The sequence below is a fragment of the Manihot esculenta genome, chromosome 10, assembly GCF_001659605.2.
Source record: "Manihot esculenta cultivar AM560-2 chromosome 10, M.esculenta_v8, whole genome shotgun sequence".
In the NCBI taxonomy this organism is placed as follows: domain Eukaryota; kingdom Viridiplantae; phylum Streptophyta; class Magnoliopsida; order Malpighiales; family Euphorbiaceae; genus Manihot; species Manihot esculenta.
Window position 1 is genome coordinate 14,209,887 of NC_035170.2, and position 72,089 is coordinate 14,281,975.

Consider the following 72,089-nt stretch of genomic DNA (forward strand, 5'->3'; position numbering starts at 1 on the left):
TTCTTCTCCTAAACTCACAAAAACACTTTCTTTTCCCCACAAAGAACCCATTTGGAGCGTTTTGAGTTTGGGTATGTAATCTTTCTCTCTCTTTGTTTTTATGCTTTTTAATTTATTTTGCTTTGATTTGATCTTGTTTTTAGCTCTCTAATCTGACTAGAGTTATGTTTTTTATGAGTTTGTTGATATGGGTATATATAAAAACTGCCCTGTTTTTTTTTTTATGTTTTGTTGCTTTCTGTTAGCTGGGTTATTTTATTGATAGCTGGATATATATAAAAACTGCCCGTTATTTTTTTGTTTTATTAGCTCTCTTTATATTACATATTATTAGCTGGGTATATATATAAAAACTGCATGTTTTTTTTTTGTTTGTTGCTCTCTTTATATTACATATTGTTAGCTCTCTTTATATTACATATGGTGCAATGATGAATGTTTAATTGTTATGTGAGATTGTGATGCTTATTGGTTGGCTTCTGTGTTGTTTATGGGCTAAGTTTTGTGGCAATGTTGCATATGGTTAGCTTCTCTGTTTTTGTCATTGCCTCTTTAGCTGTTGTCTGTTCAAGAATGGGTAGAAAACAAACAGCCCGTAGACATCCATACCTTAGAGGGCAATATAGCAGGCAAGCCAAGGCCCCTAGGTCCCCCTCTCCAGAGCCTCCTGCCTCTCCACCCTTTGAGTTCCCTATAGTTAGAGAGGAGGATCCAGCCTTTTAGCCTTTTTCTCTCAAATTTGTCCATCCTGAGAGAACAGTTCATGCTAACAGTGTCCAGCTTTTTCGCTCTCATGGATTCCTTCAGCCCTTTAGAGTCCAGCATTAGGAGCATCTTCTGATCATTCCCTCAGACATTCACCCTAGGCTAGTTAGGGAGTTTTATGCTAACCTACACACTTTCACATGTCACACTCCCCCCCATCTGGTCAGTTTTGTTAATGGTCAGAGAGTTTACCTCACTCCTGACATCATTGCTCGGCACCTGGGTATCCCTAACTCTGGGGATGTTATCTCCACTACTCACAAGTAGATCACTGGTGAGGTCTCTTCCCTTCACCAGACTAGGGTTATTACAGGAGATAGCGAGCGTGAGGAGCCCTCTAGGCTTATGACCTGTGACCTCACTACCCTACCTAAAGTCATACACCACACTGTCACCTATGAGGTTCTCCCTCGAGCAGGTCATAGGAGTGCTCTCTCATACTCTGATATGTTTGTTGTGTGTTGTTTGCTAGAGGGTCGAGCTCTTAACCTGCCACATATCATGATTCATACCATAGCAGACTCCCTTAGGCTAAGTAGAGGTTGTCTCCCCTTTGGTCGCCATCTTACCCTTCTTCTTCGAGCCCTAGGGGTTGACCCAAACACCGAGTCTGCCTTACCATTATCTAGTGAGTACACTCCCTACACTGAGGCTACTCTCCTCCACATGGGTCTGACTAGGAGAGGCAATGAATTTTATAATTCTAGGAGAGATTTTGCAGCATGCAGAGCAGCACGAGCATCGGCGCAGACACATGATGGTTCTGATGATGAGTCAGATGATGGTTCTCCTGCTGATCCAGAGACAGAGCAAGCTCCTAGTACACGGCGGTCTACCAGGCAGGGTACATCTTCCCGGACTACATCTGATCTTTATGATGCCATGGGTCGTTTGGAGCTGCAGGTTGCTCAGATGTCTGATCGCCAGATTCAGATGTCTGATCGCCAGATTCAGATGTCTGACCGCCAAACTCAGTTGGAGCAGCAGTTGGGACGACTCACTGACCAGCAGCAGACTCTCATAGAGCAGCAGAGACAGATTTTGTATTTCCTTCAACAGTCATCAGGCATGCCACCTCCTCAGCCTCCTTAGTGATATTTTTTTTTTTTGGTTTATATAGTTGCTTTTGTTATTTCCCTTTTGGTATTATGGTACATTTTTTTTTATGATGTCAAAAGGGGGAGAGATGGTATCATATATGTACATATTTGATGATTTTTATAGATATTGGCTATATTTGTTATTACCTTGATTTTTATTTGACTTTTTTGGATTAAATATTTTCTCTCTCTTGGATTGTGAATATTGTGTGTATTTACAACTTCTTCATTTGAGATGCATTTTTGTTGGGGCTCATTCATTCATATAGGATCCATTGCATCTCATTGCATTGAGTCAAAACCTCCCTTATGTGCCTTCTCACATTTTAAATATGACATAAAGTATTTTTGATAAGGGGAGCACATTAAGGGGGAGTAATTTTTAAAATGCACACACTACACTTATGATTATTATCTTTTTGTTTACCAATTGTTTGTCATCATTAAAAAGGGGGAGATTGTTAGACCTAAATGTTCTAATCCTTGTTTTGATGATTAATAAACAATTGGTGTGCTACTAATTGTTTTCAAAAGTGTTTGTGTTGAGCTTGTAGGTTCCTTATTAACATGAATGAAATTGCTTCAGCCTCCAAAAGTGAAAAGTGCCTATTTTGAAAGCATGCCACTAGAAAGGGATCAGAAAGTAATCTCTGATTTATATTTTGTCAATTTATTCATTGTAAATTTCAATTAATTAATTGTGATGGCTCAAGGTTTCTTGCATTTCTAAAAGTTTTTTAGATATTGCCAATTTTTTAAGCAATCGACTTTCAGGGACTAAAATGAAATTTTTCAAAAGAAGTGATTTTGAAATTATTCTTTATCAAAATAAAAGATTTAAAAATATAGGTTATAAAAATTCAAACGGATTGAAAAATGAATTTTTATAACCTAAATTATGATTTTTCAAAGATTTAAAGAATTATTTTTGTGCCCCCTAAAGTCAAACTTTCGGCTTTCGAATGTAAGGGACAAAGACGAAAATTCCACACTTTCGGCCGCCGAACATTAACTTTCGGCCGCCGAAAGTGGGATTTCAGTATGCCCTCTAAGCCAAAAGTTTGACTTCCGAAATTGAGAGACAGAGACGAAAGTCCCACACTTTTGGCCGCCGAAAATTGACCTTCGGCCACCGAAAGTGAGTTTTAAGTCTGCCTCCGAAGCCTAAACTTCGGCTTCCGAAAGCGAGGGATAGAGACGAAATTCCCACATGTTCGGCCTCCGAACTTTGACTTTAGGCCGCCAAAAGTCCATTTTTAAAGGATGATGTTCTTCACCTCAAATGGTTCGACCGCCGAACTTTAGCCTTAGGCCGCCAAACCTGAGTTTTTCTGAGCACGATATAACGGTTATTTCTGAATATAAACTGCTCTATTTGCATTTAATGCACCTTCAACGGCCATATTTATGACTGAACTATAAATACAATGAGTTTTTGATATGAAAAGGTTACAACAACCATTTAAGCAAATACTTATTGAGATTACAGCTTTTTCACTCTCTCTCTCTCTCTCAAAACCTTGAGCCAAAGTATTAATTTCTTGAAATCTCGTTTTGAGTTGTAATTGTTTGGCTTTTCTAGAGTGAGTAAAAGTTGTTGAGTGATTCTACTATAGTGGGTGTGATATTGAGCAAAGGATTGCTCTTGAGTTGAAAAAGAGAATTGTAAAGAGCAAAGACTTGCTCTAAGATTATAAGGGTTTTAATCTACACCCAAAGAAGATTTGACAGTGGAGTTGAACTCTCAAGGGGGGCCTTGAGGAGAGGACGTAGGCTTGAGATAGCTGAACCTCTATAAATTCTTGTGTTGATTATCTTCTTCCTTATTACCTTCTATTTTATCTTTTTGCCTTAAAATTTTTATAAACCCAATTCATCCCCCTCTTGGGTTGCTTCAAGGGACAACCCAGTCAATACCTCATTATTTGGAGTAGAGGATAGAAGCCCCACTGGCGCTTTCTCCTTCTCCAGAGGTGGGTCTTTAGAGCTTAGCTTAAGGGCGCGAGAGGAAGCCGGGGCAAGAGGAACGAATCTATCCACCGACCTAGAGGAGATGACATGGGCCACCTCCTGAGCAGTGTTGGCCACTGATCGCCCAGCTCGGAAAGTATCCAGGGCAGCTTTCATGCTTTCCCGAGACAGAGTAAAATTCTTGGGAGGCTTGATCTTGTCCATGGGAACTTGAGAGGCTGCAGAGACCCAAAACCAAAACAAGTTAGGAAGGCATTCGAGGAAAATCAAGAAGGAAAAAACAAAGCAATTAAACGAAGTAAAATACCCGCATCCCTACAGTCTTGAAGACTGGACACAAACATGCATTTTTCGACATCATACTTCCGCTCAACAGAAGTCAATCGAAAGTAGCCGACCTGTTCCGGAAGGCTTAGCTGGGGCAGATCGTTGCAGCCTAGAGGGACATCCTCCCAAGGGAGGTCCACCTCCCAAGACAACCTGGAGTCCTTTTTCAACTCTACCACTGCGAACCCCTCTACCCAGGCTTTGATTGAGTCCTTGTGACCCAAAAAAATGGATAGCCTTTCTCGAGGGGCAAAATAGTAAAAGCCCTGACTCGCTCTAACCAACCGAAAAAAGGTGACAAACAAGCGCGCTGTGGGCGTGAACCCCTAGCTCAGACTGGCAGATTCAAAAGAGCACATGAACATAATGGAATTAGGAGCAAACATCCGAGGGGTTATTTCGAAATACCGAAAAACTTCAATAAAAAAAGGGAGAAGAGAAAAGTTGATGCGGAACCCCAGCCTATTAGAGACTGAAACGACACATACCCTAGTAAAAAGAACTTAGTTCACAAAACAATTCCCCAATCTAAAGCACCCTTAATTAACATGCAATTAAGAACACTTATAACTGATTGATTTTAAAAACAGCAAGAATAAGAAACATACAAGTTAGTATCGAACCTATTCGTGATGCAGTGTCAAGAACCAAGATCTCTCTTAAGCTCTCAAAGAAGAATCGAATAAAGCAATTGTATTGAATACTTGATGATCTGTCTACAATATGGAAAAAGAGATGCTTTATATAACATAAATAAAGACCCATGATCTTTGCCACTTCCCACTACTAGGCATGGACCCATGATCTATGCCACTATCCACTACTCTGCATGGATCCATGATCTATGCCACTATCCACTACTGGATAACTACCCACCATTGGTTAACTATCCATTACCAAATAACTACCCACTACTGGTTGACTACCAACTACTAAATAGCTACCCACCATAAATACAAAATTTGAATTGTCAATAAGGACACATTCGGCCTAATTGACTTGGAATGGTCAGATTGTTCTTCAACTTCAAAATAAACTTGCAAAGCTTCAACATATTCCTTCATGAATCCTTGAAGTGCTTCCTTCAACCTCTTGGATCTCAACCTTGTAATTGGTCCTTGAGGCAATGCTAGCTCATCATTTTTAGTGTTGTTGGTCGTCCTTACATCATCCCCTCCCTCTTGAAAAGAATTCGTCCTCGAATCTGTACCAAAATCAAAAGGAGACAAATTAGAAACATTAAAAGTTGCACTTACACCAAACTCACCTGGCAGATCAATTATGTATGCATTGTCATTGATCCATTTCAGCACTTGATATGGTCCATCCCCTCGTGCATCAAGTTTTGATTTCCTTTAATTCAGAAACCTCTCTTTTCGCATATGGATCCAAACCCAATCACCTGGTCTGAATACAACTTTCTTGCGACCCTTATTGGCCTGTTTCTCATACATTTTGTTACGCTTCTCAATATGCTCACGCGCTTTCAAGTGTATTGATTTAACCATTTCAGCATTCGCTTTTCCATCTAAATTAGACAGCTCGTTCAAAGATAAAGGCATTAAATCTAATACAGTTGATGGATTAAAACCATACACAATCTCAAAAGGTGAATAACCAGTAGAAGAATGGACAGCGCGATTATAAGCAAATTCAACATATGGCAAACATTCTTCCCACGTTTTCAAGTTCCTACCCACAACAGCACAAAGCATAGTTCCTAAAGTCTTATTAACAACTTCAGTTTGGCCATCTGTTTGTGGATGACAAGTAGTGGAAAATAAAAGTTTAGTACTCAATTTCCCCCACAAAACACGCTAGAAATGACTAAGGAACTTAGAATCTCTATCAGAAACAATAGTCCTAGGTATACCATGCAAACATACTACTTCCTTGAAAAACAAATCAACTATGTTCGTTGCATCATCAGTTTTATGACATGGAATAAAATGTGTCATCTTACTAAAGAGATCAACAACAACAAACACTGAATCTCTACCTCTTTTTGTCCTAGGTAAACCTATCACAAAATCCATAGATATATCGGTCCAAGGTTCAGTAGGTACAGGCAAAAGGGTATACAACCCATGTGGCAAGGACTTAGATTTAGCCTGTTTACATGCAAAGCATTGAGCACAAACTTTCTCTACATATTTTCGCATATTAAGTCAATAAAAGTGTTCGTTCAACATGTCTAAAGTCTTTTGCACACCAAAATGTCCCGTTAACCCTCCTGAATGCTATTCTCTAACAAGCAACTCACGCACTGAACACTTGGGTATGCATATTTGTTTCCCCCTAAAAAGAAACACATCATGCAAATAAAACTTGTTCAACGCCCAATGTTCACATGCCTTAAATACATCAGAAAAATCAGTATCATTAACATACATATCTTTCAAATGCTCAAACCCTAACAACTTAGAACTAAGCATGGAAGTCAATGCATAACGTCTAGATAATGCATCAGCAACCACGTTCTCTTTATCTTGCTTGTATTTAATCATATAAGAAAAGATTTCAAGATATTCAACCCACTTACCATGCCGCTTGTTCAACTTCCCTTGTCCCTTCAAGTGTTTGAGAGACTGATGGTCGGTATGAATCACTAACTCATTAGGCAGCAAGTAGTGTTCCCAAACTTCAAGAGCCCTAATCAGTGCGTAGAACTCTTTGTCATAGGTGGAATAGTTCAAATGTGCGCCACCTAGCTTCTCACTGAAATATGCTATGGGTCGGCCTTCCTACATAAGAACAGCACCAATACCAATCCCAGAAGCATCACATTCAATTTCAAAGGTTTTAGAAAAATCGGGTAACCTTAAAACAGGAGCAGTAGTAAGTTTTTCCTTTAATGTGTTAAATGCAAGTTCCTGTTCTTTACTCCATTTAAATCCTACAGCCTTTTTAATGATCTCATTTAGAGGTGCAATAATAGTGCTGAAATCTCTAACAAACCTCCTATAGAAGCTTGCTAATCCATGAAAGGATCTCACCTCATTAGCATTCTTAGGTGTAGGCCATTCTTGGATAGCCTTAACCTTTTCAGTATCTACCTCAACTCCACGTGAACTAATAATAAATCCTAGGAATATGACACTATCAGTACAAAATGTGCATTTCTTAATATTAGCATACAATTCATGTTCACGCAACTTCTATAAAACAAGTTCAACATGCCTAATGTGGTCATCCATGTTTGGGCTATAAATCAATATATCATCAAAATATACAACAAACTTACCTAGGTAATCACGCAAAACATGGTTCATCAATCTCATAAATGTGCTAGGTGCATTAGTTAAGCCAAAAGGCATCACTAACCATTCATATAAACCATATTTTGTCTTAAAAGCAGTTTTCCACTCATCACCTAACTTCATCCTAATTTGATAATAACCGCTTTTCAAATCAATTTTTGTAAAGAAAACAGCACCACATAATTCTTCAAGCATATCATCTAATCTAGGAATATGATGGCGATACTTTACAGTGATTTTGTTGATCGCACGACAATCAACACACATGCGCATTGTTCCATCTTTCTTTGGAACTAACAAAACAGGTACTGCGCATGGACTGAGGTTGTCCCTGATATGTCCCTTAGCTAGCAACTCATCAACTTGCTTTTGCAATTCCTTCGTCTCCTCAAGATTACTCCGGTGGACGGTTTGGAATCTGAGCTCCAGGAACAAAATCGATTTGATGTTCTATTCCCCTAATGGGTGACAACCTAGATGGCACCTCCTCAGGAAATACATCCGCAAAGTCCTGCAATAACTTAGAAAAAGAACTAGGCAATTCATTAGTAGGGTTAGTCTCAATCATAAAATTGGAACTAAAACGCAATATAATTAAAACTCTCTTCCCTAAGTATGCTTTCTTCAATTCTCTCTCTTTACAATAAAAGGAAGACTTGCTAAATTCTTCACTTTTCTCACTCAGCTCTCATTTTACCTCCACACTCACTAACGTTTTCTCTCCTACACATCTCTCATTTTTATCCTTTCCTGCGCAGTCACTCTCCTTTGGGCCATTCAAAACTTTCTTTTTACTACTGGCCTCTTTTCCCTCATTCTTTTTACTTGTCTCACCTCCCTTACCCAATTTAGCAGATTGTTGTAATTTCACTTGATCTGCATATACATCTTTAGGAGATAAGGGTACAAGTATATGTTTTACACTAAGGAACGTAAAAGAAAACCTATTACTATACCCATCATAAATGACACGCCTATCAAATTGCCATGGTCTACCTAACATAATATGTCCAGCCTGCATGGGTACAATATCACAAGTAACCTCATCTACATACTTGCCAATAGAAAATGACACTTTACATTGCTTGGTTACCTTTGCCTCGCCACTATCATTCAACCATTGAAGTCTGTAAGGATTGGGGTGTTTAATAGTTTCTAGTCCTAATTTATTAACTAAAATAGTACTAGCACAATTAACTTGACTACCCGAATCTATTATCATGCTACAGACTTTACCATCTACCAAACAACGAGTGTGAAATATGTTTTCACGCTGTTCAAGTCCTTCTTCTTTAATATAAACATTTAAAGTACGCAATATCACTAAAGACTCTCCTTGAACAGGATACTCTTCTATCTCTACATCGAAACAATCTTCTAAAGGTGGTATTTCATCAGAATCAGAATCAGTTTCAGAGACTATCTCATCTCCCCTCACTATCATGGCACGTTTATTAACACACTCATTGGCATAATGCCCACGCCCTTTACATTTAAAGCACTGAATATCTCTAGTTCTATTTGATTTAGGGGCTGATTCATTTTTACCATGAGAGTTGGATATTTCTTTGGAAGGTAACATGCCTTTTTGAGTTGAAGACTTTTCAAACCTTTTAGGATCAGGCTTGGTGTTCCATTTGGAACCCCATTTGCTGTTGGAGTTTTGAGCAGCCCTGTTGCTCCCCCATCTATTTCGGCCTCTTTGTCTTTCCACCTTAATTGCAATGTTCACCAAGTCTTCCAAATCAACATATGGTTGCAAATCAACCACATCAGCAATCTCTTTGTTAAGACCACCAAAGAAACGAGCCATAGTCTGGTCTTCCTTCTCCACTATGTTTGCTTTGATCAGGAGCAACTCCATCTCCTTATGATACTCATCAACGGACTTTGATCCCTGAGTTAATCTTTGCAACTGATGATGGAGATCTCTATGGTAATAAGTAGGCACATATTTCTTTCTCATGATTCGCTTCATCTCATCCCAACTAGCAATGGGTAACTCTCCATTCCTTCTCCTAAATTTCACAAGCTCATCCCACCATATTAGTGCATAATCTGAAAACTCAAGGGCAGCAAGTTTTACCTTTTTATCATCAGAATAGCTTTGACAGTTAAAAACCATCTCCACTTTACGCTACCACTCTAAATAGGCATCAACATCAGCCTTACTATTGAAGCTTGGAATCTTCATCTTTATGGAGTTCATATTGTTATCTACATAGGGTACACGATCATTGAATCTTCTGGCTCGGAAAGGGGCTGATTGTGCCACATTTTCCTCTTCATATGATGGATCGTGTGTATCATCATCCCCCTGATTGGACTTGCCTTTTGAAGATCTAAGGTTGTCTTCAAGGTTATCCATTCTCAAATTTAGCTTCTGAAAACTATCCATGAAAGCTTTATACATATCTTTAAGATCAAACGTAGGGTCAGAAGTATCACCAGTATTATGCCCAGACATTATAGAAAAATTCACAATTCTCTCAACTCACGTGTTTAACTTTCAAGCACTCACTTGGTATTTCAAAAGTGCACTTCAAAATAAAGACTCAATAAGCCAAGCTTGTATGATTCAAATAATAAGGAAAGTAAGGAAAGACCTAACAAGAAAAGATAGGAAACAACACTAGATGCAAACTGACCAAAATGAACAAACGGATTGATTTAACACACAAAAGTGAAATTTCATGTACTAAGTGTAATTAGATGTTCAACAATGTGCAATTTGTCAAACTAAGTGTAAGGAACCAACAAACAGAAAGACACCAAATTGACAAACTAAGAATCAAAAATTAACAAGACGGATGTGCTTAACACGAAGTTATCGCTAAGCATGCAATCCTAGGTTAACTGATCTTAATATTGACTCAACAAAAACAATTCAAAGCAAGCAAACAAAAAAGACATTTAAAACAACAAGTATTAAGTAAAACTATTTTTGTGAAAATACTACCCAAATTTGCCCTAAACCTACCCCAAACATGTATTTCGAATCCCAAACCCTGAAATATGTTCAAGGTATATGAAATATGATTTGTACCAGTAGGTATCAATATCAAAATGAAGTTTAAACAATTGACCCAAATTGCAGAAATTCTTTCTCTTTTTTTTCTTCTTTTTGGTATTGTTTTTTTATATGGACTAAAGTAAGACACTGGAAATACTATTCTAAGAGTGTTAGAATAGGAGCATACGAATTAGGGCAGAAAGCACAAACCAAACCACTGAAGATAATAATTCTGCCTAAACAAGAATTTAGGGTAAAATACGATTTGAACAGCAACTAAACAATGCATTCGAGTCTGGTAGGTATCCCAAACGGAAAGATCATGAAAAATTAAAGAAAAGACACAAAGGATTGTTAAGAAATTATTACTAAGCCTAGCTCTGATACCAATTGACGCGGAACCCCAGCCTATTAGAGACTGAAACGACACATGCCCTAGTAAAAAGAACTTAGTTCAGAAAACAATTCCCCAATCTAAAGCACCCTTAATTAACATGCAATTAAGAACACTTATAACTGATTGATTTTAAAAACAGCAAGAATAAGAAACATATAAGTTAGTATCGAACCTTATTCGTGATGCAATGTCAAGAATCAAGATCTCTCTTAAGCTCTCAAAGAAGAATCGCATAAAGCAATTGTATTGAATAATTGATGATATGTCTACAATATGGAAAAAGAGATGTTTTATATAACATAAATAAAGACCCATGATCTTTGCCACTTCCCACTACTAGGCATGGACCCATGATTTATGCCACTACCCACTACTAGTTGACTACCAACTACTAAATAGCTACCCACTATAAATACAAAATTTGAATTGTCAATAAGGACACATTCGACCTAATTGACTTGGAATGGTCAGATTGTTCTTCAACTTCAAAATGAACTTGCAAAGCTTCAACATATTCCTTCATGAATCCTTAAAGTGCTTCCTTCAACCTCTTGGATCTCAACCTTGTAATTGGTCCTTGAGGCAATGCTAGCTCATCATTTTTAGTGTTGTTGATCGTGCTTACATCAAAAGTTAAACCGTACTCACGCTGTTTAACAAAGAAGACCAAACTGCGGTTTTTCTGAGGGTCGATTAGACCAGAAAGAGGAGGATCGGGAAGAACAATCCTCTCATTACGATAGGGAGGCCGGATATGGAAGAGAGGGGTGTCCAGATACTCCTTAGAAAAGAAATTTTTCAAGGTGGAGTGATAGAGCATATTTTAGCACATTTTATCATGATATTATTGATGTTTATTTGCATCTTTTCTGCCTAATTTTGTGGTTTTAATCATGTTTTGCAGACATTAGGTGTAAAGAGACAATCTGGAGAAAATACTCTTAAAACTGCCAAAAAGTGTCAAATATGGAAAGTGTCAAAAAGGAAGGTTTTCAAATAAGGAAAGTTTTCAGAAAAAGAAAGTTTTCAAATAAGGAAAGTGCAGAAGCAAAAGCAGATAAGGAAAGCTCAGTCAGATGATTATTTGAAATTCAAATTGCAGATCTTTCTTTCATTGTTCAAAGATGTGGACACACTGCAGCAGTCATATCTACCTATTTAGGCAGCAAGATTTCATTACGACGCACTTGCCTCTTCTGCGTCCAGCATTCAAAATTCAAACGAAGGCTCCACCTAAAAAGGAAAGACTGGACAGATTCATTTTCCCTTCTGCAGTCCATGCCGAGCGCACATCTGCCTTCTGTAGTCCATGCCGCGTGCCACCTTCCTCCTGAAGAGCATGTGCACGCCTCTTTCCTTCTGAATAATTTGCAACGCGATTCTTTCCTTTTCAGACACAACTTGGGCAGCAAGCACCTCTTGGGCAGCAAGGAGACCTAGGGCAACACTTTCAACTATAAAAAGACACATAACGAGCCACCCCATTCTTTTTCTACACCCCTTTAGACACACCTACGGGATTGCAAGTGACACCATCTCTTCTTCATCTCTTTCTTTATTTTTGGTTTTTGTTTCAGTCATGAGTGGCTAAAACCCTTTTATTCTAGTTGAAGATTGATTGAAACTTAAGTTGTTTTATGGATTGTGAGATCTGAACATAAACTATTTGTCTTTGGTTTGTTCAATATTCATACAATTTCATGCTTGATTCCATTATTGCTTTGTTGTTTTGATCAAATTGGCCACTTGATTCTTGATTGCAAGCTAATATATTGTTAGTTTGGATAATTTTAAGTCTGTAATTGCTTGGATTATTCAAACATAAGAATATTTGGTGTAAAAACTAAGGAAATTGTATGATCTAGCAACATCTCATGCGTCTAGGTAGCTAGGATTGGATCTCTCTCTTTCTCAATGCAATTGACAGTTGTTTGTTGCCTGAGGCCTGAGGCCTAAGGACATTCCTTGGCAACTTGTTGATTAGTAATTAATTAGAAGACGTTCCCTAATTGGTTTAATCTTAAGGAGAGACATGGTGGTGGGAAGCATCTTCCATCCCTATAACTAATCTATTGAAACAACCAAAGAAACATAGTGTCAATAATCAATCCTAACAACTGAAGTGAATCTGATTCTTCAACTAAAACATTCTCATTATTAATTTCTTTTATTTTAATCATTTGCTCTCTTTTATTGCTTTCAGTTTTAGATCTCTTGAATCAATCTCAAACCCCTCCAATTTACTTTCAATTTATTTGTTTTCAGTTTATCTCGTTTCAGTCTATTTCTCTTTCAGTTTATTTTTGTTTCAGTTAATTCTCTTGATCTTGATAAGGAAGATAGCTAAGTTTTCAATTCTCTGTGGATTCGATCATTTACCACTATCTGCAGTAGTAATATTGTTGATAACCGAAAAGGTTATTTTTGACCGATTTTGACAACCGCGAGTCAAAAATTGGCGCCGTTACCGGATAATTGATTGAACTAATTTATTTTTCTTTCAAGACCAAATCAGGAACAAAGCACCACAGAATCTGCCTCTGAAGAAGCCACCATCACAGATCCCATCTCTGAACCCTCTCCATCGCACCACACTCTCATTCTCTTCACCATTCGGATTGCCCATCTTTTCACCAAAGCAAGTCACCATCGCAGAACTGACTCATGGATGAGGTAAGTACATCTGTTCTCTATTCTCAACTTTCTGAACTCACATCTGTTGTGAAAAGTATTGTCATAGGTCAAGCTCAACAATTTCAGCCACCAAGGCCATGTAGGATTTGTGCATATGTGGAACACCCAACTGATGAGTGTCCTACACTTTATGAGTATGACCAACCAGTGCATGCGTTTGAAAGATTCAATAGTCAGCCTAGACATACATTTGGAGGATTCTATGAACAACCAAGACATGATCCCTACCATGACACATACAATCCAGGTTGGGGAGACTATCCAGACTTCAGTTATGCAAAGGCTAACGACTACCAAAATTATCAAGCATATCAAGCCCAACCAGTACCTCCAAGTTCCAATACTAATCTTGATGAGGTAATGAAAATTTTGCAAAGTCTCCAACAGCAAGCAGATCAAATGGCCACCAGAGTGAATGCACTCATGTTAAGAAGCGAGCAAGAACTTTAAGATGATGAGGAAGATGATGAGGAAGATGATGAGGAAGATGATAAGGAAGATGATGAAAGTTTGCAAGTACAAGAACAAGTTGCTGAAGAAAAACAAACAAAAAACTGTTTGTCCAAACAAACTGATCAAACAGAACCTGTTGTTGATTTAGATATCATTGATTGTTTGAGCAAAAATGTCTTTTATATAAATCAAGATGATATACTAAACAATGATCTTTGCAGGGAAGAGGGCCAGAAAGAGCCAGAACTGAAAGAAACTGGCTGTTGCATCCAACAGGTGGACTGCAGCCATGCGTAGAATGAACAGAAGCAGATCACACCACTTCAGCTTGGTGCGCAAATCAACCTTGCACAGACAGAGAGCATTCCAGGCACGGCTCTTCAGCTTGAACCACAGGACAGTCATCCCTTTCAGGTAAGTCCTGCGCAGAAAGAGGAACCGGAAACCAATTCAGCCATAGATCCAACACAAACAGCCCATGCTCACAAGGAACAAATGGTATTCCAAGCACCAAAATTGAAGGAGCATGCGGATCAATGCCTGCCCAAACCTCCGGATAAGGTAGAGTTTGTTTTGCCTTAATTCAGTACTAAATTGCAACTAGCCATAGAGAAACATGAATTGGAATTCAAAGTGCTTCCCGATCATCTCAAAAATGCAAACGTAAGAGCTAGAGGCACACCTCATCTGAAAGAGAAGAAACTAATCATGTTACTTCATGAGTACATAGAAAAAATAGGATGAGTTGTGACCAAATCAAAAGGAGTGCTACACTTTCTACTCAATTCAGTTGGGACTCTTTTCCCTTTCCCAATTACTTGAGCCTTGATCAAGTGGATCACACCATGTACACCACACCCAGAGGAGTATTCAATTTTCTTTTGCATTTTAATTTTTCCAATAATTTGAGGACAATGCATGAACTAGGTGTGGATGTGCATATCTCTGAAACTTTTATTTTCAGTTATTTTTGCTTTCAGTTTTAGTTTGAATAGCCACAGTTTGAATATTTTTGCTTTCAGTTTTTGTTCTCATTCTCAGTGTGATTTTTTTTGCTTTCAGTTTTTGTTCTCATTCTCAGTGTGATTTTTTCTTTTTTTTTTTGCATTTTTAGCCACAGTTTTTTGTTTCTTATTTTGATTTGCTCTAATCAAACTCATAAACTATGTTGGATGAGTTTTCTTTTCATGACCCCATTGATGTGATGACTCTTTAAACCTATGTTGAATCAATTGCAGTGAGTTGTATTCATGTTTAAGAATTGCCTTTTGAATTGAATCTTTGAGCTTGCCATGGTGAAGAATATATTGATGACACTCATTAGAGAGAATGAATTGAAAGTTGTGTGAATGAACTTAACATGACTTGATTTAGCAATTGGTGTTGATTTGCCCAATGCATGGATTAAAGGAATTCAGCAAAGGCTTAGACTTCATGAGCACAAATTGAAAATTGTTCCAATGGTTGAAAGACTATGAACAGAGCTAGTAGCCACTTGGACAGGTGACCAACTGAGCAACTGGGGGTGGGTATCACCAATATGTACCTTCACGTCAAAAGGTTGGTGACTTCTTTAAGCAAAACTTAAGTGCAAAAAGCTGAACAAAGTACTTCAAGGTAATGGCAAGTCACTCTGAAAGCTAGAAAAAGTCTTAACAGAACAATAATATGTGCATGTGTAATCTCTCTCTCTTGAGGAAAACAAATCCTAGCCATGGCAAGTAAAGGGAAACAAGGAAAAAAGGTGAGTAACCTTGATGCATATATTCTTCACTGCAATGATTCAAAATAAGTATCTTGAGTAAGAGATTAAGTGGAAATAAGGATCAAGTAGCAAAGAAAGCTTGTTTGACTATGTTTATTTGCTCGAGGACAAGCAAAAGGCTAGGTGTGGGGGTATTTGATAGAGCATATTTTAACCCATTTTATCATGATATTATTGATGTTTATTTGCATCTTTTCTATCTAATTTTGTGGTTTTAATCATGTTTTGCAGACATTAGGTGTAAACAGACAATCTGGAGAAAATTCCCTTAAAACTGCCAAAAAGTGTCAAATATGGAAAGTGCCAAAAAAGAAGGTTTTCAAATAAGGAAAGTTTTTAGAAAATAAAAGTTTTCAAATAAGGAAAGTGCAGAAGCAAAAGCAGATAAGGAAAGCTAAGTCAGAAGATTATTTGAAATTCAAATTTCATATCTTTCTTTCCTTATTCAAAGATGTGCGCACACTGCAGTAGTCATATCTTCCTATTTAGGCAGCAAGATTTCATCACGACGCACTTGCCTCTTCTACGTCCAGCATTCAAAATTCAAACGAAGGCTCCATCTAAAAAGAAAAGACTGGATAGATTTATTTTCCCTTCTGAAGTCCATGCCGCGCGCACATCTGCCTTTTGCAGTCCATGCCGCACGCCACCTTCCTCCTGAAGAGCATGTGCACGCCTCTTTCCATCTGAATAATTTTCAATGTGATTCTATCCTTTTCAGACACAACTTGGGCAGCAAACACCTCTTGGGCAGCAACTTAGACAACAAGGAGACCTAGGGCAACACTTTCAACTATAAAAAGACACATAAGGAGCCTTCCCATGCTTTTTCTATGCCCCTCTAGCCACACCTATGGGATTGCTAGTGACACCATCTCTTCTTCATCTCTTTCTTTATTTTTGGTTTTTATTTCAGTCATGAGTGGCTGAAACCCTTTTATTCTAGTTGAAGATTGATTGAAACTTAAGTTATTTTATGGATTGTGAGATATGAACATAAACTGTTTGTTTTTTGTTTGTTCAATATTCATACAATTTCATGCTTGATTCCATTATTACTTTGTTGTTTTGATTAAATTGGCCACTTGATTCTTGATTGCAAGGTAATATATTATTAGTTTGGATAATTTTAAGTCTGTAATTGCTTGAATTATTCAAACATAAGAACACTTTGTGTAAAAAGTAAGGAAATTGTATGATCTAGCAACATCTCATGCGTTTGGGTAGCTAGGATTGGATCTCTCTATTTCTTAATGCAATTGACAGTTGTTTATTGCCTGAGACCTAAGGACGTTCCTTGGCAACTTGTTGATTAGTGATTAATTAGAGGACGTTTCCTAATTGGTTTAATCTTAAGGAGAGACATGGTGGAGAGAAGCGTCTCTCATCCCTATAACTAATCTATTGAAACAACCAAAGAAACATAGTGTCAATTATCAATCCTAACAACTAAAGTGAATCTGATTCTTTAGTGTCAATTATCATGTGTCTTTTTTGTTTCAGTCCATGCTGCGCGCCACCTTCCTCCTGAACAGCATATGCACGCCTCTTTCCTTCTGAATAATTTGCAACGCAATTCTTTCCTTTTCAAACACAATTTGGGCAGCAAACACCTCTTGGGCAGCTAGGAGACCTAGGGCAACATTTTTAACTATAAAAAGACACATAAGAAGTCTCCCATGCTTTTTCTACGCCCCTTTAGCCACGCCTACAGGATTGCAAGTGACACCATCTCTTCTTCATCTCTTTCTTTATTTTTGGTTTTTATTTCAGTCATGAGTGGCTAAAACCCTTTTATTCTAGTTGAAGATTGATTGAAACTTAAGTTATTTTATGGATTGTGAGATCTGAACATAAACTGTTTGTTTTTTGTTTATTCAATATTCATACAATTTCATGCTTGATTCCATTATTGCTTGGTTGTTTTGATTAAATTGGCCACTTGATTCTTGATTGCAAGGTAATATATTGTTAATTTGGATAATTTTAAGTTCGTAATTGCTTGGATTATTTAAACATAAGAACACTTGGTGTAAAAACTAATGAAATTGTATAATCTAGCAACATCTCATGCATTTGGGTAGCTAGGATTGGATCTCTCTATTTCTTAATGCAATTGACAGTTGTTTGTTGCCTGAGGCCCAAGGACGTTCCTTGGCAACTTATTGATTAGTGATTAATTAAAGGACGTTTTCTAATTGGTTTAATCTTAAGGAGAGACATGGTGGTGAGAAGCACCTTCTATCCACATAACTAATCTATTGAAACAACCAAAGAAACATAGTGTCAATGATCAATCCTAACAACTGAAGTGAATCCGATTCTTCAACTAAAGCCTTCCCATTATTAATTTCTTTTATTTTAATCATTTGCTTTCTTTTATTGCTTTTAGTTTTAGATCTCTTGAATCAATCTCAAACCCCCCAATTTACTTTCAGTTTATTTGCTTTTAGTTTATCTCGTTTCAGTCTATTTCTCTTTCAGTTTATTTTTGTTTCAGTTAATTCTCTTGTTCTTGATAAGGAAGATAGGTAAGTTTTCAATTCTCTGTGGATTCGTAGTAATATTGTTGATAACTAGAAATGTTATTTTTGACTGGTTTCGACAACCGCGAGTAATGAAGGGAGTAATACTAGACTCTTGATTAATAATATCAGAAAGCTTCGGGCCATCCATGGTGGAGTAAAAAGCGTACCTCGAAGACGATGGGGCAGAAAAACAAAGCAGGCGGAACGTGCAGAGAGCAGAGGAGGAGGAGAGTTTTGTGAAGGCTAAGAAAATTTGAATTTTGAAACAGTGAAGTGAAGAAGAGACATTTTGATGGGAACAATCCTCGAGCCACGCGGTCATAATGGATTCTCGATATTTACCCTCTCATCACTTATGTAATAACTGATGAGGAGGTAAAGGGGCAATTGATGACCGCTGGGTTTCACCACCCCAACATAAGGCCGAGCCCATAATGGCAATACTAGTCCAAGGTTCACGAAGCCTCTCAGGTGGGCCGGCCCAGCCCATCCGGCCTTGACTCAGTCTTGCTAAACGGATCGGGCTACCCTTAAGCCTCAGTCTCCTCACCCCAAGCTCGGCCATGAGACTTAACAGGAGAGGGGACAACAGGCCCAACCACCTAGCAGTCCCGTCTACACGCGTGCTAGGGGGAAATTAAATGGCCGTTGGCATGGAGCAGACGTCTGACGCTTTCGTATATACGGATCCGTATGATAGAGACAGGTGGCCTAGTAGCTGTAAGGCCATTAGACGTCACTAGCAGACAAAGGAAAAAGAATAAAAGGGGAGGAGCACCCTCCTCTCGGACCAAGCTTAACCAACCATTGTAAAATTCTATATTTTTGGATCTCATAATATCAGGTTTCATGCCCATATTTGAAGTATGAACAATGGACTAGCAATCTACATAATGTCAGGATTTGTCGCCTTACACAATTGTCTATACAACCATGCTAAACATGCCCCGCCCTAATTATATTTGCCGGCTTCTTCCAGATCGGAATAGCACCCTCTTAGGGCATTATTAGGTAAAATGACACCTAATAATACCTCACATACTATTGGCCAATGGTGACATGATTAACCTGTAATAACTGCACCCATTAATCGGCAACCCAGTAATTAGCCCCACATCTTGAAGTATCATGGTTATTTCCCATTTCGAAAATATAAATGTGTGGGTCTCTTGTCGCCACAGTTTAACAAGAGCAGTAATTAGGTGCCAATCCAAAGAAAAAAATATAAACGTATCACGCCATAAAAACCCGTACGCTGTAGGTGAGGTATAATTTGCTCTGAAATATTATCCAAATGCAAAATCGTACACGTTCTTTTACAGCCTATCGCTCCAGTTTCTATAGTTTGTTGCCATATAATCTCATACTGATATTCTGATTACGCATATACCAACGATGGATCATTAGGACTCCGTAAAATATAATCACGACAATCACAGCGGTTGCGTCTTTTCTCCATATTTAATTATACAAAGTAATATACAATATCAAATCATAATCAAATACTATACTAATACACATTTACTAAATTTATTATATCCAAAATCACAAAAAATATTCAATAATCATATTAAATTATCATTTATAAATTTTTATTAAACTTAATCACAATTAATTTTTCTCACTAAATCACAATAAAAAATTTATCACGACACCAATATACTTTTACTAAATTTATTCTATCTAAAAATCAAAATAAATATTCAATCACTATATTACATTATCAATTATAAATTTCTACAGCACTTAATCACATTTAATTTTTTTAACTAAACTAAATATAAATTATTAATTCATCCTATCTAAATTACATTATATATTTTAAAACTAAATTATTATCAATATTTATTTTTTTCACTAAATCACAATAAAAATTATTTATCACTATACTAATATACATTTACTAAACTTTTTCTATCCAAAACAGCAATATATATTCAATTAACATATTACATTATCAATTAGAAATTTCTAATACACTTAATCACACTTAATTTTTTTTACTAAACTAAAAACAAATTATTAATTCATTACAACTAAATCATATTATATATTTTAAAACTAAATTAATTATTAATATTAAATTTTTTCACTAAATAACAGTAAAAAATTTAACACTACACTAATATACATTTACTAAATTTATTCTATCCAAAAATCACAATAAATATTATTAATTTATTATATCCTAAAATTACTATAATCAATACTAAACTAATTTTTTCAACTACATCATAATTGTATAAATTTTCAATATATATAATAATAAAAATTATAATTATATACAAAATTACAACTCATAATTTTATTTTTATATATCAAATAAAATATATATATACACATTTAAAAAATAAAAAAAGAATTTGAGTCATAGACAAATCTGTTAAAAAGAGAGGAAGGTGCTGAAGGAGATGCTGTAAAATGGTAAAGAGGGAGATGATGGAAAGGAAAAAGTGTGCTGAGGAGGGAGGTGGAGAGAAAGGAAGAAATAGGGAAATGGGGAGATGGGAAAGAGAGCCAAAGTCTCCACCTTACTCTGCTCAGCGAGCAGAGTAAGGAGCTGTGTGGGTGCATGCAAGTGCCACACGAGCCTGCATGCATGAAAAGTATCCAACACTATAAGTGCCAGACACTTTTTTGAGGTGATTGACCTTCACCTTCACTTCTTTGTCAAGGGTGCAGAGAATCACTGCACCTAGGTGCCGAACATGCCATGTTTGCCACCACGGAAACAGTTCAGTGAGCTCCTGTAGTAGGGACCTCATTGTTCGACACCATTCGAACAATATGCTCCCGTGTGCCGAACATGCTTTTTTGACACAAAATTCAAAAATATTTTCGGATTCTGCATTATTTGATAAATAATTTTTTAATTATGTATGATTTAAAAAAAATATCATATTTGTACATCATACATTTTTTTGTCTTCTTTCTTGTTTCTCCTATTGTTGAAAGTTCTTTCTTCACATTGCTTATTCTATTTTGTCTACATGCATTATTTATTAATAACAACAATTTGTTGTTGATATTCTTCTTTTGTTAACATAGATCATCTCTCCCCAAAGTGCTATTTTCGTCCTTTTAACTACTCCAATTGCTTGTAGTTGTTTCTCTGATTTCAATCCTTGAAACCAGCTAGCAACTTTTGTCCATTCCCATTCATTTTGCTTCTCTTTTTCAAGAATTCAGTTTAGATAGGCAACAAAATGAGACAAGAGAAAACAACTACACCTATTAATTTAGCCTCAAAATCAGGTCATTACAAGAGAATGCAACTACACTAATTAATTTAGCCTCAAAATCAAGTTCCACATAAAAAGCAATATTCTTCTTGTTTTAGCCTCATTTCCCTGCATTTCAAGCAAAACAATATTATGTAGACCTAGAAAGTTAAACTAGTAGTGATTAAGCCAACTTTGTTTCCCGTAAAATATTTGAAAAATATTTTCCTCATTTTCTGATATTTGGAATATCTAGAAAAATTAGTCGATGCAAAATATTTTCCTGATCAAAGGAAAAATTAAGTTATTTTAAGAAAAATGACTTCTTTTATTTAAAATAAAAAGTCATTTTCGGTATTTTGAGAATCTTATTAAGATTTTTATATATAAATTCATTAATATATTTTATTTTTAAATTAAAATATAATAATGAAAAATAAATTATCGTATTGGAAAATATTTTTTTCCACAAAATATTTTTCACAAAAAATAAAAAGAGATGCAACTACCAACTTAGAGACATGCAGAACTAGATTTACCAATCCTCATTTCTCAGCATCTTAAAATAGCAAGCAGATTTGAATTTGTGCATAAGTCTCTGCCTGAATGAATACTTATTTTTTATGTGAACCCAAATGCAGCCCATTCTATCCAAAAACACCTTTTGGTTCCTTTACTTTCTGCTAGGAAACCCACAGGGAAACAAAGACAATACATAAAAAACCTAACAAATAAATTTGATTGCACATATTTGTTACAGAAACTAAAAAGAGCAGTAGAAAAGAGAAAGGAAGAAGATAGAGAAAGAAGGGAAAAAAAAGAGAGAATAGTGGAACAGAATAGAGAAGAACAGAAGAGAGAATGTAACAGATTGTTATTGAAAACACAGGTGCTTCCTCTTCCCTTCTATACAATCTAATCACCAATAACTGTCACACACACACACACAACTGAATTACAATAGATTCTCTAACTTTTCCCTCCAAATCTAACAACTCACTGACCGACTTATTTTTCCCTCCATAACCTTATCAATCTTCTGCTTCTTAATAAGAGTCTAAGAGTCAACTTCTGCAGTATCTTCCATCACTCTTTTCTTCCTCCACCTAGACGTCCTATACGTAACAATATTATCCATAATGATGAATAAGTTGAATTCATTATGGTCTTAATATATGACAATTTGCCTTATATGTGGACACTTGACAATTTGTTTAGAGCATGCTTTTTTTTTTGTGATTGCTCTCTGCCAATTCAATATGATTTTTCCAAATCTTCACAATGTTGAGACACATAAATAGTGGTGTAAGAACACAATCTCCCAAATACTACACTTTGGATTTGGAATGGCAATGCCACCTGCCCCTAGATGGTAAAATAAAAGGGATAATGCCAAACTTTGAACTTTTTACAATTGTACCATTAACTTTTTTTTTTTTTTTGATAAAAATACCTATACAAATAAATTGTTCCGTTCATATTCCTGTTAAAAATTTACGGAGAAATCCATTTTTAGTATAAAAACCCCCAAATTAAAAAAAAAAAAAACTCTAATTAGAGTAATATTTAAACTTAAAAAACAGATATAGAGACAAAAGAAGTAAAGTGTAGTGCAAGTATTAGAAATGCAGATAGGTGAGACAACTCTATTTAGGGTTTTTATTTGTTAGACAATTATAAAAAAGTCATTAGTATAAGGTATTTTTATCAAAGAAAAATGTTAAGGGTACAATTGTTAAAAAGTGCAAAGTTCGGGATTTTTTTAGACATTTCCCCAAAATAAAATCCTATTGGAACCATATTCAAAAGACCATATCCACAAATCCAATCATATTCCATCAACAGAAAAGGTTATTTACTAAAACTAAGGTGGAAACAGCAGTATCATGAACGCCTGACTTTCATAACTTCCACAATGAAAGGAAAAGGAAAAAAGATTGCAAGAAAACATAAACCATGAACAATCATAACCCAGATAATAAAGATACATCGTCAAATCAAACAAAGCTAGAATTGATCAATTGAATGTTCATAAAACAGAATTCCCAGACAAATAAAGTTTTGCAATTTTCGTAATTCTCTTATGAAAAACTCAACTTCATTTGGATAGATGTGTAACATGATATTTAATTCAAATAACTCATCATGTGAAATTCACAGATATTCAAATGACGCCTAAAGACATTTCTGTAGTGTGATCTTAATGCAAGAGTTAATAACTCAATATTGGCAGCTAAAGCAAAATACCAGCTCTCCAGACTCCAGTCTTTAGCCAAGCTCAAGAACAAAAGGAAGCTACTGCAACCACAGTTATTAATTTCAATATCTCACTTAAAACAAAACCCATTAGACAATTTCATTGATCATACAAGATAACGCCAACAGATTTGAAGAAAAAAAAGAAGAAGAAAGAAACAGAATTGGGAAGAGGCAGGTGCAGAAGATAAGAAAAACAGGAGAAAAAAAAAATCATAAATCGTAAGAACGCAAGAACTATCAAACAATTGTTGTACAAAGCCAAAAGAAATAATGTATATTACTAAAACTAACCGAGATTTTAGAAGAACAGAGCGGAAAAAGATGATAGTTCCAACCGAAAAGAGGACGATATATAGAAAGAGCACAGTGATCGAGGTCTCCCAGCTTCATCAAGAAGGCTAATGGGGGGTGAGAGGGTCACGTAAAGCCAATGGCCCCACCAGGAAAGTGCTCTGAAATTGTCCGAGAATCCTAATGGTTACCACTTACGAGTCCATGAAGAAGAAGCCCAGGAGTGCCCATCTCTTTGACGAGCTGAGCAGTGAGCCAAGTGTGTTACTTGGGTCATTCAGCCCATGACCGTGTTTGTGGGCCAAGAACATTTTCAATGGCCCCACCAGGAAAGTGCTCTGAAATTGTCCGAGAATCCTAATGGTTACCACTTACGAGTCCATGAAGAAGAAGCCCAGGAGTGCCCATCTCTTTTACGAGCTGAGCAGTGAGCCAAGTGTGTTACTTGGGTCATTTAGCCCATGACCGTGTTTGTGGGCCAAGAACATTTTCAAGGGCAATAGCTTCCACAATTGGCTGAACGGTAAATGCTTCGTTCTTGGTTTGGTCCTTGCAGAGAGACATGCAGAAAGCGTTGAGAGTGTACGGCGAGGTTCTGAGGTTAGTAAGGCGTCTACCGGTGGACACGAGGCCTTATTATGCTAAATATGTGCGCGAAAACTTCGTTAACTACAGAGAGGTCGACGTTAACGACACGACTTCCCTCGACGAGCTCTTTCGCCGAGCCTATAATCACTCCCTCTGGGTCCTCAATAAGGTCTTTTTCGATTATTTCTGATATATTTGTTTTATGAATCTTTTTCGGATGATTTGAATTTTTTTTTTCTGGTATGTGCAGTATTTGGTTGATCAATCGGCCGCTAATAAGCTGAAGGAGATTTGTTGCGGTTGACAAAGCAAAACAAGAAAAGACAGCGTCTGCAACCCAGGTGCTCGTTGTTATGCCCAAATGGGGTAGCCTCCATTTGCTTTCTTCTGCCTTCCAAATTTGAGATATTACAGTTTCTCTCTTTCCGACCTTTTGGTTTTCTGCAAAAACATGAGTTAATCAAACGTTTAGAAATTTTAATTTCGACATGGGTTACGATTAGTTGATCATTGTAGAGTAATTGCAGTTTCTTGTTTTGAACTAGTTTAGTCTCGCTGGTTCGTTTTGGTACTGTGAGTTTGAACCTCTGAGAATCTTTCATTTCTCAATTACTGGTGAATTGGAACAATTTATGAACAGCATTATATGGATGTTGCTAGTTTTTAAAACGCATTGTTCACTTCATTTGAGTGTAGCAGATGTTAAATAAAGTTCATGTTTCAGAATCTCTTCCAGTCAAGCTTATTTTAGATTAGTATGGCAGAGGCAGAGCATGTATATTTGACAAACTTGTTATGGCTCAGTTTGGATACGTATTTCAAATGATTGTGAATTGGATTTAGACAAGGTGTATTGAAATATTTGATAAATTTAGAATGGCATAATACATATTTATATCCCTGAATTTTATCAAAAAATCCTGGGCACCTCAACTTTTAAAGTAGAATTAAGATGATCTTGTAATCAAAATTAGTAGTCAGCATGAATCTTCTATAGCATTCTTAGACTAATTTGAATTCATAGGAGAATATTCTTTGACTGTAAGCAATATGGAGTGAATTTCAATTTGAAAATTTGGATGTTGCATATGATTATTATTATTAGACTATTGATTGTTAGTGGGCGAACCTAAGCGAAATTTGAGTTTTATAGATATATGTCAATGCGTTTATAGTCTACACTATCATGTACTAGGATAGCAAGGTGATTTTAGTGATACTTTGAATAGTTTAGGTGTGTCATTCAGTACGTTTTTAAAATTCAAGGTGACACAAAGATTTTCTGATGAAATTCAGGAGTAGAAATAATGTTTGTGGCCAATTTGGAATGTGAGATCAATTTCTTTCTTTACTGAGTTTTGGACCTGATGTGGAAGTGAGATGCATGGCTGCCAGTTTCTTGCTCTGGTTCTAAAGAATCACTTCTACTTAAACTACTGGTCATATAATCACTAAGGCCTTCTATCTTCATATTCTTATTAGAGCCTACTAAATGCTCTATTAGCATAGATGTTTTATTTTCCTTATTCTTTTTGCTTTTCTTTGCTGATTTTGGGCCTGCCTTTTGTTATATGCATTACATTAGCATCTTATGATTGATGCTATTTTAGCCTTTGTTTGGTTCCTTGTGCAATGGAATTGAAAAAGAAAAAGAAAAAGAAAAAGGAAAAGAAAAGAAGTTTATTTTCCATTATATTGTTTGGTTACCGTACGGTACGTGAGGAAGTGCATAGAAAAGAAAAGAAAAGAAAAGAAAAGAAAAGAAATATACTGTTATATACTTACCATGTGGCTTTTGCTTTTTTTATGTATGTCAAGGATATGTTTGTAACCTCAACCTCCATAATTTGTTTTTACGTTCTCAATTTCCATCCTTTCCATACTAAGTTGGTGAGAATTTTTTTGGGATTTAATTGAGAAATTTAATTTCCATTATTTCTTCAATTGCTGTCCCTATCTGTGGAATCCTCTGATCAAAACAAAGAAGTGGCAAATGGAGAACGCATGGCCCTAAATGAAAAACATCAAAACGGTGCATATAATAATCGAGAAACACAGAGTAAAAACGACATCGCATGGTTAAAGGAAAGAGTGCCAGCTGCAAGATCCGCTAAATTTAACATCTGTATTCGGGCTTTTTGACTGTTTTTTAAAAAATTAATTCTTAAACCTTACTTTTATTTTCAGATCGAAGTAAATTTTGAATTCTAAATGCACTTTTTTAAAATTAGGTAAAGCTTACGGTGCGATAGAATTTTTAAAAAATAAATATCGTAATTATAAATATGATATTAAAAATAAAAAATAAAAATAATATTTTATTACATTTATAAAAATAAAAAAAATTAAAAAATTAAAATTAATACCTTATTGCACTTTATAAATTCGGTAAGGTATTTATATATATATATATATATATATATATTAAAATTAATTTATATTATAATTTTTAAAATTTAATAAAATTTACAATTTAATTTTAAACTTTTTAAATGATAAATAATTTAATTTTTAAGTTTTTATTTTATTAGTAAAATATTTATTTTCTTAAATTTACTGTTGTTAACTTTTCAGACATTTTATAACAGTTTTATATTAAATGAAATTTGAATATCTAGTGAATTTCAATCTGAAAATTTGAATGTTGTATATTATTATTATTATTTGATTATTAATTGTTAATGGGGAAATTGAGCGAAATTTCATTTTATAATTTTTTCAAATAATTATAATTTAATTATAATTTTTAAATTTTTATTTTATTAGTAAAATATTTATTCTCAAATAATTATTTTTTCAAATAATTATTATTCACATAAAATATTTTATTTTGTTAGTAAAGTATTTTTAAATATTTATTTTTTCAAATAATTGTAATTTAATTATAATTTAAATTTCATCTTATAATTTTTTCAAATAATTATAATTTTTAAATTTTTATTTTATTAATAAAATATTAATTCATAAAAAAATAAATACGTCCTGAACTCTTTCAATATATATCTAAGACATTTTATAGCAGTTTTATATTAAATATTTTTTCCATTACATAAATTCTTAAATTTTTAAATCTTCAATTTTTAATTTTTTAAAATATATTATAATCAGAGTATAAAATAAAAAAATAAAATACAAACACTTTAAAATGATTTATATTAATATAATAGAAAAACATATTTAATATAATACTACTATAAAATATGAAATAATTTAATTCCTAAAATTTTATTTTGTTAATAGAATAATTATTTAATTAAAATTTATTGTTGAACTATAACAAAATAATTTAGTTCTTATTTTAATAAAAATTATATAAATTTTATAAAAGTAATATATTACTTTAACATAATAAAAAATATTTAATATAAAATTACATTAAAATATTTTAATATAAATTAAAAATTAATAAATTTAAACGTTAACGATTCATGTCATATAATAGTTTTATCTTTAATATAAAACTAATATAGATATTTAATATAAATTTAAAATTAAAAATTTAAAAATTTAAAGATTTATATAATAAAAAATGTTTAATATAAAATTACTATAAAATATCTTAATGTATGTTGAAAGAGTTTATAATTTATTTATTTTTTTATGAATAACAGTAAATTTAAAAGAATAAATATTTTATTAATAAAAAAATTTAAAAATTAAATTATTTATTATTTAAAAATTTAAATTAAATCGTAAATTTTATTAAATTTTAAAGATTATATATATATATATATATATATGTATATATACCTTACCGCACTTTAAGGTATTAATTTTAATTATTTTTTAAACTTTTTTATTTTTTTAGTATCGCGTTTATTTTTTATTATTATTATTTTTTTTTTAAATTCTACCACATTTGAAATGCGAAAGTCTCTAAATTTATCATGAGAAATAATTTTTTCAGATTAGGGCTTACTAATTATTTAAAAAAAATTATTAAGCAAAAAACCCTTTATTCATCTAGAATCACCTGAAGCAAATATCCAAAAAGTTCATACTCTTTTATAAATTTTACATTGGTTTAAAATAGCGTAATATGCCTCTTATAAGAGTTTTTTGTCACTCTTACCTCTTTAAACTAGTTTTTGATATAAATTAGATCTGATTCAAATTTAATATGGTAGCAGAGCAGTGAACTTATATTTTTTTCTTCTTTTAACCCAAATAACATATCCACTCAAAATGACAATATTATTGAATCATCCACTATCAAAACCGAATATACTGATAAGCAGATTTGAGGATGCTCTCAATTTGCAACAATCTGATAACCCAGGCATGGTTCTGGTCATTTTGTGAATCAAATTATTTAACCTGGAGTAGGGCCATAGTTATAGCTTTAAAAGCAAAATAAGATAAATTGAAATTTATCAATGGTAATTGCAGCATACTTGATGTAGACACTGCACCATATGAGAAGTGACTCAAGACTAATAGCATGGTCACTTCATTGATCCTAAATTCATTATCCAAACAGTTTGCTTAAGCTTTTCTGTATGCCACCTCGACAAGGAAACTGTAGGAGGAAATCTGACAGGCATATAAAAAGCAACAGACCTTTGCTCTACCAACTAAAAAGGAAAATAAAGTTCGTTCTCTCAGTCTACTATGTCTGTAATAGTTTAATTTACAAAATTGAAAAAATTGCTAAATGAATTATCTAGTATAAACCTTTGCCTCAATGCAATTGTGGGGTTGCTAAAACTATGGTTAAATTTGATGGTGGAGATAAACTAATTCAGTTTTTAATGGGCTTAATGAGAATTATGACAATGTCAACAACCATATTTTACTGCTGGATCCACTTCCTAGCATTAACAAAACTTATTCCATGGTTTTGAGGGTTAAAAAACATAAAGAAATTCACGGTCCAACTACTGATGTTTTTAATGTATCTATGGCAATGACTTAGAAGCATTATACTAAAACTGGAACTAGTAAAGCAACTTTTAAAAGGAAGTATGCAACAAAGAAGGACAACAAATTTTGCATATATTGTAATGCAGATGGCCATGCAAGAGAAACATGCTTTAAAATACATGGTTATCTAGATTGGTTTGGTGACTATAAGCAAAAGAAGCAACATATCAAGGCTAAGAATATAGTGACGCGGAACCCTATGGCACAAGTCTCAAACCCACACGCACAAGTAGATATGGAATCCAAAGATTTGATAAACTCACCTCCTATGTGACGCGGAACCCTATGGCACAAGCCTCAAACCCACACGCACAAGTAGATATGGAATCCAAAGATTTGATAAACCCACCTCCTATGGCACCCCAAACTTAGAGAAGCTGAAACACCAATGATCGAAGGATTTAGATGAAAATCTGATAAACGCCACAACAAATAGTTGATAAGTAAGCCAAGATTCCTGGTGCAATTGATGAGCAAATCCTCACTCTCACTCAAAGCAATACACGCCAAAGGCATGAGAAGAATTCTGAAATTTTGATTAAAAGCTGCCTCTTATAATTGTTTCTTATCCTTATATAGTAAGGAGAAAAACAAATAAAACCCTAAGACACTATTCTTGAACCTGACTTAAACACATAAGGCCCAAGCCCAATCACACACTAAAATAACAAATAAGTATTAAAACATAAGCCCAAAGCATGGCCCAACACTCTAAAACTTAAAAGATAAAAATAAAACCCTAATACACTTTCTTGGACCTGACTTAAACACATAAGGCCCAAGCCCAATCACACACTAAAATAACACATAAGTATTAAAACATAAACCCAAAGTATGGCCCAACACTCTAAAACTTAAAAGATAAAGTATGGACAGAATACAAGCCCAAACAAAACTAAAATAAAACAAGTGTTAAATAATAAAAATATAGCAAGCCCATCATAACAAAGCTGAATCTTCACAAAAGTCTTACTTGATCTTCACTTTAGGCTTTCCTTTGTGTAGTTTTAGCTCATAGGTTTGATTAGGCTCCCTAAGCCTATGATTGCAAGTATTGCACCAAATCTGTCCCATATGAGTTGAAGCGCACCCCAAATATATATGGATCATATGAATATGATTTTGAACTCCTTTTAGATCCATTTGAATGACATAAGTTTGCTCCACACCATTGTTAGAAATTTGCCCTATTGGATCCGTATCATTCTCTCCTTCTTTAGAAAAGATTCGTCCTCGAATCTTGCTGATATTTATGTCAAAAAGGGAAGCTTTAGGAACCCATGTATCTTCAATGACCTCCTTTTGAATAGGGTCTTTAATGGCTTAGGGTCTTTAATAGAAGCCAAGCCCAATTTTTCCACCATATACACACTAGCCACATTTGTGCAACTACCTCCATCAATAATGAGAGTACACACTTTCCCATTAACCAAACACCTAGTGTGAAATATGTTTTCCCGTTGTTCTAGGCTTTCTTCCTTAACCTGCATATTCAGAGCACGCCTAGCAACAAGCATCTCACAATGTGCAGCAAGCAACACATTATTAACCAACACATCCGAATCATCACAGTCATTATTGCAATTAGGAGTTTTTTGAGGTATTGTTGTAGAAGTGGAAGCTTATGAGACATTCAAACTCTCCATAGTTTCAGTCAACCTCTCAAGAGTCTTATTGAGCCTTTGTAATTCACCACTGACCGACTTCTTAAAGAGCTTATAATCGTTACCCATATTCGATTCACTTCCATCAGTACGATCCACCACATTCTTGTCTTTACTCATCCTACCTTAAATCAACAAATAACAAAAAGAACTAGCAAATATTGTGTTAAAAAAAAGTACTCAAGTGTTTGCACTCTTACCATTCTTTTGCTGATTCTTCAATTGCACTTCAGAAACTAAGGTCAACCAACCAACCACAATGTGCGTTTAATGAAACAAAGAAGAAAACCTAAAGAAAGAAGAAAGCGCGCAAAAAACTAGAAAGAAGATACTGACAATTTGGAAAGTAAGACACAAACTATGCTTTGTGCTACTTGAAAAATATCATCTAGAGTATAGACCCAAACAAACAATACTCCAGCAATGTCAAGGAAGCAAAAGCAAGTTTAAACCAAAAAAGAAACTTAGAATTCAAATAAAAAAACGAACCTGAATAAAAGTTTGAATTTAATTCACTTCAAAGCAAATTAAATATGGATCTATATAAATCTACCCAAAAAGGAAAGTATCAAAACCCCACAAATAGAATCAGAAAGAAAAATGTAAATTTCACTCAAATCAGAAACATTGACGAAAATTCTGGTTTTAAAAGGAGGATTTGACATCAAATCGATTTAGATGCAGTTGCCTTAAATGTGCACCTTAAGGAATAGGCAGATTTCTTTTGTCTCCTAATATGAATTCAACCCAATTCAAAATTTAAACTTGATTCCCATAAACTACAGCAATCAATTGAGATAGGTAAGGAAATATAGATGAAAAAGGAAGCATATCACAATTTCGGCCAGATCAAGATAAATATGGCAAAGGCAGTTTTTTTTTTTTTGGATTTCAAATTTTTCTTCCAAAAGAGATTATGTGATAATTTATCAAGAAAATGCAGCAATGAATACGCAAGCTTTCACTGAAATCAACAAGGAAGAAAAAGAAAAACTAAAAAAAAAACTCTAGATCCTGAGATAAATAAGAATTTACCTCATTTTGACTTTGATATCAACTGACGCGGAACCCTATGACACAAGTCTCAAACCCACACGCACAAGTAGATATGAAATCCAAATATTTGATAAACTCACCTCCTATGGCACCCTAAACTTGGAGAAACTGAAACACCAATTATCGAAAGATTTAGATTCTTTTATTTTATTAATTAAAATATAATAATTAATAATTAATTAAAAAATAAAATAATAATTAATATAATAAATATATTACAATCGAAGATTAAAAAAAAAGTGTTAAATTGTCACCTGATTGTTATTAGCATTTATCATACTAAAAATATCCGAAGTCGCAAGTGTGGTCCGTAATACATTGGAAGAGCCGAATTCTTGAGTAGGTGATGGTGGTGACTCATGAGCTGTGACTGAACTCGTCACTGGTTTTTAAGCTAACCAAGGTCCAAAACAAATCAGGAAGCAAAGCTAAGAAACCAAACTGCCCTTCTCCCCAACCAATTTGCTTTGGACGACTCAACCACGGTTTTCTCGGGCCAGGTGGCTTTGACTGAAAACACCCCAATTACCAAAGCCAAATTCTTGAAAAACAACCCCCCCACTTCCCCATTTTCTCCATTCCTCCAACGCCTGCTGCTGCTGCTCTCTCCTCCTCCTCCACCGCCACAAACCTCTTCAAGAATTACAGAAACACCGCATGGCTGATACCGATGAGGACTATCTCGGAGCAGGAGTCTCGAGCACTACTAGTTTCTCGCAGTTGCTCTTATCTGATGACGATAATGACATTGTTGGCATTCACATGAGCCATGATTTTCATTACTCTTCTTCTGCTGCCACTGGAAATCCTCCTAAAATGCTCTGTTTTGGAGATTTTCACCATCTTCAGAAAGCCCAAGACGATACTAATGTCGTTTTACATAGTGAACCCACCATAAGTACCCTTCAGAAATCTTCTGGTGTCACATGCAGCGAGTCCTCTTCCACTTCTTCTGCAAACAATATCAGCAACAGTAAAAATGTCAATACTGCCTCCAGATCAACAGTAAGGGATTGTAATACTTTTGGGATCTTTTACTTTTTTATTATTTTTGCTCATGTCTGGTAACCGATTGCAGAGGAAAAATGGGTCAAGCCAAAAATCTGGGCTGAGCAATAGGAGCATAGCAAAAACTCGATTGACAAGTGACAGAACAAGTAAAAAGTCTAAAACTGAGACTCCCATTTCTTCTGCACAACCAAAGGTTCGAATTTGCATTTTAAAAAATCGGCATGCATGCATGTCACTTCTTATATTGCATGCTCCATACCAGAAAGTTCTCAAGGATATATAAGATGATTATGTTTTAATATATTCTCATAATTTACTGCTAATTATCTCTGTAATAATATAGGTGAGGAAAGAGAAGCTAGGAGAACGAGTCACTGCATTGCAGCAACTCGTGTCACCCTTTGGCAAGGTACAAAAACTGCGCATAATTATGCTAATTATTTCATTTTCTAAGGAAAAGAAGACGGGTATGGGCGGACACAAGGGCAATTCTTACCTAAACTGGGTTCACATGAATGCATATCGTTAATACATAAGTTTTATATCGACCCATTATATATTTACACTGGAGTCACCTAACCCAGTATTTTCCTGTGCCTAAAGCAGCCCTTCAAGAAAATGAATAGATATTTTGTTGATTATTGTATGGAAAATAAATGGTAACTGAGTTCAGGAATTGAAATGTATTGCAGACAGATACGGCGTCGGTTCTACATGAAGCGATGGGATATATCAGGTTCCTCCAAGACCAGGTTCAGGTGCTATGTTCTCCTTACCTGAAACATCCACTTGTGAGTACTATACCCCACATCATCTCTGTCCTTTTCACTCTCATGTGCTTCCACGTCAGCACCCCCCACATTATGTTGGACCAATATTTTATTGAGAGCAAGTCTCATTGATAAATCATGTCGCAGGTTGTTTGATAAAGTATGACTATTTTTGTTAGTGAATTGAGATGCCTTGTGGTACTGAGATGGGTTTTGTTGTTTTATTTACTGTGGTAAATAATGAGCAGAAGAAGAAGAGTGAGGAAAATGGAGGAGAAGAAGCAAGAAAGGACCTGAAAAGCAGGGGATTGTGTCTGGTACCAGTGGAATGGACCGTACACGTGGCAAGCAGCAATGGTGCAGATTACTGGTCACATGCCAGTGGAAGTGCAAGTGAATCTATCTGTCCATGAAGTCATAATTTTTGAGAGAGAGGATCAAAAAGGGTAAAAATGTGGGTAGAAAGAACGGTAAAAACAGAAGAGTTTTTAACTTTTAACTGCGAATTTTGGTGTAGATGAATAGGTGAAAAGTGGGAAGAGAAAGGAGGGATCTTTTTGTTAGATGTTTTTGGTAAGAAAAATACATGTGGGTTTTCGTTTGAGGGAGGGAAGTTTGTAGCTTTTTAAGGATGGCTGGCTGGCTTACAACTGTATATCTTCAAGGGTTGTTTTCACCGATTACCAATGAAATTTTGAGAAGAGGACTACTGGGCTTGGTTTTGTAGTTCAGTTCTTTGCTTTTCAAAGTGCTCCAAAGTTGATGAATTTTTAGTACTTGAAGCTTTAACTCTCCCACAGTCATTCTTTTTTCTTTTTTCTTTTTTTTAAATTGTCATGTTATTTTCTATTTATAACCTTATTAGGTTTTAAGACTCATAATTTTTTATTTAACAGGCTTTAAGTCTGTCCACTTTGTTTTTTCATAAATAATTTTTTATTAATTTTTTAAATATATTTATATTAAAAACAATTTTATTTTGGGAGAGATTTTTTAAAAAATAAGATAAAATTAAATAAAATTATAATAGTCAATTTATATATTTTTATAAAATAATAAAAGAAAAATAATAATTTTGAGATAATTAAAATTAAATAGAATTATAATATGTTAGTATAGTGAAAAAATGAAAAATAATAATTTTAAAATAATTTAAAAAAGGAAATATTTATTTTTAAACCATTTATTTTTTAAAATCATTTAATATTAACATGTGTTTACAGATATGATCATTTAAAGGTGTTTAAGAAAAATTATTTTAAATTTTTTTAAACTGCTATTAATTAGTATTATTCATTTTGTGTACAAAACTTAAAACTTAAATGGTAGATATGGCGGGACGAATGTAGTATTTTTGTAGAGCTTATTTGATTTTAGTGTTTAAGCTGTGACAGTTGATTGTTTGCTAAATAAACCCTCCCATGAAACTTGCTTCTTTCGTAAAAAAGAAATAAAATTTTCAATTAACTGGAATAATAGAGTGTATATACTTTTGCATCAAGTAAAGCTATGGAGGCCACGTGGATTAATTTAAATGATTAAGTATTTATAGATTTTTTTAAATTCTTTTAAATATTTATAGATTGATATATTTATTATAAATGAATTAATGTTAGATAGATTGTTTGTGAATTCATTTATTTCTGTTTAATTTTATAAACATATTACACATCCATCCCTATCCATTTAAAGTTTTAAAAGGATTATACGATTCATTTGTACTTATTTATAAATATATTTATGTCCATTTAATTTTATAAACAGATTATATATCTATTTATAAATTCATTTATATTCATTTAATTTTACGAATGAATTATATGCCATATTTGAGAAATTATTTGATTTTACAATTGAATTACATGTCCATTTATGGATCCGCTTGTAAGTTTACAAACAAATTACATGTTTGTTTGTAAGTATGTTTGTGTTTATTTAATTTTACAAATGGACTACACATCTATTTGAGAAGCCATTTATAACCATTTAATTTTACAAACAGATTACACGTCCATTGTTTATAAATCTATTTGTCTCTATTTAATTTTATAACTAGATTTATACATTCATTTACAAGTTTATTTTATGTACATTTAATTTTACAAATGGATTACACATCCATTTGATAAGCCATCTATATCTATTTAATTTTTTAAACGGATTACATGTTAGTTATATGTACTACAACCAATCAATTGATTATAGTTGGACGTTATATTTTATGTATTTTTAAGTATTTAATATATTTTAATAAAAATATTTATTTATTTTTAGTATTTGTTTAATTGAATTTTGAATAAAAATAAAATTCATGAGACTATATTACTGTGTAAAGAAAATTATAATATAGTTATAATTGTGAGATTCCTATTGAATTTAAATAATATGTTTAAATGTTTCTGGTCAATATTTTTATCATTATTGAATAATGATTAAAGAGCTGTTGAGAATAATACATATTATGTTTTTCTTTTAGATGAAATAACTAATCTCATAGGTTGAGTTATGTGAGATATCTAAAACTAATATGTACACTAAACTGATCCACTTGAGAAATCATATGTAAAATAATATGTAGTTATAGATTACTCAAGTGATGGTTGTGTGAATAATCCCTTGACTTAAATTCAATAAGTCATCTTATATAGGAACTTCTATATTTTGATTCATCTTACTCATTACTTCATGAGTAGTACATAGGAATGAATTGTGATAGTAGAAACTGAAGGTATTTATGTGATTGAGATAGAATCTATCATCCAAAATTAATTAGTGAATGTTTTATTTGTTCTCTGCTAGCATTGATCATAAAAATTCTTATAGAATGAAATTAGCAAATTAAATTTGAAATTTCATTTAATATGTCAATAGCTAATACATGAAAATTAATACGATTTAACATAGTAGACACACTCCATGCATTAATTGTTAAATCGATACATTGATGATGAAAGAATATTAATTACATCAAGAAACCATACACTGAAAGGTTAAGTCAAACCACTAAGACATTCCAAATATTTGCATAGTCTTACCATATTGTTAGACAATGTTATTGATTTTTAAATTAATTAATTAGTTAATTATATTTATTGTCAACAAATTTGAAATCTAGTGGATCACACACACATAAATAATTGCATGAGAAGTCAAATCAAGTAGAACTTTATTACATATAAGTTTTATAATATTAGATAAAATTTTAATTTGAAATGATTACGATTTTGACCTAATTAATTAAGTAGAGATTTAATTAAATTTATCTAAGATTTATATAACTGATTATTAAAGTTTTGGATATTATTGTAATTTATTTATTTAATTGATTAAATAAATAAATAAATAATACTATACTAAACCCTAGGGATTTAGTAGTGAACCACTAGAATTCGTAGGAATAGTTGAGAGCTAACACTCAAAACCTCTTCTCTTTCTCAATCCTTACAGCTACTCTAAGATTTTTTTAATTCGTTTATGTGTGGATATCATTATAGACCATACACTTGAACGGTTTATGGTTTGAAACAATTCAACCGATATGAACGATCTGATGTTTTGCTGTAAAGAAAATAAAAGATATTTATTTTCTCCACTATTTGCTTTATTCGTTTAAACATAATTTATGGTGGAGAAATTTAATCCAATTAAATCTTAATATTACATGTCTATTTGTGAATATATTTATAATTATTTAATTTTATAAATATATTTATAATTATAATTATAAATTCATTTGAGAAATTGTTTGTGTCTATTTAATTTTACAATGAATTACATGTTCATTTGTGAATCTAATTATATCTATTTAATTTTACAAACAGATTACACTTTTATTTGTGAATCTGTTTATATCCATTTAATTTTACAAATAGATTACATGTCATGAATCCATTTGTGTCCATTTAATTTTATAGACAGATTACACATCAATTTGTCTTCATTTAATTTTACAAATGGATTACACGTCTATTTGAGAAGTCACATGTGTCCATTTAATTTTACAAACGGATTTCATATCCGTTTGCAAATCCATTTGATACGGATCCAATAGGGCAAACTTCTAACAATAGTGTGGAGCAAACTTATTTCATTCAAATGTATCTAAAAGGAGTTCAAAATCATATTCATATGATCCATATATATTTGGGGCATGCTTCAACTCATATGGGGCAGATTTGGTACAACACTTGCAATCATAGGCTTAGGGAGCCTAATCAAACCTATGGGCTAAAACTACACAAAGGAAAGGCTAAAGTGAAGATCAAGAAGGGCTTTTGTTAAGATTCAGCTTTGTCATGGTGGGCTTGCTATATTGTTATTATTGAAACACTTGTTTTATTTTAGCTTTGTTTGGGCTTGTATTCTGACTATATTTTATCTTTTAAGTTTTAGAGTGTTGGGCCATGTTTTGGGCTTATGTTTTAAAACTTATGTGTTATTTTGTGTGTGATTGGGCTTGGGCCTTATGTGTTTAAGTCAGGCCCAAGAAGAGTGTCTTAGGGTTTTATTTGTTTTTCTCGTTACTATATAAGGATAAGAAACAATTGTAAGAGGCAGCTTTTAATCAAAATTTCAGAATTATTTTCATGCCTTTGGCGTGTATTGCTTTGAGTGAGAGTGAGGAATTGCTTTCATCAATTGCACCAGGAATCTTGGCTTACTTATCAACTATTCGTTGTGGCGTTTGTCGGATTCTCATCTAAATCCTTCGATCATTGGTGTTTCATCTTCTCTAAGTGTGGGGTGCCATAGGAGGTGAGTTTCTCAAATCTTTGGATTCCATATCTACTTGTGCGTGTGGGTTTGAGGCTTGTGCCATAGGGTTCCGCGTCAGTTGGTATCAGAGCCAAAGTGAGGTAAATTCTTATTTATCTCAGGATCTAGAGTTATTTTTTTGAGTTTTCTTTTAGGTAGACCAATCACAACACAGCTCCGTTGGACAAATCACAACATAGCTCCATTTCAGCCACATTATCAATTTGGTTTTGGCAACATCATTTGGTTCCATTGCTGAAAAATTCATTGAATTTTCTCTATTCATTTGGATTAAGACTGATCTCTTAACCCCTTTTCTCTTGAAAAGAAATCTCACATTTTCTTTCTCGATATGGCAAAAAATTCTTAGACTACTGCTAAGGTTGTTACCGACGAGGATGCTATCATTTCTTCCAGCCCAGTAATGGACAAAACACGCCTGCAATGGTCAATAAAGTAGATCTCAACAATATGAGCATTGAACAAATGCTCTAGTATGTTAGAATGTTGCAGATTACTTTCGAGCAATGCAAAGCTCGAGAGAAGGCATCGCTCATGGTTCATAAGATGGATCGTGTGTATCATCATCCCCCTGATTGGACTTGCCCTTTGAAGATCTAAGGTTGTCCTCAAGGTTATCCATTCTCAAATTTAGCTTCTGAAAGCCATCCATGAAAACTTTATACATATCTTTAAGATCAAACATAGAGTCGGAAGTATCACCAGTATTATGCCCAGACATTATAGAAAAATTCACAATTCTCTCAACTCACGTGTTTAACTTTCAGGCACTCACTTGGTATCTCAAAAGTGCACTTCAGAATAAAGACTCAATAAGCCAAGTTTGTATGATTCAAATAATAAGGAAAGCAAGGAAAGACGTAACAAGAAAAGATAGAAACAACACTAGATGCAAACTGACCGAAATGAACAAACGGATTGATTTAGCACACAAAAGTGAAATTTCGCGTACTAAGTCTAATTAGATGTTCAACAATGTGTAATTTGTCAAACTAAGTATAAGGAACCAACAGACAGAAAGACACCAAATTGACAAACTAAGAATAAAAAATTAACAAGACGGATGTGCTTAATATTGACTCAACAAAAACAATTCAAAGCAAGCAAACAAAATAGACACTTAAAACAACAAGTATTAAGTACAACTGTTTTTGTGAAAATACTACCCAAATTTGCCCTAAACCTACCCCAAACATGTATTTCGAATCCCAAACCCAGAAATATGGACTAAAGTAAAACACTGGAAATACTATTCTAAGAGTGTTAGAATAGGAGCATACGAATTAGGGCAGAAAGCACAAACCAAAACATTGAAGATAGTAATTCCGCCTAAACAAGAATTTAGTGTAAAATATGATTTGAACAGCAACTAAACAATGTATTCGACTCTAGTAGGTATCCCAAACGGAAAGATCATGAAAAATTGAAGAAAAGACACAAAGGATAGTTAAGAAATTATTACTAAGCCTAGCTCTGATACCAATTGATGCGGAACCCCAGCCTATTAGAGACTGAAACGACACATACCCTAGTAAAAAGAATTTAGTTCAGAAAACAATTCCCCAATCTAAAACACCCTTAATTAATATGCAATTAAGAATACTTATAACTGATTGATTTTAAAAGCAGCAAGAATAAGAAACATACAAGTTACTATCAAACCTTATTCGTGATGCAATGTCAAGAACCAACATCTCTCTTAAGCTCTCGAAAAAGAATCGCATAAAGCAATTGTATTGAATAATTGATAATCTTTCTACAATATGGAAAAAGAGATGCTTTATATAACCTAAATAAAGACCCATGATCTTTGCCACTTCCCACTACTATGCATGGACCCATGATCTATGCCACTACCCACTACTCTGCATGGATCCATGATCTATGCCACTATCCACTACTGGATAACTATCCACTACTGGATAACTATCCACTACTGGTTAACTATCCACTACTCGATAACTACCCACTACTGGTTAACTATCCACTACTGGATAACTACCCACTACTGGTTAACTACCCACTACTAATTAACTAACCACTATAAATACAAAATTTGAATTGTCAATAAGGACACATTCGGCCTAATTGACTTGGAATGGTCAGATTGTTCTTCAACTTCAAAATGAACTTGCAAAGCTTCAACATATTCCTTCATGAATCCTTGAAGTGCTTCTTTCAACCTCTTGGATCTCAACCTTGTAATTGGTCCTTGAGGCAATGCTAGCTCATCATTTTTGGTGTTGATGGTTGTGCTTATATCATCCCCTCCCTCTTGAAAAGGATTCGACATCGAATCTGTACCAAAATCAAAAGGAGACAAATAAGAAACATTAAAGGTAGCTGATACGGATCCAATAGGGCAAATTTCTAACAATGGTGTGGAGCAAACTTATGTCATTCAAATGAATCTAAAAGGAGTTCAAAATCATATTCAGATGATCCATATATATTTGGGGCGTGTTTCAACTCATATGGGACAGATTTGGTGCAACACTTGTAATCATAGGCTTAGGGAGCAAACCTATGGGCTAAAACTACACAAAGGAAAGCCTAAAGTGAAGATCAAGTAAGACTTTTGTGAAGATTCAGTTTTGTTATGATGGGCTTGCTATATTTTTATTATTTAACACTTGTTTTATTTTAGCTTTGTTTGGGTTTGTATTCTGGCCATACTTTATCTTTTAAGTTTTAGAGTGTTGGGCCATGTTTTGGGCTTATGTTTTAAATTTGATGTGTTATTTTAGTGTGTGATTGGGCTTGGGCCTTATGTGTTTAAGTCAGGTCCAAGAAGAGTGTCTTAGGGTTTTATTTGTTTTTCTCCTTACTGATTCGGATGTGTTTGTTAATAATGTGTTGCTTGCTGCACATTGTGAGATGCTTCTTGCTAGGCGTGCTCTGAATATGCATGTTAAGGAAGAAAGCCTGAAACAACGGGAAAACATATTTCACACTAGGTGTTTGGTTAATGGAAAAGTGTGTACTGTCATTATTGATGGAGGTAGTTGTGCAAATGTGGCTAGTGTGTATATGGTGGAGAAATTGGGCTTGGCTTCTATTAAACACCCTAAGCCATACAGATTGCAATGGTTGAACGACTGTGGTGAGGTCAGAGTTACACGCCAGGTGGTTATACCATTTTCTATTGGTAGGTATAAGGATGAGATCTTGTGCGATGTGGTACCTATGCAGGCAAGCCATATATTGTTGGGTAGGCCGTGGCAATATGATAGAAAGGTGCAACATGATGGGCTCAATAACAAGTACTCCTTCACTCATGAAGGACAGAAGCTTATACTCGCTCCTTTATCACCTCAAGAGGTATATGCCGATCACATAAAAATGCTGGAGAGGGAGAGGGAGGCTTCGGCCTTGGCTACAAAGGTGAGTGAGAGCTTGAGTTTTGTGGAAAAAATGAGAGAAAAGAGTGAGTTTGAGGGTAACGAGGCTGGAAAAGAATCAAGACTAGTTCAAGGAGGGAAGATGGAGAAAGAAAAGGAGAAAGAAGAGGCTAAAGTTCCAATGTCAACTTCCATAGAGATTCAAATTGAAGAGGAAGTTGTAATGCATGCATCTAATGTAGTTGTTCTTGAAGATTCCATTAATGAGCTTATAGAAGAGGTTGTGAATGACGGTGGACATGGGGAGCACATGATTGATGAGGTGGAGGAGATGAACAAGACTGTTTTGGAAGTTGTAGAGGAGAATGGGTCACATCCACATGATCTTTCTATGACTAATATTTTTATGTCTAGTTCATTTGTTCTTGATGTGCAGGTTGTTGATGAAAACATCCATGATGAAAGTTTTATACTATTTCCACCTATTCAAAAGGAGGTCTTTGAAGATACATGGGTGCCTAAAGCTTTCCTTCTTGACATAAATATCAGCAAGATTCGAGGACGAATCTTTTCTAAAGAAAGAGGGAATGATACGGATCCAATAGGACAAATTTCTAACAATGGTGTGGAGAAAACTTATATCATTCCAATGGATCCAAGAGTAGTTCAAAATCATATTCATATAATCCATATATATTTGGGGCGTGCTTTAATTCATATGGGACAGATTTGGTGCAACACTTGCAATCATAGGCTGAGGGAGCCTAATCAAACCTATGGGCTAAAACTACATAAAGGAAAGCCAAAAGTGAAGATCAAGTAAGGCTTTTGTGAAGATTCAACTTTGTTATGATGGGCTTGCTAGTTTTATTATTTAAACACTTGTTTTATTTTAGTTTTGTTTGGGCTTGTATTCTGGCCATATTTTATCTTTTAAGTTTTAGAGTGTTGGGCCATGTTGTGGGCTTATATTTTAATACCTATGTGTTATTTTAGTGTGTGATTAGGCTTGGGTCTTATGTGTTTAAGTCAGGCCCAAGAAGAGTGTCTTAGGGTTTTATTTGTTTTTCTCCTTACTATATAAGGATAAGAAACAATTGTAAGAGGAGCTTTTAATCAAAATTTCAGAATTCTTTTCTATGCCTTTGGCGTGTATTGCTTTGAGTGAGAGTGAGGATTTGCTTTCATCAATTGCACCAGGAATCTTGGCTAACTTATCAACTATTCGTTGTGGCGTTTGTCAGATTCTCATCTAAATCCTTCGATCATTGGTGTTTCAGCTTCTCTAAGTTTGGGGTGCCATAGGAGGTGGGTTTATCAAATCTTTGGATTCCATATCTACTTGTGCATGTGGGTTTGAGGCTTGTGCCATAGGGTTCCGCGTCAGTTGGTATCAAAGCCAAAGTGAGGTAAATTCTTATTTATCTTAGGATCTAGGGGTTTTTGAGTTTTCCTTGTCTTTCTTGTTCTTTTCGGTGAAAGCTTGTGTGTCCATGGCTGCACCTTCTTGATTATTAGTTATAAAAAAAAAATCGAAATCCAAAAAAAAAAAAAAAAAATCAAAAATCAAAAATCGCCTTTACCTTATTTATCTTGATCTGGCCGAAATTGTGGTATGTTTCCTTTTTCATCCATATTGCCTTACCTATCTCAATTGATTGCTGTAATTTATGGGAATCAATTTTGAATTTTGAATTTGGTTGAATCCAGATTAGGAGATAAAAGAATTTCTGCCTATTTCCTAAAGTGCACATTTAAGGAAATTGAATCTAAATTGATTTGATGTCAAATCCTTCTTTTAACACCAGAATTTTCGTCCATGTTTCTGATCTGAGAGAAATTTATATTTTTTTTTCTGATTCTATTTGTGGTGTTTTGATACTTGCCTTTTTGGGTAGATTTAAGCAGATCCATATTTAATTTGCGTTGAAGTGAATTAAATTCAAACTTTTGTCCAGATTCGTCTTTATTTCAATTCAAAGTTTCTTTTTGGTTTAAGCTTGCTTTTACTTCCTTGACATTGCTGGAGTATTGTTTGCTTATATCTATACTCTAGGTAATATTTTTCAAGTAGCACAAAACCTAGTTCATGTGTTACTTTCCAAATTGTCAGTGTCTTCTTTCTAGTTTTTGCGCGCTTCGTTCTTTCTTTAGGTTTTTTTTTTTTTTTCTTTAAACGCACCTTGTGGTTAGGTAAGGAGAAAAACAAATAAAACCCTAAGACACTCTTCTTGGGCCTGACTTAAACACATAAGACCCAAGCCTAATCACACACTAAAATAACATATAGGTATTAAAATATAAGCCCACAACATGGCCCAACACTCTACAACTTAAAAGATAAAATATGGCCAGAATACAAGCCCAAACAAAACTAAAATAAAACAAGTGTTTAAATAATAAAACTAGCAAGCCCATCATAACAAAGTTGAATCTTCACAAAAGCCTTACTTGATCTTCACTTTAGGCTTTCCTTTATGTAGTTTTAGCCCATAGGTTTGATTAGGCTCCCTCAGCCTATGATTGCAAGTGTTGCACCAAATCTGTCCCATATGAATTAAAGCACGCCCCAAATATATATGGATTATATGAATATGATTTTGAACTACTCTTGGATCCATTGGAATGATATAAGTTTGCTCCACACCATTGTTAGAAATTTGTCCTATTGGATCCGTATCATTTACTATATAAGGATAGGAAACAATTGTAAGAGGCGGCTTTTAATCAAAACTTTTTAGAATTTCTTTCATGACATAGGAGGTGGGTTTGACGCGGAACCCTATGGCACAAGCCTCAAACCCACACGCACAAGTAGATATGGAATCCAAAGATCTGATAAACCCACCTCCTATGGCACCCCACACTTAGAGAAGCTGAAACACCAATGATTGAAGGATTTAGATGAGAATCTGACAAACGCCACAACAAATAGTTGATAAGTTAATCGAGATTCCTGGTGCAATTGATGAAAGCAAATCCTCACTCTCACTCAAAGCAATACACGCCAAAGGCATGAAAATAATTCTGATAATTTGATTTCAAAGCTCTCTCTTACAATTGTTTCTTATCCTTATATAGTAAGGAGAAAAAGAAATAAAACCCTAAGACACTCTTCTTGGGCCTGACATAAACACATAAGACCCAAGCCCAATCACACACTAAAATAACATATAAGTATTAAAATATAAGTCCACAACATGGCCCAACACTCTAAAACTTAAAAGATAAAATATGGCCAGAATACAAGCCCAAACAAAACTAAAATAAAACAAGTGTTTAAATAATAAAACTAGCAAGCCCATCATAACAAAGTTGAATCTTCACAAAAGCCTTACTTGATCTTCACTTTAGGCTTTCCTCTATGTAGTTTTAGCCCATAGGTTTGATTAGGCTCCCTCAGCCTATAATTGCAAATGTTGCACCAAATCTGTCCCATATGAGTTAAAGCACGCCCTAAATATATATGGATTATATGAATATGATTTTGAACTACTCTTGGATCCATTGGAATGATATAAGTTTGCTCCACACCATTGTTAGAAATTTGTCCTATTGGATCCGTATCAGGGTTTATCAAATCTTTGGATTCCGTATCTACTTGTGTGTGTGGGTTTGAGGCTTGTGCCATAGGGTTCCACGTCAGATGGTATCAGAGCCAAAGTAAGATAAATTCTTATTTATCTCAGGATCTAGAGTTATTTTTTTGAGTTTTCTTTTCTTCATTATTGATTTCGGCGAAAGCTTTTGTATTCATGGCTGCACCTTCTTGATAAATTATCATATAATCTCTTTTGGAAGAAAATTCGAAATCCCAAAAAAAAAAAAAATAAAGAAAAAAGAATCGCCTTTGCCGTATTTATCTTGATCTGGTCGAAATGGTGATATGCTTCCGTTTTCATCTATATTTCCTTACCTATCTCAATTGATTGCTGTAGTTTATGGGAATCAAGTTTGAATTTTGAATTGGGTTGAATCTAGATTAGGAGACAAAAAAAATCTGCCTATTTCTTAAGGTGCACATTTAAGGCAACTGCATCTAAATCGATTTGGTGTCAAATCCATCTTTTAATGCCCATTTTCGTCCATGATGCTGCACTGAGTGAGATATTTTTTTTTAGACTATTTGTGGGGTTTTGATACTTGCCTTTTTGGGTAGATTTAAATAGATCCGTATTTAATTTGCGTTGAAGCGAATTAAATCCAAACTTTTGTCCAGATTCGTTTTTATTTGAATTCAAAGTTTCTTTTTCAGGTTTAAGCTTGCTTTTGCTTCCTTTACATTGCTGGAGTATTGTTTGCATGTGTCTATACTCTAGGTGATATTTTTCAAGTAGCACAAAACCTAGTTCATGTGTTACTTTCCAAATTGTCAGTGTCTTCTTTCTAGTTTTTGCGCGCTTCCTTCTTTCTTTAAGTTTTCTTCTTTATTTCATTAAACGCACCTTTTCGTTAGTTGGTTGACCTTATTTTCTGAAGTGCAATTGAAGAATCAGCAAAAGGGTGGTAAGTGTGCAGACACTTGAGTGCTTTCCTTTCTAACACAATATTTGCTAGTTCTCTATGTTCTTTGCTGATTTAAGGTAGGATGAGTAAAGACAAGAATGTGGTGGATAGTACTGGTGAGAGTGAATCGGACATGGGTAACGATTATGAGATCTTTAAGAAATCAGTTAGTGGTGAGTTACAAAGGCTGGAGAGGGAGAGGGAGGCTTCGGCCTTGACCACAAAGGGGAGTGAGAGCTTGAATTCTGACGCGGAACCCTATGGCACTTAATCCTCAAACCCCGTCGCACCTCTGATATAGATTCCAAGAACGTGGATAAACCACCCTCTATAGCACCCTAAGCTTAGCGAAGCTAGAACACTAATAACGGAAGGATTTTGTAGAACGGATCAGAAGAACGCCACAATCGAAATTGATAAGTTGGTCTGATTCGTGATGCAATCAATGAAAGAAGCAAACTCTCACTCTCTCAAAGAAGGCCGAAATTTGCATAAAGCAAATCTGAATTAAATTTGTCAAAAAAAACAAAAAAAAAGTGTCTGATATAAGAATTTAAGGCCTTATTTATAGTGTAAGGCAAAAACCTAAACCTAGTTGGAAAAGGAAAACAAATACTAAGTCAGAATTCCTATCCCAACAGGGAAACAAGCTAAAATAACAAAAATAACTGCCAAGTCTTTAAAAACCAACCACATTCTCGTATGCCTCAATAGTTCCAGCAGAAACCACAACCTCAGGGACGAAACCACAACCTGCTTATGGTTCGGGCTGATTCTCCACTATCTTCCTCCATGATGTGCCCCAAAATTAACTTCCACAAAACACAAAAGTATCTTCGGCTAACTGAATGTCGCGAGCGCGACTTTGATAATGGTAGCGAGCGCTACAAATCTTCAATTTGCTTCTGCTTCATCCATGCATACACTCAGCAACGTAATCAGCTTCGAATGACCTTCAAGTTCCTTCTCGCACTTATCCCTAGCAATTTCAGTCATCTCTCTTGTAATAAATTCTTGAATATGCAATCCAAGAGTAACGCCGTACTTCCTTGCTTTATTCCTTGTCAATGGTCCTTGTTGTAGCTCCAAGGGATCCTTGCCTTGCTTCCCATGCTGGTTCACATCATTCTCCCCTTCTTTAAAAAGATTTGTCCTCAAATCACGCGCATCCAGCTTATTCTTCCTTTGATTTGGGAACCTCTCCTTGCGAAAATGCACCCAAACCCACTCTCCAGGAGCAAACACCATCTTCTTGCGACCCCTATTCGCAATATCAGCATACGTCTTGTTCTTTTTCTCCATGTTAGCTCGTGCTTTCTCATGCAAAGCTTTCACCAAGTCAGCTTTCTTCTCTCCATCTAAACTTACAAGTTCATTAGAAGGTAATGGCAAAAGATCAAGAACAGTTAGTGGATTAAAGCCATAAACTAGCTCAAATGGCGAATAACCTGTAGAAGAATGAATAGAACGATTATAAGCAAATTCAATAAAAGGTAAACAATCTTCCCAAGTAGCCAAATTCTTACCCACTATAGATCGCAATAACGTACCAAGAGTACGATTCACAACTTCAGTTTGCCCATCTGTTTGTGGATGACAAGTAGTAGAGAATAAAAGCTTAGTTCCTAGTCTACTCCACAAAACACGCCAAAAATGGGACAAGAACTTTGTATCCCTATCAGAAACAATAGTCCGAGGCACTCCATGTAAGCGCACAACATTGCGAAAGAACAAATCAGCAACAACTTTCGCATCATCAGCTTTATGACATGCAATGAAATGTGCCATCTTACTAAACCTATCAACCACCACAAAAATACTATCTCTACCTCTCTTAGTTCTAGGCAAACCAAGCACAAAATCCATGCTAATATCAATCCAAGGAGAACTAGGTACAGGCAATGGCATATAAAGACCATGAGGCATAGACTTAGATTTCGCCTGTCTACATGCAATACAAGCAGAACATAACTTCCCAACATCCTTACGCATAGATGGCCAATAAAAATGCTCAAACAGAATATCATAAGTCTTAGACACACCAAAATGCCCCATTAAACCACCACAATGAGATTCCAAAACAAGCAATTCACGCATGGAACATCTGGGCACACATAATTTATTTCCCTTAAATAAATATCCCTCATGCCTATAAAATGAATTAAAAGCTCCTTGTTCACATGCAACATAAACATTGCCAAAATCAACATCACCAACATACAAGTTCTTAATATACTCAAATCCAAGCAACTTAGAACTCAAAACAGAAAGTGATGTATATCTCCTAGACAACGCATCAGCAACAACGTTATCTTTACCTTGCTTGTACTTAATCACATATGGAAATCTCTCAATTCGTTCGATCCACTTACCATGCCGTTTGTTCAACTTACCTTGGCCCTTCAAATGCTTGAGGGATTCATGGTCAGTATAAATCACGAACTCCTTTGGCAGCAAGTAATGCTCCCACACGTCCAACGCCCTCACCAAAGCATGTAACTCCTTGTCATATGTAGAATAACTCAGTTGTGCACCATTGAGTTTTTCACTAAAATATGCTATTGGCTTCTTCTCTTGCATCAGCACAGCCCCAATACCTACACCAGAAGCATCACATTCAATCTCAAAAATTGAATCAAAATTAGGCAAAGCTAAGACAGGTGCAGATGTCAACTTCCCTTTCAAATTCTCAAACGCCTTTTGCTGCTCTTCTCCCCACTGAAATCCAACCTCCTTTTTGATAATGCTAGTGAGTGGTGCTGCAATGGTAGAAAAATCCTTCACGAATCTTCTATAGAAACTTGCTAGCCCATGGAAGCTCCTCACTTCAGTCACGTTCTTAGGAACAGGCCATTCCTTTATAGCTTTCACTTTCTCTTCATCAACTTCTAATCCCTGTGCACTCACAACAAAGCCAAGAAAAACAAGCCTATCCATGCAAAATGTGCATTTCTTAAGCTTGGCATATAAGTTTTCTGTTCTCAAAGCTTCCAGCACTATCCTAACATGCTCTAAATGCTCATCTAATGTCTTACTATAGATCAGAATGTCATCAAAATAAACAACAACAAATCTGCCCAAATAAGCTCTCAAAACATGGTTCATTAATCTCATAAATGTACTCGGTGCATTAGACAACCCAAAAGGCATTACTAACCACTCATATAGCCCATATTTTGTTTTAAAAGCTGTTTTCCACTCATCTCCAGGTTTCATACGAATTTGATGATATCCACTCATAAGATCAATTTTAGTAAAATACCTTGCACCATGTAACTCGTCCAACATGTCGTCAAGTCGTGGAATGGGATGTCGATACTTCACCGTGATCTTATTTACAGCCCTACAATCGACACACATCCTCCACGTGCCATCTTTCTTTGGTACCAGCAAAACAGGAACGGCACAAGGGCTTAAGCTCTCTCTAATCAAGCCTTTCTCCAACAGCTCCTCCACTTGTCGTTGCATCTCCTTGGTCTCCATTGGGTTACTTCGATATGCTGGTCTATTTGGAATCGTCGAACCAGGTATGAAGTCGATTTGGTGTTCAACTCCCCTTAATGGCGGTAAACCACTAGGCAGCTCCTCTGGAAACACATCTTGAAAATCCTGCAACATAGACACAAAACTAGAAGGCAAATGGTCAAGTGAAACATCAACATTAGTAAACAAAGTTTCTTTATATCTAATGAGCAATAACGGCTGCTCGTTAGATATTGCAAATTTAAGCTCTCTTGGTTTCGCATAAAAAGTTTGTTTCACCTTTCCTTGGTTTTCTCTCACCAATGGGCCATTTATTTGATTATTTTCTTTTCTGGCCTCCTTTCCCAATTTCTTCTCACATTCACTCTCCTTATCATGTTCTCTCGCACTTCCCTTAATTTTTAAAGTAGCACCCCTTTTGGTCGAATCTTGCTTTGCTTTTTCATGCATCTTCCGATGATCTTCATACACCTCCAACGGTGATAATGGTACAAGAGTAACCAGCTTTCCTTCATAGGTAAATGTGTACCTATTTGAATACCCATCATGCTGCGCCTTCCTATCAAATTGCCATGGTCTTCCTAACAACATATGGCCAGCTTGCATAGGAACTACATCACACAACACTCCATCTTTATACCAGCCTATAGAGAATGGTATCTTCACTTGTTTAGTAACCTTCACCTCTCCACTATCATTAAACCATTGTAGTCTATATGGATGTGGATGTTTTAAACAAGTCAATTTCAGCTTCTCCACCATTGTCTCACTTGCAGCATTGGTGCAACTACCACTGTCAATGATGAGCATACAAACTTTACCCTCAACTAAACATCTAGTATAAAATATGTTATCTCGTTGCTCTAGACCTTCTTCTTTCACTTGCATATTCAAAGCACGCCTAGCAACTAACATATCACCACGTTCAGCAACCAACGCATTCTCAACTTCTTCTTCACACTCATCAACATCATCAAGCATATCATTCATATCATTATTATCACCATCACTATGGTCAGAATCAGAAACTAAACCCCCATCATCAGTAGCAATCATAACTCTCCTATTTGGACATTGAGATGCAATATGCCCATTTCCTAAACATTTGAAACACTTAATATTTCTACTAGGAGTAGTATTAGGAATACCTGACTGCTGCTTATTTGAACCTCCATTCATCCCTTTTCCACTTGTAGGTGGAGGATTGCTCCTTTGGAAGGAATTCTTGAAATCTCCACCTTTTGAGGGCAAATCATTTGAAGACCCCTTAAAGGTTGAACTACTTCCTCCCACATTCTGGAACTTCCCATATTTGGTGGAGCTCTTGTTCTTGATTTTCCTTTCAATCTTCATGGCCTTCTCAACTAACTCTTCCATGGAATTGTAATCATACATTTCCAGCTCACTTGCAATGTTGGAATTTAGACCTCCCAGAAATCTGGACATTAGCCTTTGTTCATCCTCCTCAATGTCAGCCCTGGCCATGGTCATCTCCATCTCCTTGTGGTATTCTTCAACACTCTTACCACCTTGGACCAGTCTTGCCAACCTATTATACAAATCCCTATAGTAATGAGAAGGAACAAACCTTGTTCTCATTAAGTCTTTCAAGGCCTCCCACTCCGGCACGGGTCGCAATCCTTTTCCTCTTCTACTAGACTTGAGTTGATCCCACCAGAATGTAGCATATCCCCTAAATTCCACGGCTGCGATATGGGACTTCTTTTCTTCTGAGTAATTATGACACTCAAAAATTTGTTCCACCTTTCGCTCCCATTCAATGTATTCTTCCGCATTGTTATTCCCTTTAAATTCGGGTACCTTCATCTTGATGGAACTAAGGTCATTGTCAGTCACAATTTGGTAGTTTTCAGCCACCTCTTCCTGATCACCTCGACCTCCTCTTGCTCCCCTTGGTAAGATTCGTTGTGGTAATCTCACTGGAGGTGCGGGCTGTTGTACCCTCTCCCTCATCATTAGATTCATGTTCTCTTGTAGGGTGGCCATCATTCTTGCCATCTCTTCCATCTTCTCATTACTTTGCTGCATATATGTCTCAAAATTGCTAGAATTTGAAGCAACATCTTTACCATTCCCACTAGTCATGACCACAACAGAGAAACTCACAAGAAACAATTAGTAACTGAAAGAAAGAATTCACAAGTGTTTCGCTCTTACCTCACTATTGCTGATTCTTCGATTGCACTTCAGAACCAAGGTTCACTCACCAATCTGCCAAGTACGTTCAAAAAGGTAGGATCCTAATCCCTAGACACCTAGAAGACAACTTGACAAGTATCCGGAGGCAGCACAAGAACGTTTGCACTACACGATTGAAAACTAAGTATCGAAACAAACAAATGATACTCAGCAATGTAATGGAATTTCAACGCTAGCTCAAAAACAAAATAGAAACAAGAGGGCAATAAAATAGACAATTCTGGTCAGAACGTATCAAAACCAACTCGCTCTTGGTAAGCTGATTTATGGACCTAAATCTTCTACCCCAATCGCTGGTTTGAAGACACCCCAAGAATGCTACTATACTATGCAATTTGAAATAAAAGAACAGCAGCCCCTCAATGGTGGAAAAAAAATCTGAAGCAAAATTTTCACTTAATTGTAACCCACCTAGAACTGATCCTTAATACTTAAATAGCAAGACTAAAAAGAAAATTTTTTTGTTGGAGCAATTTTTTTTTTTTTTTTTTTTTTTTTTCTCACTATCCCCTTGCTTGGGTCTCAAACAACACCACACGAAATTCTTGAGTGTGTATCAAAAAAAATTCACTAACAGATTCAGTTCGAAGGGAAATAATGGCTGCTAAAAGAAACCGAATTGCCAAATAACAAAATAGCAAGCAACACAATGATTTTGGATGGACAATCCAGGACCTAACAATTGGAATCGAATTGAACAGAAACGAATTGAAGACAATGAACCCTAACGAAATTCGAAACTAAGATACCAAAAAAAAACGAAAATATAACACAGCCCTAGAAAGACAGATAGATAAAGATTTACCTGTTGTTGGCTCTGATACCAAATGACGCGGAACCCTATGGCACTTAATCCTCAAACCCCGTCGCACCTCTGATATAGATTCCAAGAACGTGGATAAACCACCCTCTATAGCACCCTAAGCTTAGCGAAGCTAGAACACTAATAACGGAAGGATTTTGTAGAACGGATCAGAAGAACGCCACAATCGAAATTGATAAGTTGGTCTGATTCGTGATGCAATCAATGAAAGAAGCAAACTCTCACTCTCTCAAAGAAGGCCGAAATTTGCATAAAGCAAATCTGAATTAAATTTGTCAAAAAAAACAAAAAAAAGTGTCTGATATAAGAATTTAAGGCCTTATTTATAGTGTAAGGCAAAAACCTAAACCTAGTTGGAAAAGGAAAACAAATACTAAGTCAGAATTCCTATCCCAACAGGGAAACAAGCTAAAATAACAAAAATAACTGCCAAGTCTTTAAAAACCAACCACATTCTCGTATGCCTCAATAGTTCCAGCAGAAACCACAACCTCAGGGACGAAACCACAACCTGCTTATGGTTCGGGCTGATTCTCCACTATCTTCCTCCATGATGTGCCCCAAAATTAACTTCCACAAAACACAAAAGTATCTTCGGCTAACTGAATGTCGCGAGCGCGACTTTGATAATGGTAGCGAGCGCTACAAATCTTCAATTTGCTTCTGCTTCATCCATGCATACACTCAGCAACGTAATCAGCTTCGAATGACCTTCAAGTTCCTTCTCGCACTTATCCCTAGCAATTTCAGTCATCTCTCTTGTAATAAATTCTTGAATATGCAATCCAAGAGTAACGCCGTACTTCCTTGCTTTATTCCTTGTCAATGGTCCTTGTTGTAGCTCCAAGGGATCCTTGCCTTGCTTCCCATGCTGGTTCACATCATTCTCCCCTTCTTTAAAAAGATTTGTCCTCAAATCACGCGCATCCAGCTTATTCTTCCTTTGATTTGGGAACCTCTCCTTGCGAAAATGCACCCAAACCCACTCTCCAGGAGCAAACACCATCTTCTTGCGACCCCTATTCGCAATATCAGCATACGTCTTGTTCTTTTTCTCCATGTTAGCTCGTGCTTTCTCATGCAAAGCTTTCACCAAGTCAGCTTTCTTCTCTCCATCTAAACTTACAAGTTCATTAGAAGGTAATGGCAAAAGATCAAGAACAGTTAGTGGATTAAAGCCATAAACTAGCTCAAATGGCGAATAACCTGTAGAAGAATGAATAGAACGATTATAAGCAAATTCAATAAAAGGTAAACAATCTTCCCAAGTAGCCAAATTCTTACCCACTATAGATCGCAATAACGTACCAAGAGTACGATTCACAACTTCAGTTTGCCCATCTGTTTGTGGATGACAAGTAGTAGAGAATAAAAGCTTAGTTCCTAGTCTACTCCACAAAACACGCCAAAAATGGGACAAGAACTTTGTATCCCTATCAGAAACAATAGTCCGAGGCACTCCATGTAAGCGCACAACATTGCGAAAGAACAAATCAGCAACAACTTTCGCATCATCAGCTTTATGACATGCAATGAAATGTGCCATCTTACTAAACCTATCAACCACCACAAAAATACTATCTCTACCTCTCTTAGTTCTAGGCAAACCAAGCACAAAATCCATGCTAATATCAATCCAAGGAGAACTAGGTACAGGCAATGGCATATAAAGACCATGAGGCATAGACTTAGATTTCGCCTGTCTACATGCAATACAAGCAGAACATAACTTCCCAACATCCTTACGCATAGATGGCCAATAAAAATGCTCAAACAGAATATCATAAGTCTTAGACACACCAAAATGCCCCATTAAACCACCACAATGAGATTCCAAAACAAGCAATTCACGCATGGAACATCTGGGCACACATAATTTATTTCCCTTAAATAAATATCCCTCATGCCTATAAAATGAATTAAAAGCTCCTTGTTCACATGCAACATAAACATTGCCAAAATCAACATCACCAACATACAAGTTCTTAATATACTCAAATCCAAGCAACTTAGAACTCAAAACAGAAAGTAATGTATATCTCCTAGACAACGCATCAGCAACAACGTTATCTTTACCTTGCTTGTACTTAATCACATATGGAAATCTCTCAATTCGTTCGATCCACTTACCATGCCGTTTGTTCAACTTACCTTGGCCCTTCAAATGCTTGAGGGATTCATGGTCAGTATAAATCACGAACTCCTTTGGCAGCAAGTAATGCTCCCACACGTCCAACGCCCTCACCAAAGCATGTAACTCCTTGTCATATGTAGAATAACTCAGTTGTGCACCATTGAGTTTTTCACTAAAATATGCTATTGGCTTCTTCTCTTGCATCAGCACAGCCCCAATACCTACACCAGAAGCATCACATTCAATCTCAAAAATTGAATCAAAATTAGGCAAAGCTAAGACAGGTGCAGATGTCAACTTCCCTTTCAAATTCTCAAACGCCTTTTGCTGCTCTTCTCCCCACTGAAATCCAACCTCCTTTTTGATAATGCTAGTGAGTGGTGCTGCAATGGTAGAAAAATCCTTCACGAATCTTCTATAGAAACTTGCTAGCCCATGGAAGCTCCTCACTTCAGTCACGTTCTTAGGAACAGGCCATTCCTTTATAGCTTTCACTTTCTCTTCATCAACTTCTAATCCCTGTGCACTCACAACAAAGCCAAGAAAAACAAGCCTATCCATGCAAAATGTGCATTTCTTAAGCTTGGCATATAAGTTTTCTGTTCTCAAAGCTTCCAGCACTATCCTAACATGCTCTAAATGCTCATCTAATGTCTTACTATAGATCAGAATGTCATCAAAATAAACAACAACAAATCTGCCCAAATAAGCTCTCAAAACATGGTTCATTAATCTCATAAATGTACTCGGTGCATTAGACAACCCAAAAGGCATTACTAACCACTCATATAGCCCATATTTTGTTTTAAAAGCTGTTTTCCACTCATCTCCAGGTTTCATACGAATTTGATGATATCCACTCATAAGATCAATTTTAGTAAAATACCTTGCACCATGTAACTCGTCCAACATGTCGTCAAGTCGTGGAATGGGATGTCGATACTTCACCGTGATCTTATTTACAGCCCTACAATCGACACACATCCTCCACGTGCCATCTTTCTTTGGTACCAGCAAAACAGGAACGGCACAAGGGCTTAAGCTCTCTCTAATCAAGCCTTTCTCCAACAGCTCCTCCACTTGTCGTTGCATCTCCTTGGTCTCCATTGGGTTACTTCGATATGCTGGTCTATTTGGAATCGTCGAACCAGGTATGAAGTCGATTTGGTGTTCAACTCCCCTTAATGGCGGTAAACCACTAGGCAGCTCCTCTGGAAACACATCTTGAAAATCCTGCAACATAGACACAAAACTAGAAGGCAAATGGTCAAGTGAAACATCAACATTAGTAAACAAAGTTTCTTTATATCTAATGAGCAATAACGGCTGCTCGTTAGATATTGCAAATTTAAGCTCTCTTGGTTTCGCATAAAAAGTTTGTTTCACCTTTCCTTGGTTTTCTCTCACCAATGGGCCATTTATTTGATTATTTTCTTTTCTGGCCTCCTTTCCCAATTTCTTCTCACATTCACTCTCCTTATCATGTTCTCTCGCACTTCCCTTAATTTTTAAAGTAGCACCCCTTTTGGTCGAATCTTGCTTTGCTTTTTCATGCATCTTCCGATGATCTTCATACACCTCCAACGGTGATAATGGTACAAGAGTAACCAGCTTTCCTTCATAGGTAAATGTGTACCTATTTGAATACCCATCATGCTGCGCCTTCCTATCAAATTGCCATGGTCTTCCTAACAACATATGGCCAGCTTGCATAGGAACTACATCACACAACACTCCATCTTTATACCAGCCTATAGAGAATGGTATCTTCACTTGTTTAGTAACCTTCACCTCTCCACTATCATTAAACCATTGTAGTCTATATGGATGTGGATGTTTTAAACAAGTCAATTTCAGCTTCTCCACCATTGTCTCACTTGCAGCATTGGTGCAACTACCACTGTCAATGATGAGCATACAAACTTTACCCTCAACTAAACATCTAGTATAAAATATGTTATCTCGTTGCTCTAGACCTTCTTCTTTCACTTGCATATTCAAAGCACGCCTAGCAACTAACATATCACCACGTTCAGCAACCAACGCATTCTCAACTTCTTCTTCACACTCATCAACATCATCAAGCATATCATTCATATCATTATTATCACCATCACTATGGTCAGAATCAGAAACTAAACCCCCATCATCAGTAGCAATCATAACTCTCCTATTTGGACATTGAGATGCAATATGCCCATTTCCTAAACATTTGAAACACTTAATATTTCTACTAGGAGTAGTATTAGGAATACCTGACTGCTGCTTATTTGAACCTCCATTCATCCCTTTTCCACTTGTAGGTGGAGGATTGCTCCTTTGGAAGGAATTCTTGAAATCTCCACCTTTTGAGGGCAAATCATTTGAAGACCCCTTAAAGGTTGAACTACTTCCTCCCACATTCTGGAACTTCCCATATTTGGTGGAGCTCTTGTTCTTGATTTTCCTTTCAATCTTCATGGCCTTCTCAACTAACTCTTCCATGGAATTGTAATCATACATTTCCAGCTCACTTGCAATGTTGGAATTTAGACCTCCCAGAAATCTGGACATTAGCCTTTGTTCATCCTCCTCAATGTCAGCCCTGGCCATGGTCATCTCCATCTCCTTGTGGTATTCTTCAACACTCTTACCACCTTGGACCAGTCTTGCCAACCTATTATACAAATCCCTATAGTAATGAGAAGGAACAAACCTTGTTCTCATTAAGTCTTTCAAGGCCTCCCACTCCGGCACGGGTCGCAATCCTTTTCCTCTTCTACTAGACTTGAGTTGATCCCACCAGAATGTAGCATATCCCCTAAATTCCACGGCTGCGATATGGGACTTCTTTTCTTCTGAGTAATTATGACACTCAAAAATTTGTTCCACCTTTCGCTCCCATTCAATGTATTCTTCCGCATTGTTATTCCCTTTAAATTCGGGTACCTTCATCTTGATGGAACTAAGGTCATTGTCAGTCACAATTTGGTAGTTTTCAGCCACCTCTTCCTGATCACCTCGACCTCCTCTTGCTCCCCTTGGTAAGATTCGTTGTGGTAAGATTCTGAAATTTTGATTAAAAAGCTGCCTCTTACAATTGTTTCTTATCCTTATATAGTAAGGAGAAAAACAAATAAAACCCTAAGATACACTTCTTGGACCTGACTTAAACACATAAGGTGATGCGAAACCCCAGCCTATTAGAGACTGAAACGACACATACCCTAGTAAAAAGAAGTTAATTCAGAAAATAATTCCCCAATTTTAGCACCCTTAATTAACATGCAATTAAGAACACTTATAATGGATTGATTTTAAGAGCAGCAAGAATAAGAAACATACAAGTTAGTATCAAACCTTATTCGTGATGCAATGTCAAGAACCAAGATCTCTCTTAAGCTGTCAAAGAAGAATAGCATAAAGAAATTGTATTGAATAATTAATAATCTGTGTGTACAATATAGAAAAAGAGATGCTTTATATAGCCTAAATTAAGACCCATGATCTTTGCCCCTTCCCACTACTATACATGGACCCATGATCTATGCCACTTCCCACTACTATACATGGACCCATGATCTTTGCCACTTCCCACAACTATGCATGGACCCATGATCTATGCCACTATCCACTACTAGATAACTACCCACTACTGTTTAACTACCCACTACCAAATAACTACCCACTACTGGTTAACTACCAACTACTAAATAACTACCCACTATAAATACAAAATTTGAATTGTCAATAAGGACACATTTGGCCTAATTGACTTGGAATGGCCAGATTGTTCTTCAACTTTAAAATGAACTCGCAAAGCTTCAACATATTCCTTCATGAATCCTTGAAGTGCTTCCTTCAACCTCTTGGATCTCAGCCTTGTAATTGGTCCTTGAGGCAATGCTAGCTCATCATTTTTGGTGTTGTTAGTCGTGCTTACATCATAAGGCCCAAGCCCAATCACACACTAAAATAACACATAAGTATGAAAACATAAACCCAAAACATGGCCTAACACTCTAAAACTTAAAAGATAAAGTATGGCCAGAATAAAAGCCCAAACAAAGCTAAAATAAAACAAGTGTTAAATAATAAAATATAGCAACTCCATCACAACAAAGCTGAATCTTCACAAAAGCCTTACTTAATCTTCACTTTAGGCTTCCCTTTGTGTAGTTTTAGCCCATAGGTTTGATTAGGCTCCCTAAGCCTATGATTGCAAGTGTTGCACCAAATCTGTCCCATATGAGTTGAAGCACGCCCCAAATATGACGCGGAACCCTATGGCACAAGCCTCAAACTCACACGCACAAGTAGATACGGAATCCAAAGATCTGATAAACCCACCTTCTATGTGATACGAACCAGCAAGCACAATCACACGAGAATCAAGGAAGCAAGGATCCATTGGTGCTCCCTAGCGGACCAGTGACAAGGAGCAAAGCTAAGAAGCTTAAAGCAGCTATGAACTTACACATTCAAGAACAAGCAACACAAGAATTGACTGAGCTTGCCTTTAGCAAATGTCTCGTGAAGCTTGAAGACACACCTAAGCTACTCACCTTGCTTAAAGTGTGTAATGGAGATAGCGCTGTCTAATTTATTCAGCATTGATATGATGGGCTTGCTACATTTTTATGATTTAACACTTGTTTTATTTTAACTTTGTTTGGGCTTGTATTCTGGCCATATTTTACCTTTAAGTTTTAGAGTGTTGGGCCATGTTTTTGGGCTTATGTTTTAATACTTATGTGTTATTTTACTATGTGATTGGGCTTGGGCCTTATGTGTTTAAGTCAGGCCCAAGAAGAGTGTCTTAGGGTTTTAATTGTTTTTCTCCTTACTATATAAGGATAAGAAACAATTGTAAGAGACAGCTTTGAAATCAAATTATCAGAATTATTTTCATGCCTTTGGCGTGTATTGCTTTGAGTGAGAGTGAGGATTTGCTTTCATCAATTGCACCAGGAATCTCGATTAACTTATCAACTATTTGTTGTGGCGTTTGTCAGATTCTCATCTAAATCCTTCAATCATTGGTGTTTCAGCTTCTCTAAGTGTGGGGTGCCATAGGAGGTGGGTTTATCAGATCTTTGGATTCCATATCTACTTGTGCGTGTGGGTTTGAGGCTTGTGCCATAGGGTTCCGCGTCAGTTGGTATCAGAGCCAAAGTGAGGTAAATTCTTATTTATCTCAGGATCTAGAGTTTTTTTTTCTGAGTTTTCCTTTTCTTCGTTATTGATTTCTGTGAGTTTCCCTTTCTTCGTTATTGAGTTTTCCTTTTTTTCTGAGTTTTTTTTTTCTGAGTTTTCCTTTTCTTCGTGCATCACAAAAAAGAAAAAATCGAAATACAAAAAAAAAAAAAAAAAAAACGAAAAAAAAAAAAAATCCCTTTGCCTTATCTTGTTCTGGCAGAAATTGTGATTGTATCTATATTTCCGTACCTATCTCAATTGATTGCTGTAGTTTGTGGGAAACAATTTGGAAATTTGAAATTTGAATTGGGTTGAATCCAGATTAGAGACAAAAGAAATCTGCCTATTGAACTTTATTTGATTTTTTTTTCTGTCTCTATTTGTGGGTCTTGATACTTGCCTTTTTGGGTAGATTTTAATAGATCCATATTTAATTTACTTTGAAGTGAATTAAATTCAAAATTAGAGAAGCTGAAACACCAATGATCGAAGGATTTAGATGAGAATCCGAGAAACGCCACAACGAATAGTTGATAAGTTAGCCAAGATTCCTGGTGCAATTGATGAAAGCAAATCCTCACTCTCTCTCAAAGCAATACACGCAAAAGCCATGAAAGAAATTCTGAAAAGTTTGATTAAAAGCTGCCTCTTACAATTGTTTCTTATCCTTATATAGTAAGGAGAAAAACAAATAAAACCCTAAACACTCTTCTTGGGTCTGACTTAAACACCTAAGGCCCAAGCCCAATCACACACTAAAATAACACATAAGTATTAAAATATAAGCCCACAACATGGCCCAACACTCTAAAACTTAAAAGATAAAATATGGCCAGAATACAAGCCCAAACAAAACTAAAATAAAACAAGTGTTTAAATAATAAAACTAGCAAACCCATCATAACAAAGTTGAATCTTCACAAAAGCCTTACTTGATCTTCACTTTAGGCTTTCCTTTATGTAGTTTTAGCCCATAGGTTTGATTAGGCTCCCTCAGCCTATGATTGCAAGTGTTGCACCAAATCTGTCCCATATGAGTTAAAGCACGCCCTAAATATATATGGCTTATATGAATATGATTTTGAACTACTCTTGGATCCATTGGAATGATATAAGTTTGTTCCACTTGTGCGTGTGGGTTTGAGGCTTGTGCCATAGGGTTCCGCGTCAAAGTGTGTACTCTCATTATTGATGGAGGTAGTTGCACAAATGTGGCTAGTGTGTGTATGGTGGAAAAATTGGGCTTGACTTCTATTAAACACCCTAAGCCATATAGATTGCAATGGTTGAATGATTGTGGTGAGGTTAGGGTAACACGCCAGGTGGTTATACCATTTTCTATTGGTAGATACAAGGATGAGATCTTGTGTTATGTGATACCTATGCAGGCAAGCCATATGTTGTTGGGTAGACCGTGGCAACAAGTACTCCTTCACTTATGAAGGACAGAAGCTTATACTCGCTCCTTTATCACCTCAAGAGGTATATGTTGATCAAATAAAGATGCTGGAGAGGGAGAGGGAGGCTTCGGCCTTGGCCACAAAGGGGAGTGAGAGCTTGAATTCTGCGGAAAAGATGAGAGAAAAGAGTGAGTTTTAGGGTAAAGAGGCTGGAAAAGAATCAAGACTAGTTCAAAGAGGGAAGGTGGAGAAAGAAACGGAGAAAGAAGAGGCTAAAGTTCCAATCTCAACTTCCATAGAGATTGAAATTGAAGAGGAAGTTGTAATGCATAAATCTAATGTAGTTGTTGTTGAGAATTCCATCAATGAACTTATAGAAGAGGTTGTGAATGATGAGGGACATGGGAAGCACGTGATTGATGAGGTGGAGGAGGTGAATGAGACTGTTTTGGAAGTTGTAGAGGAGAATGGGTCACATCCCCTGGATCTTTCTATGACTAATATTTTTATGCCTAGTTCATTTGTTCTTGATGTGCAGGTTGTTGATGAAAATATTTATGACAAAAGTTTTATCCTATTTCCACCTATTCAAAAGGAGGTCTTTGAAGATACATGGGTTCCTAAAGCTTCTCTTTTTGACATAAATATCTGCAAGATTCGAGGACGAATCTTTTCTAAAAAAGGAGAGAATGATACGGATCCAATAGGGCAAATTTCTAACAATGGTGTGGAGCAAACTTTTGTCATTCAAATGGATCTAAAAGGAGTTCAAAATAATATTCATATGATCCATATATATTTGGGGCGTGCTTCAACTCATATGGGACAGATTTGGTGGAACAGTTGCAATCATAGGCTTAGGGGGCCTAATCAAACCTATGGGCTACAATTATACAAAGGGAAGCCTAAAGTGAAGATCAAGTAAGACTTTTGTGAAGATTCAGCTTTGTTATGATGGGCTTGCTATATTTTTATTATTTAACACTTGTTTTAGTTTAGCTTTGTTTGGGCTTGTATTCTGGCCATACTTAAACTTTTAAGTTTAAGAGTGTTGGGCCATGTTTTGGGCTTATGTTTTAATACTTATGTGTTATTTTAGTGTGTGATTGGGCTTGGGCCTTATGTGTTTAAGTCAGGTCTAAGAAGAGTGTCTTAGGGTTTTATTTGTTTTTCTTCTTACTATATAAGGATAAGAAACAATTGTAAGAGGGAGCTTTTAATCAAACTTTTCAGAATTTCTTTCATGCCTTTGGCGTGTATTGCTTTGAGTGAGAGTGAGGATTTGCTTTCATCAATTGCACCAGGAATCTTGGCTAACTTATCAACTATTCGTTGTGGCGTTTGTCAGATTCTCATCTAAATTCTTCGATCATTGGTGTTTCAGCTTCTCTAAGTGTGGGGTGCCATAGGAGGTGGGTTCATTAAATCTTTGGATTCCATATCTACTTGTGCGTGTGGGTTTGAGGCTTATGCCATAGGGTTCCACGTCAGCATAGATCCATGATCTATGCCACTATCCACTACTGGATAACTACCCACTACTGGTTAACTACCAACTGCTAAATAACTATCAACTACTAAATAACTACCCACTATTAAATAGCTACCCACTATAAATACAAAGTTTGAAGTGTCAATAAGAACACATTCGGCCTAATTGACTTGGAATGGCTAGATTGTTCTTCAACTTCAAAATGAACTTGCAAAGCTTCAACATATTCCTTTATGAATCCTTGAAGTGCTTCCTTCAACCTCTTGGATCTCAACCTTGTAATTGTTCCTGACGCGGAACCCTATGGCACAAGCCTCAAACCCACACGCACAAGTAGATAACGGAATCCAAAGATCTGATAAACCCACCTCCTATGGCACCCCAAACTTAGAGAAGCTGAAACACCAATGATCGAAGGATTTAGATGAGAATCCGACAAACGCCACAACGAATAGTTGATAAGTTAGCCAAGATTCCTGGTGCAATTGATGAAAGCAAATCCTCACTCTCACTCAAAGCAATACACGCCAAAGGCATGAAAGAAATTCTGAAAAGTTTGATTAAAAGCTGCCTCTTACAATTGTTTCTTATCCTTATATAGTAAGGAGAAAAACAAATAAAACCCTAAGACACTCTTCTTGGGCCTGACTTAAACACATAAGACGCAAGCCTAATCACACACTAAAATAACACATACGTATTAAAATATAAGCCCACAACATGGCCCAACACTCTAAAACTTAAAAGATAAAATATGGCCAAAATACAAGCCCAAACAAAACTAAAATAAAACAAGTGTTTAAATAATAAAACTAGCAAGCCCATCATAACAAAGTTGAATCTTCACAAAAGCCTTACTTGATCTTCACTTTAGGCTTTCCTTTATGTAGTTTTAGCCCATAGGTTTGATTAGGCTCCCTCAGCCAATGATTGCAAGTGTTGCACCAAATCTGTCCCATATGAATTAAAGCACGCCCCAAATATATATGGATTATATGAATATGATTTTGAACTACTCTTGGATCCATTGGAATGATATAAGTTTGCTCCACACCATTGTTAGAAATTTGTCCTATTGGATCCGTATCATTCGCTCTTTCTTTAGAAAAGATTCGTCCTCGAATCTTGCTGATATTTATGTCAAGAAGGAAAGCTTTAGGCACCCATGTATCTTCAAAGACCTCCTTTTGAATAGGTGGAAATAGTATAAAACTTTCATCATGGATGTTTTCATCAACAACCTGCACATCAAGAACAAATGAACTAGACATAAAAATATTAGTCATAGAAAGATCATGTGGATGTGACCCATTCTCTTCTACAACTTCCAAAACAGTCTTATTCACCTCCTCCACCTCATCAATCATGTGCTCCCCATGTCCACCATCATTCACAACCTCTTCTATAAGCTCATTAATGGAATTTTCTAGAACAACTACATTAGATGCATGCATTACAACTTCCTCTTCAATTTGAATCTCTATGGAAGTTGACATTGGAACTTTAGCCTCTTGTTTCTCCTTTTCTTTCTCCATCTTTCCTCCTTGAACTAGTCTTGATTCTTTTCCAGCCTCGTTACCCTCAAACTCACTCTTTTCTCTCATTTTTTCCACAGAACTCAAGCTCTCACTCTCCTTTGTAGCCAAGGCCAAAGCCTCCCTCTCCCTCTCCAGCATTTTTATGTGATCGGCATATACCTCTTGAGGTGATAAAGGAGCGAGTATAAGCTTCTGTCCTTCATGAGTGAATGAGTACTTATTATTGAGCCCATCATGTTGCACCTTTCTATCATATTGCCACGGCCTACCCAACAATATATGGCTTGCCTGCATAGATACCACATCGCACAAGATCTCATCCTTATACCTACCAATAGAAAATGGTATAACCACCTGGCGTGTAACTCTGACCTCACCACATTCGTTCAACCATTGCAATCTGTATGGATTAGCGTGTTTAATAGAAGCCAAGCCCAATTTCTCCACCATATACACACTAGCCACATTTGCACAACTACCTCCATCAATAATGACAGTACACACTTTTCCATTAACCAAACACCTAGTGTGAAATATGTTTTCCAGTTGTTCCAGGCTTTCTTCCTTAACCTGCATATTCAGAGCACGCCTAGCAACAAGCATCTCACAATGTGCAGCAAGCAACACATTATTAACAGACACATCCGAATCATCACAGTCATTATCGCAATTATGAGTTCTTTGAGGTATTCTTGTAGAAGCAGACGCTGGTGAGATATTCTGATCTTTACTCATCCTACCTTGAATCAACAAAGAACAAAGAGAACTAGCAAATATTGTGTTAGAAAGGAAAGCACTCAAGTGTCTGCACACTTACCACGCTTTGATACCAACTGACGCGGAACCCTATGGCACAAGCCTCAAACCCACACGCACAAGTAGATATGGAATCCAAAGATTTGATAAACCCACCTCCTATAGCACCCCACACTTAGAGAAGCTGAAACACCAATGATCGAAGGATTTAGATGAGAATCCGACAAACGCCACAACGAATAGTTGATAAGTTAGCCAAGATTCCTGTTGCAATTGATGAAAGCAAATCCTCACTCTCACTCAAAGCAATACACGCCAAAGGCATGAAAGAAATTCTGAAAAGTTTGATTAAAAGCTGCCTCTTACAATTGTTTCTTATCCTTATATAGTAAGGAGAAAAACAAATAAAACCCTAAGACACTCTTCTTGGGCCTGACTTAAACACATAAGACCCAAGCCTAATCACACACTAAAATAACACATACGTATTAAAATATAAGCCCACAACATGGCCCAACACTCTAAATCTTAAAAGATAAAATATGGCCAAAATACAAGCCCAAACAAAACTAAAATAAAACAAGTGTTTAAATAATAAAACTAGCAAGCCCATCATAACAAAGTTGAATCTTCACAAAAGCCTTACTTGATCTTCACTTTAGGCTTTCCTTTATGTAGTTTTAGCCCATAGGTTTGATTAGGCTCCCTCAGCCAATGATTGCAAGTGTTGCACCAAATCTGTCCCATATGAATTAAAGCACGCCCCAAATATATATGGATTATATGAATATGATTTTGAACTACTCTTGGATCCATTGGAATGATATAAGTTTGCTCCACACCATTGTTAGAAATTTGTCCTATTGAATCCGTATCAGTTCCTTGAGGCAATGCTAGCTCATCAGTGTTGTTGGTTGTGCTTACATCAGATCGTCCAGCTCGGAGTGCATCCAAAGCGGCATTCATGCTCTCCCGAGACAAGGTAAAGCTCTTCGGGGGCTTGATTTGGTCCATCTTAACGTCGGAAGCTGCAAAGATCCAGAAACAAAACAAATTAGAATAATCCTTAGTAAAAATCACAAAGAAAAGGCAAAACAATTAAATGAAATAAAGTACCAGCATCCCTGCAATGCTGATGGCTGGACACAAACATACACTTTTCGACATCATACTTCTTCTCAACAGAAGTCGGTCGAAGGTACCCTATCTGTTCAGTGAGGCTTAGCTGGGCAGATCATTGCAGCCCAGAGGAACATCCTCCCTGATACGGATCCAATAGGGTAAATTTCTAACAATGGTGTGGAGCAAACTTATGTCATTGAAATGGATCTAAAAGGAGCTCGAAATCATATTCATATGATCCATATATATTTGGGGCGTGCTTCAACTCATATGGGACAGATTTGGTGTAACACTTGCAATCATAGGCTTATGGAGCCTAATCAAACCTATGGGTTAAAACTACACAAAGGGAAGCATAAAGTGAAGATCAAGTAAGACTTTTGTGAAGATTCAGCTTTGTTATGATGGACTTGCTATATTTTTATTATTTAACACTTGTTTTATTTTAGCTTTGTTTGGGCTTGTATTCTGGCCATACTTTATCTTTTAAGTTTTAGAGTGTTGGGCCATGTTTTGGGCTTATGCTTTAATACTTATGTGTTATTTTAGTGTGTGATTGGGTTTGGGCCTTATGTGTTTAAGTCAGGTCCAAGAAGAGTGTCTTAGGGTTTTATTTATTTTTCTCCTTACTATATAAGGATAAGAAACAATTGTAAGAGGCAGCTCTTAATCAAAATTTCAGAATTCTTCTCATGCCTTTGGCGTGTATTGCTTTGAGTGAGAGTGAGGATTTGCTTTCATCAATTGCACCAGGAATCTTGGCTTACTTATCAACTATTCGTTGTGGCATTTATCAATTAGATTATTTAATTTTTATATTAAAATGCTATTAAAAAAATTTAGATATTTACAGCGATTTATATTTATATTCAACCAATTAAATCTTAAATAATAAAGTTAAATATTTTCAATTTATCATAATTATAGTTAAGAGAACTAAATTAAATTTAGAAAAATTAATAATAAATTACAACATAATTTTTAAAGTTTTATTTAACTAATAAAATAATTTTTAAATACATACTTTTATTATAATAATATCATTTTTTATTTTCACTTTATATAATACTATAAATTTTTTATAAAAACTTAAAATATTGAAAAAATAAAATTTTACAATTTAAAATATATAATAATTTCATTTTATTTAAAATATTATTAATAAAAAGTAAAATTTTTTTAAATATAATAAATATATACATAATGTATCCAATAAAAAATATTTTTTAATTTATATTATTTATATATAATATTAATGTTGCTTAAAAATAAAAAGATGACGTGGTTAGAATAGAACTGTGTCGTGATTGGCTAAATCCTCAAATAAAAGAATGTGATTTCAACGCTCAAATAAGTAAACTGGAGAAAATGATGAACAATGAACTTAAAAATATTTGTGTGGGAGAATAGGTTACCTTGATCTCTGGGATCATTCTCTTTATATACTGTAAGAAGATGAAGATAAATATAATATTTTCTGATAATCTGGCGATGATGTAGCAGACTTACTGGTAAAGAATCTTCACGGACTAATTTATCAGGAATTCCATGATCGCAAGTGTAAAAGAGATCTGCTAGATTATATCTATTAACGATATCTTCCTTATGAAGACTCGTCGAGACGCTGAGAGGACGAGTCTATTTGACCTGAGATTGACCTGTCTTGAGATCGGATCTTTTCTCTTGGCTCCGGGCATAATGGTCAATCGAGTCTTCCTGAGGGGTCAGGCATTCGAGTATTTAAAAGGAGTCGGGCATCCAAGTCTTTCTTTCTACGGATGAGACTGTTTATCCGTTTATCAAGCACTTGTCACGTGGCCTTATCTTATGGTGACAACTCACAGCTTACTTTGGGAAATTCTCATGTAGCATAAGAGGTCCCTTCGCTGGTCTTCGATTCTTTATTCGAAAGTGACAGTTGTCTTCGTGGTCTGGGGCACATAACTTGTTTAGATTGGTCTTCCATACTCACGTCGCTTTGCTTGCTTCTTTCCATAAATGATGAGCTTTAATTCCAGCCTTATCGAGCTTCCGGATATTTTCTTGCCCCGATGGTCTTGGTGATATTCTAGGACTTTTGTCTTGGACCTTCTTTTGAGCATATTTTCCTCTTGTCAACTTCTGAACTCTTGAGCCCTGATTTTTATATGAGCTCTTTTACTCCCATGCTTCTTCCGGGCTCTTTTGCCTTTAAGCGTCTTCCGAGAATTTTTAATTTTGTGCCTCTTTCGTGCATTTTTGCCTTGAAGCATTTTTGCATTTTTACCATTGTGCTCCTTCCGGGTGTTTTTGCCTTGAAGCATCTTCCAAGCATTTTTGCGTCTTCTGGGCTCTTTAATCATCTTCCGAGTATTTTTGCTTTTACGTATATTTCGGGCTCTTTTGCTCTTAAGTATCATCGGAGCATTTTTGCACTTACACGTCATGGGTCCATTTTCTCGCTTTATCGAGCTTCCAAACATTTTCTAACCCTATACAGCCTTGACGGGCTAAGGGGCTTTTGCAGCCCTGATGAGCTTTTGGTACCAAATGCCTTTGCGAGCTTTCGGATATTTTCCTAGCCCTTACGAGCTCCTTGGCTTTTTCTAGCCTTGACGAACTTTCAGGCATTTCTCTAACCATTGTGAGCTTCTTCGCCTTATACAGGCCTGATGGGCTTCCTAGTGTAACGACCCGGAAACCGGATCGCTACTGCCGCTAGGGTTCAAACCGACTTAAGGTCATCGGAGCCTGTAGCAAGCGTACTATACATCCTTTGTACCTGATAAAATCTCATACATGATCACAGAAGACAACATAAACATAAACATTCCATGAACCATGGCTCGACCTGTGCATGTATCAAAACTGAAAACATAAAACCCATATTAGAGCCCTCATCAAATGCTTTAGTATGGTAAACATCACATGCCTCAAGCTTGGCTCAAACATAACTCATAATTAAAACTTTTACATAAGGATCATGTTAACATGGATTACAAAAATAAAAAACTAGGGCAAAGTACAATTCTAATCCATTAAAATTTACATGTCCACACTATACTATTACATTATGATACGGATCCAATAGGGCAAATTTCTAACAATGGTGTGGAGCAAACTTATGTCATTGAAATGGATCTAAAAGGAGTTCAAAATCATATTCATATGATCCATATATATTTGGGGCGTGCTTCAACTCATATGGGACAGATTTGGTGCAACACTTGCAATCATAGGCTTAGGGAGCCTAATCAAACCAATGGGCTAAAACTACACAAAGGGAAGCCTAAAGTAAAGATCAAGTAAGGCTTTTGTGAAGATTCAGCTTTGTTATGATGGGCTTGCTATATTTTTATTATTTAACACTTGTTTTATTTTAGTTTTGTTTGGGCTTGTATTCTGGCCATACTTTATCTTTTAAGTTTTAGAGTGTTGGGCCATGTTTTGGGCTTATGTTTTAATACTTATATGTCATTTTAGTGTGTGATTGGGCTTGGGCCTTATGTGTTTAAATAAGGTCCAAGAAGAGTGTCTTAGGGTTTTATTTGTTTTTCTCCTTACTATATAAGGATAAGAAACAATTGTAAGAGGCAGCTTTTAATCAAACTTTTAAGAATTTCTTTCATGCCTTTGGCGTGTATTGCTTTGAGTGAGAGTGAGGATTTGCTTTCATCAGTTGCATCAGGAATCCTGGCTAACTTATCAACTATTCGTTGTGGCGTTTGTCGGATTCTCATCTAAATCCTTCGATCATTGGTGTTTCAGCTTCTCTAAGTGTGGGGTGCCATAGGAGGTGGGTTTATCAAATCTTTGGATTCCATATCTACTTGTGCGTGTGGGTTTGAGGCTTGTGCCATAGGGTTCCGCGTCAGTTGGTATCAGAGCCAAAGTGAGGTAAATTCTTATTTATCTCAGGATCTAGAGTTATTTTTTTGAAATTTCATTTTCTTCCTTGTTGTTTTCGATGAAAGCTTGTGTGTCCATGGCTGCACCTTCTTGATTATTAATCACAAAAAAAAAAAATCGAAATCCAAAAAAAAAAAAATCGCCTTTGCCTTATTTACGTTGATCTGGCCGAAATTGTGAGTTGCTTCCTTTTTCATATATATTGCCTTACCTATCTCAATTAATTACAGTAATTTATGGGAATCAATTTGAATTTTGAATTTTAAATTTGGTCGAATCCAGATAAGGAGATAAAAGAAATTCTGCCTATTTCCTAAAGTGCACATTTAGGGCAATTGCATCTAAATTGATTTGATGTGAAATCCTTCTTTTAACACCAGAATTTTCGTCCATGTTTCTGATCTGAGGGAAATTTACATTTTTCTTTTCTGATTCTATTTGTGGGGTTTTGATACTTTCCTTTTTGCGTTGAAGTGAATTAAATGCAATATTTTTTGTCCAGGTTCATTTTTATTTGATTTCTAAGTTTCTTTTTTTTGTTTAAGCTTGCTTTTGCTTCCTTGACATTACTGGAGTATTGTTTGCTTGTGTCTATACTCTAGGTGATATTTTTCAAGTAGCACAGAACCTAGTTCATGTGTTACTTTCCAAATTGTCAGTGTCTTCTTTCTAGTTTTTGCGTGCTTCCTTCTTTCTTTAGGTTTTCTTCTTTGTTTCATTAAACGCACCTTGTGGTTGGTTGGTTGACCTTAGTTTCTGAAGTGCAATTGAAGAATCAGCAAAAGAATGGTACGAGTGCAAACACTTGAGTACTTCTTTTTTTAACACAATATTTGCTAGTTCTTTTTGTTCTTTGTTGATTTAAGGTAGGATGAGTAAAGACAAGAATGTGGTGGATCGTACTGATGGAAGTGAATCGAATATGGGTAACGATTATAAGTTCTTTAAGAAGTCAGTCAGTGGTGAGTTACAAAGGCTCAATAAGACTCTTGAGAGGTTAACTGAAACTATGGAGAGTTTGAATGTCTCACAAGCTTCCACTTCTACAAGAATACCTCAAAGAACTCTTAATTGCAATAATGCCTGTGATGATTCGGATGTGTTGGTTAATAATGTGTTGCTTGCTGCACATTATGAGATGCTTGTTGCTACGCGTGCTCTGAATATGCAGGTTAAGAATGAAAGCCTAGAACAACAGGAAAACATATTTTACACTAGGTGTTTGGTTAATGGAAAAGTGTGTACTCTCATTATTGATGGAGGTAGTTGCACAAATGTGGCAAGTGTGTATATGGTGGAGAAATTGGGCTTGGCTTCTATTGACCACCCTAAGCCATACAGATTGCAATGGTTGAGTGATTGTGGTGAGGTTAGGG

The 72,089-nt window shown here is 35.6% G+C and overlaps 2 protein-coding genes and 1 long non-coding RNA gene across 4 annotated transcripts; 2 read left to right on the forward strand and 1 right to left on the reverse strand.

The window, feature by feature from the left end:
* Positions 1–20,614: 20,614 nt before the first annotated feature.
* LOC122724792 lies at positions 20,615–24,339 on the reverse strand. The gene is made up of 2 exons (XR_006352237.1): positions 24,045–24,339; positions 20,615–23,792 (listed from the first exon to the last, which is right to left on the reverse strand). It is a non-coding gene; the product is annotated as an uncharacterized LOC122724792 (long non-coding RNA).
* Positions 24,340–24,550: 211 nt separating this feature from the next.
* Positions 24,551–25,358, forward strand: LOC122724793 (LYR motif-containing protein At3g19508-like). The gene is made up of 2 exons (XM_043960574.1): positions 24,551–24,801; positions 24,883–25,358. The coding sequence occupies exons 1-2, from the start codon at positions 24,607–24,609 to the stop codon at positions 24,934–24,936; spliced, it is 249 nt and encodes an 82-aa protein (XP_043816509.1). The 5' UTR covers positions 24,551–24,606; the 3' UTR covers positions 24,937–25,358.
* A 7,366-nt stretch (positions 25,359–32,724) lies between these two features.
* On the forward strand, positions 32,725–34,804 carry LOC110625262 (transcription factor bHLH113). 2 transcript variants are annotated; one of them, XM_021770867.2, is made up of 5 exons: positions 32,725–33,280; positions 33,354–33,479; positions 33,630–33,695; positions 33,979–34,044; positions 34,305–34,804. In XM_021770867.2, the coding sequence occupies exons 1-5, from the start codon at positions 32,933–32,935 to the stop codon at positions 34,467–34,469; spliced, it is 771 nt and encodes a 256-aa protein (XP_021626559.1). In that variant the 5' UTR covers positions 32,725–32,932; the 3' UTR covers positions 34,470–34,804. The 2 variants fall into 2 exon arrangements, with proteins under 2 accessions (XP_021626559.1, XP_021626558.1); XM_021770866.2 differs by having other exon boundaries at positions 32,730–33,280; positions 33,979–34,077.
* Positions 34,805–72,089: the final 37,285 nt, after the last annotated feature.

Bases quoted from the DNA above. Each gene is read 5' to 3' on its own strand.
- LOC122724793 (XM_043960574.1), top strand. From the start codon at position 24,607: ATGCAGAAAGCGTTGAGAGTGTACGGCGAGGTTCTGAGGTTAGTAAGG. The intron at 24,802-24,882 runs GTCTTTTTCGAT...TGGTATGTGCAG, and splicing joins CCCTCTGGGTCCTCAATAAG to TATTTGGTTGATCAATCGGC.
- LOC110625262 (XM_021770866.2), top strand. From the start codon at position 32,933: ATGGCTGATACCGATGAGGACTATCTCGGAGCAGGAGTCTCGAGCACT. The intron at 33,281-33,353 runs GTAAGGGATTGT...AACCGATTGCAG, and splicing joins ATACTGCCTCCAGATCAACA to AGGAAAAATGGGTCAAGCCA. The intron at 34,078-34,304 runs GTGAGTACTATA...AATAATGAGCAG, and splicing joins CTTACCTGAAACATCCACTT to AAGAAGAAGAGTGAGGAAAA.